At 38.7% G+C, this 63,064-nt stretch overlaps 2 protein-coding genes across 4 annotated transcripts; both read right to left on the bottom strand.

Moving 5' to 3' along the window:
• Window positions 1-6,009: 6,009 nt before the first annotated feature.
• dnajb6b (DnaJ heat shock protein family (Hsp40) member B6b) lies at window positions 6,010-43,793 on the bottom strand. Of its 3 annotated transcripts, none has more exons than XM_053501308.1 (10): window positions 43,542-43,793; window positions 39,127-39,230; window positions 37,079-37,188; window positions 31,407-31,469; window positions 31,187-31,291; window positions 28,782-28,931; window positions 28,489-28,654; window positions 28,319-28,389; window positions 8,005-8,103; window positions 6,010-7,884 (listed from the first exon to the last, which is right to left on the bottom strand). In XM_053501308.1, exons 2-10 carry the CDS (start codon window positions 39,186-39,188, stop codon window positions 7,784-7,786), a joined length of 927 nt encoding a protein of 308 aa, XP_053357283.1. In that variant the 5' UTR covers window positions 39,189-39,230; window positions 43,542-43,793; the 3' UTR covers window positions 6,010-7,783. The 3 variants fall into 3 exon arrangements, with proteins under 3 accessions (XP_053357283.1, XP_053357290.1, XP_053357298.1); XM_053501315.1 differs by lacking the exon at window positions 43,542-43,793 and adding an exon at window positions 39,435-39,613; XM_053501323.1 differs by lacking the exons at window positions 6,010-7,884; window positions 8,005-8,103 and having other exon boundaries at window positions 27,677-28,389.
• Window positions 43,794-47,194: 3,401 nt separating this feature from the next.
• Window positions 47,195-56,232, bottom strand: LOC128510118 (E3 ubiquitin-protein ligase TRIM39-like). The gene is made up of 6 exons (XM_053482182.1): window positions 56,109-56,232; window positions 49,640-50,082; window positions 48,656-48,745; window positions 48,316-48,549; window positions 48,069-48,216; window positions 47,195-47,771 (listed from the first exon to the last, which is right to left on the bottom strand). The coding sequence occupies exons 1-6, from the start codon at window positions 56,230-56,232 to the stop codon at window positions 47,221-47,223; spliced, it is 1,590 nt and encodes a 529-aa protein (XP_053338157.1). The 3' UTR covers window positions 47,195-47,220.
• Window positions 56,233-63,064: the final 6,832 nt, after the last annotated feature.

Genomic DNA, 63,064 nt, shown 5'->3' with positions numbered 1-63,064 from the left:
TTTTCTCAATCTGGATCAATTTCAGGTGTGGTTTTATAATAAAGTTAAATTCCAATTCTATTCTTCTTTTTATGTTTTTTTTTCTGTTTTTTTTTTTTGTTTGTTTTTGTTTTTAAATCTTGAAACTTGAAATTTATTAGTCAGGGAATCAGCACTGGCTATAAGCCTAAGACGGTTCAATGTTCTGTTGATTTTTTCCTATAATACCCTCATCAGATTGACGATCTACAGACATGATATGAATCTATGAATCTGCTGGATTTCTATACAGCATTATTAACTCTGAGATTTGAGACATAGATGACAGTTTTTATTCTTTACTTCACGGGAGCTGTAATCACTCTTAAAGTGAAACCTTCCTCCCTGCACATCAGTGACTTTCAATCATCCTCAGTGTACCCACTCACCGACCTGATCAACAGCGCCTCCTAGTGTCCACACTACACGACCACGGCACAACAAAAAAAAAGCAGAGAACGCCTCATCAAACCTGTCATTAGTCTAATTATACTCAATTTATTTATATATTTATAGCAGCCATTAACCCGAATGACCTCAAATACGAAAAACATCAGGAATACAAAACACAGAGATGGGAACTTTGTCCAGAGCTTCATCAACGACTACAAAAATCATAAGTCCTGATGTTATTTCCTGTCTTCTGAACAATAAAGATACCATTTAAAATCTGTTAATCTATTTGTTGATGGATGAAAAGGGGGCAGTGTTATGGCTGACCCTGCTTTCTGCGGAGCTCCTCAGGGGGCAAATCACTCGTCCATCACCATCCACGATAGAGAGCTAAACAAAAACCTGCAAGGCAGAAATGATGCTTTGACATCTTTTGACATCATGTTGGGTTTCTGATCTGTTTTGAAGTTGCAATGATCGAGTAACTTTGAAGAACAAAGATATTGCAGCTCATGAGTGGAAAAGAAGAGTAATCACATGACAAGAAGTTCTCCAATATACTTTAAATGTCCCCCGCCATCTCATCATATTTTGCTTCCAAAGCTCCAGACGTTTTTGTATTTTTAATGTCATCTTGAGGAATTATTATCCAGGCTTCCTGAAAGACTTTTGTCTATCATGTTTCAGTCTAGTCCCAGTTCCTGAGCACTTTCAGAGGAATGATTTTTGTGTTTGGTTGTTAAAGCCACACAGTGACCCATGGATCATTCAAGCATAAAAAAGCATCCAACTTAAATCATGATCCAGTGAGAAACAGGTGATTAGGCCAGTGATTAGTGTTCTGCTGATGCTGAATGTGGAGTGGTTGAAACAGACGAGAGGGGAAATGAGGTCGCTGCTGAAGTTGTTCCATAAATTAGTTTTAAATTGTATCTTTAGGCACTTTGCAGCCTGTCACTGTGGAGCATTTGTTTTCATTTATTTGTTAGTTAGTTAGTTAGTTAGTTAGTTAGTTAGTTGGTTGTTTACTTTTTTCTGGTCATTTTTTGATGGGTTTGTTTGTCCTATTTAATTATTTGTTCTGTTCATTTTTATATATTTTATGTATTTATTATAGTGCTTGATACCTTTAAATTTCTCTGTGTAGATTTTGTTGTTGTTTTAGTAAAAAATGGATCTAAAGCTCTAACACTAAACTTATGAAAAACATATACTAGTTTAATAAATACATAGATGGATTAAAAATAAAAATCAACTTAAAAACCAACATCAAAAGAAATAGTTTTTTTTTTTGGTTAAATGTGTTTTTTGTTAGAATGTTTTTAGAAAAACTTTTAGACAAAACCAGAAAATAAAAACTGTACAATGCTGCATATACAGTATTAATAGAGTTTCAGTAATATCAGTTGTTCAAATCAAAAGCAGCTTTTAGATCAGTTTATCTGGCATGTAATACCAGGTCTTGTTTTAACTCAGGAAATATTTAATCTCAAATACAGTATGTGTTTAATTTCAGTTTTGTCTTTATCTCATCTTAAATTTGTGTTTAATCTCAGTTTTGTCTTTACTTTTTCTGTCTCATGTCAGGTTTCTGTTTAAACTCAGATTTGTGTTTATTTTCGTGTTATTTTTTTATTTTAGGTTGATGTTCAAATTCAGGTCAGTATTTAATCTCAGGTGTGTCTATAATTTCAGGCATATGTTTAATTAGAGGAACATGTTTAATCGCTTGACTGTGTTTAATCACAGGATTTTGTTTAATTTTAGGTTGGTGTTTAATCTCAGATCAGCATCTAATCTCAGGTTGGTATTTAATCTCAGGTTCTGTTTAATTTCAGTTCAGCATTTAATCTCAGGTCTGTATTTATTCTCAGGTTTTGTTTAATTTCAGGCTCGTCTTTAATCTCAGGAAAATATTTAATCTCAAAATTCGATTAATTTTGTTCAATTGAGATCAATTTTGTTAAATCTCAAATATATGATTACTCTCAGGTTTGTAAACTAAGCAGTTTATAAAGCACATCCTCACGTGTCAGTGGATAAATAATGCAGGACTTTCTCTCAGTTTATCTTTTAGCCATCGTTTCACTTTAGCGCTTGGGCACTTTAACCACTGTCCTCGATACAGTTGCATTATGTGATACCTTTGTATATGAGTGCATGTTCAGTTGTCCATTTCGGCAATAAAACACTTAAGGGGATTCTCTTATAGACAGAACAGTGACAGTAACTCAGCTTTATTGCAGCGCCACTAGAGCAGCAAAGCACAGTGGCTTATTCTTTATTTCATCCTGTCTGAATAAAGGTTCTGATTTATCGCCTCGTACATCATCCCTGATTATAGGGATTACACATTTCATGAAGAAGAATGCTTAATCACACTCGTATTGCTCTCATAAGGCTTTCTCTGAACATCCATCGTGGTTGAGAAGACACTTAAAGACTTCATTAAATGTCTTTGAACAGTGGCGGCAATACAGAGGCGCCAATAATGGACCTCATCAATCATTCTTTTAGTGAAGTGATGTGTCAGTGTTTGTGTAACCCAAACCAAACTGAAATATTCTGCTGAAAGAAAAAGTTCAGGAAAGGCTGATTTTTTTATTTGTGCTTGTGCGCATACAGTATGTTGATCACCTGACGCAGCTCATTTGCATTTAATGAACTCTAGTGGGCGGTTTCCGGGACAGGCATTAAATCTAATCCTAACTAAACTGATTTCCTGAAGATCCAGGGCTAAATTAGGGGCTTAAATTTAACCTCCCAGGAGACAGGTTTAACTCCAGATCAATGTTGTTTGTCAAAGAAAGTGCGTGGATTATCTGGACTATGTTAATGAACATCGACGAGTATCACCAGCTAAGCACAAGTTCGTGCTGACAGAAGTGACCTATTGATGAAATTTTTGATGAAATTGGTTTTAGAGATCATTTTTGAATGCTGTGGCAATCATTTCCTTTTTTGTAACTCAAAGAAGATGAGCCGTAACAGTTTGTCTCCAGGTTCTCCTAAGTTAACAGGTTTTGGCATGTGGCACCTTTTACACAGCAACTGGGGAAAACCATTTACACATCTGTAAATTAAGAGAAAATTCCATAATGCTACAGTAGATCCCAGGCTGACTACAGCAAACTATTCTATCAAGATGGGAACTTCCTAGGAGTCATTTTCTGCATAGATGGAACCCATAATCCCATAAAATGTTCCTCTCACTCCAGATGCTGAAAAATAGAGGAAGCTCAAAAACTGATTTTCCATAAACGTCTAACACTCTTGTTCCAGTTTTCAAGCACTGTTGCACATCTGAAAGGTGCATGTCATGATTCCTGGATTATCCTGAACTCATCTCTGTTTGTTTACGGTGATGCTCAGAAAAAAAATTATATTTTGCTTACTTCATACTTGCACCTAAGAGCAGCTGAGCAACGGCACTACAACCAGGTGCACAAGGAGTCTAGTAGGTGTTTGAAAGAGTTATTTTCAGAAAACACGTCTGTTCAAACCAAGAAGATGCTGCATTGTCATCATTGCAGCAGCTGTTCTTTTTACAACTACCTGAAACAGCAGGGATCCATTAGAAGTGGATGACAATCCAGATGTGCCACCATTTAAAACAAACCAGATACAGAGAAAGAATAACATACAGAGATGCGTTTAGATACTTTGACATCATTTACTTTTTCATCGTGATGATCTGATCGGATATATTTCCACATATAATGTTCACATAGAATTTACAGTATTTTACAAGGAATAGTTTAGATGTTGTGTACAGAAACACAAATAACATCCAACATGATTTAAGATACATTTGTGTACATTTTAGATACATGCTTATAAAATTCCACGGCCAGCCATTGTGATTCGTTGTTTCTGATGCCGAGGGATGAGGACCTTGCAACTTCTCAGTTCTGTCCACTTTCTCCTTCAAAACAAGAACATTTCAAATGTATGTTGAGATAAATGTAGATAAAATGAGACAATGTTTCATATCAGATAAGAAATGGAAATTTAAATTGAGTGAAAGAAATAGTGTGTGTGTGTGTGTGTGTGTGTGTGTGTGTGTGTGTGTGTGTGTGTTTGAGATCCATCATCTGAAATGACTAGATGGTCATTATCTGGTACTGTATGTCCTCCAAAGCTTGCTAGCTTTCTGTAAGTACCTCATCCAGCTGTTCTTGCAATTTATTTGCCAGTCTTCAGCTTTTTTTTAATGTTAATTTTAATATTTTTCCACAACACCTGCATTGGAAAACCTTTTTTTTTTGTCAACACAGTGATAAAAAAAAAAAAAAAAAAAAAACGGTAAGATAATAAAGCTGACGATTCCTACCTGAAGTTGCTGAATTGTTCCTGCGGCTGTGTGTCAGTTTGCATTCAGTCCATTACACATAGACTTCCAGACTCCTTCCTCCTGTCTGATTCTACAGCTGGTGTGTGTTGTTTATGTTTAAAGGAGTGTTTAACTTTTTTTTATCACCTTTTTTTTTTTGTACAACTGCCGTTGTTTTCCTTGCATTTGCAGCTCCAATTCCATACAATTTAAGGTTTTTCTGGGTCTGTTCTCTGTTTTTTTAAGGCAATCTCAGTCTTTCTAATTTCTCATAGCACAGGTTGTTTTCACTCTTTACTCTTGTTTACTTTAGTTCAGATTTTAGTAATCAGAAACTCATCTGTCTTTCAGAAAGACAATTTTTAGGCCAGAGGTAACCATTTATATATTAGGGCCTACTGCTGGTTTGATTTAAGTCCTATCTGGGAAACCATCTACTAAAATGCGAATTTGCATTCACAGATTTAGCTGGAAAAAGGAGAAAAACGCAGCAATAAGCAATCAAAACAAGGGTTTTGTTTTTGTATGGTATATTATTTAAAACTAAAAATTAAAAATGTGTTTTAACAGTGAGTAAAATGACTATCTACTGTTAAATCATGTGAAAAAAAGAGAAAGAGGGAAGAAGAAGAATGTGTCCTGTTTGCTGCTTTTGTGATTTTTAACTACTTTTGAAATTGTGAGCAGTTTATCAAGTTGTTTATAGTTTTATTTTTCCATTTCAATTCAGATTATTTACAATTCTACACTTTTAGGTTCAAACACAACAAATACTAATATAATAAATCAGATTCTATGTTTATATATGGTTGCATATTAGAATGATTTGTGTTTGTATTGTGTAGCAACTTTATCTGAAGCAGCTGATTTAGTATAAAATTTTAGTTCAAACATTGAAAAAATGTTACAATTTTTCCAATTTAAGATCTTAAAAATTTATTGATTTAATTGTTCGTTTTTTTTCTTTTTCTCACTGTTTAACATAAACATCCATTGTATAACTGAATTGTATAGAAATGCCTTGATATTTTCTTTCAGATGAAAAATGTCCAACGTTTTTTTATGTAACTAAATATTAAGATTTTAAAGATCCATTATATAAAAAGAAAAGAAATAAAAATAATTGAAAATATATAAATAACTCTCGCTCTTCTAGACTAAACACATTTATATATTACTTTATTAATTAATTAATTTATTTATTTATTTTCATATTTTAAAATTATTTAAAAATAAAATAATAAAATAGTTCTGAAGCAAATTAGTCATTGAGCAAACCATGATTTAATGTACAGGGTTTTTAATGTAAAATTCAAAAATCATTGTTATTGCTCCAAATCTATTTAACATATTATCTCTATAGGAAGCTTAAATATGAAGCTGAACATATTCACAAAAGTCTCTATGGTAAAATAGAAACATCACTAGTCTTAGACAAAATGTCTTATCTTTTCTTATTGAAAAAAAAAGGAGTTGAGACAGTATACAGAGCAGCGTACAGAGACATACAGGAATCAGATTATAATCTAAATATTTATATTAAAAACACTAAAAAGGTCTGGGTTCTTTAGAAAGTTCCACATGAGTTGCACCTTTAGTGTTCATACAGCCTTATAATAAGATTTCTCTATGATGTAAAACAAGACATTTATTACAGACAGGAACCGTGTGTTAAATGGTGTCTGTGCCCCAGTACACAAAGCAAGCACTTGCCAAAAGACATGGTTTGATGAGTTCGGTGTGGAAGAACTCGACTGGCCCGAACACGGAGCCCTGACCCCAACCTCATCCAGCAGCTTTGGGATAAACTGGAACAGAGATTGAGAGCCAGGCCTTCTCGTCCAACATCAGTGTCTGACCTCATAAATGCTCTACAGAATGAATGGGCACTGATTCCCACAAAAACACTGCAAAATCTTGTGAACAGCCTCCCAAAAAGAGTGTTCTTGGAAGGCTATAGCAGCAAAAGGGGGGCCAACTCCATATTAAAGTATATGTATATGGATACAATGTCATCGCAGGTTTCGGCAAATTCTTTTGTGAGTATAGTATACTGTACATTAGGAAGTCTGACGGTTAAGAAATATTGTTTTTTTGTCTATTTAAATGACAGCAACAAACATCTGCAAAGGTATTACCTGCAATTACAGTATAAGCAATTATATTCTCAGATTACTCTGTTGTTTCTGAAGCTATTTTTCAGGCAGTGGACAATCACAATAAAGCTGACTAATTAAATGATTTGTAATAACCCCAACCACTATTTTACACAGCAAATAAAAATTCATTAAGGTAATAAAAACTGTATATGGTTGTATATTAGACTTGTTTGTGTTTAAAAATATGTGATGCATTTTGTGACTATATTTTTGTTTTATAACATAGATTTTATCACATTATTTGATAAGTATTTAAATGAAGTAGCAGTTTTAATATGAAAATTTTGTTTAAAATATTAAAATATGTAACATTGTTCAAATTTAGGAGGTGAAATAGAAATTTAATTTTACATTTCATAACGTAAGATGACATTGATTTTTACAATGTACAACAAGGATTTTTACAATGTAAAAGGTTCACACTTTTTCTAAGTGTAATATGATTAAACAATTTATTTTTCAATTTAACATTACTTGACTGCAGGTTTTGGAAATGTCTTGGCGAAATGTGATTAAAATATAGAATTAGACTTGCCCATATCTAAAAACAAAAAATATAACAAATATGCTTTCAGTTTAATGGCGATAATTTTTTTCTTTTTTTTTTTTTGAGAACAATTGGACAAATTAGCTAGTTTTCAGATTTTCACTTCACTTAAAAAAAAATTAAAATCAATAAAAATATCACAAAGACAAAAACTCTTATACATGAACTCAGAAAGTCCCCAGTAGCAACGCTAACCAGAACCAAGAATGAAACATTAAAATTTTTAAAGCAGAACTATAATATAAAAAAAATACACACTGTACTACCCTTCCCTCGGTGTACTTTATCAATCTTTAAAAGAATCCACAAAGTGCCTTCAGTGAGTTTAGAAGTTTAGAACCAAGAGCCGATCCTCGGTGCCAGACGTGGATTTGGCTTCTTTTTAGTCTCTGTGTCGGTTCGCCAATGTTTCTTTCTTCTGTTTTCATAAAATCCTGAAAAAAAATTATTTAATACTTTTATTTATTGTATTAATGTATTATTCAATAAGAAATATAAGAATATTGTTAAATGTATACTTCTAATTGGTTAATATTTTGACATTATAATCAGACCTCTGGTGCCTCCTCTTTCCCCATCAGCCTCGTCTGTGGCGTTTCTAAGGTAACGTGAATGAGAGACAGGGCCAGGAAGGGCATTCGGAGTGCTCATATCTGTGTGGGAAATGAACAGAAGCAGATCTGTCATAAATAATGTAACATGTAATATATATGTAAATATACACCAGCGCAAATACACTGTATAGAAACACTAGGAAAGGAAAAATGTCAAATTCTTTACATTCAGAACACAGAATTAAAAATGAAACGGTCAAGATGTAAGCAAAGTCAGGACCTAATTCAGGATTTAATTCAAAAGCTTTTACAAAAGAGTGTCCTTAAACATTTAGGAATTTTAGGGGTTCATAAATAATGGAACAAGTATCTGACAAGCAGTTGCATGGCCAGTTGTGGTGTGTTAACTCATTAATCCATGACTAATCAAGAAGATAAAAGGCGTGGAGGTGGTTTTGCGTGTTACATGTGCATTTGGTAAAAGGGGATGGATATGCAAGTAAAGCAGCCCATCATTAGTCCAAAAAAAACTAAAGAAAACAGAGAGAGTGGATTTGGATAACCCTGTTTATGGTGAAGAGGAATCTTTTCACAACATCTAGCCAAGTCATGAACACTCTTGAGGAGGTGGGCGTGTCATTGTCATAGTCTGCACTCAGGAGACGGCTTTATGAAGTCACTTCAAGCAAGGTGCAAACCCACGCTTAAGCACAGAAAGACCACATTAGACTTTAACAAAAAAGATGTGCCAGGTTCTTTGGACTGATGAAACCAAAATTCAAAGAAGAAAAAAATGAAGAAAGAAAAGAACAACTCATTATCCAAATCATTACATCATCTGTCAATCATGGTGCAGGCAGCATTATGGCATAAGCATGCATGGCTGCCAATGGAAGCGGGTCACTAGTTTTTATTGATGATGTCACTGCTGATAAAAGCAGCAGGATGAATTCTGAAGTATACAGAGCGATACTCTCTCTGCTCTGCTTCAAGAATAAGTTCATCAGAGGGACAACCCACGTTAGATGTTTTGGAGATAAAGTCAGAGAGGCCAGATTGAGGTGGTTTGGACATGTTCAGAGGAGAGATGGTGAATATATCGGTAGAAGGATGCTGAGGTTGGAACTGCCAGGCAGGAGGTCTAGAGGAAGACCAAAGAGGAGATTTATGGATGCAGTGAGAGAGGACATGAAGTTAGTTGGTGTGAGAGAAAAGGATGCAGAGGAGAGGGTTAGATGGAGGCAAATGATTCGCTGTGGCAACCCCTGAAAGGGAACAGCCCAAAGATAAAGAAGAAGACTCTCTGCTCAGATTAAGCCAAATGCTACAAAAACCACTTCATACTGAAAATGGGTAACAACCCAAAACATAAAGCAGAAGCTACCCAAGTGTTTCTCAAGAAAAAGAAATGAGATGTTCTTCACTGGCCGAGTCAGTTAACCCAAAAGACCATGCTTTTTACTTATTGAAACCAGACTGACGACAGAAAGACCCACAAACAGGCAGAGGCTGAAGGCAGCTGCAGTAAAGACCTGGCAAAGCATCTGGAGGGAGGGACCTTAGCATCTGGTCATGTCCATGAGGTCCAGACTTCAGGCAGTCACTGACTGCAAAGGATTATCATCCAAGTATAAATGACAATCTTTATGTTTTAATTCTTTTGGTTTGTTCCATTATTTATGAGACCCCAAAATGTGTGTGTGTGTGTGTGTGTGTGTGTGTGTGTGTGTGTGTAAAAATGGCTGTAATATTCAGTGTGGTGGTGTACTAATAACAAAACAAAACAAAAAATATATATATATATATATGAAACTGACTAACTTTTTTTTAATTTACATATTTGTCACATGATTTAAATAATCAAACAAATTTTAATATTTCACAAGGATAACCTGAGTAAATATAAAATGCAGTTCTTAAATAATGATTTCATTTATTCAGGGAAAAATAGCCGTCCAAATCTGGCAAAAAGTAATTTCCCCCTGAACATAATAACTCCTTTTTTGCAGCACTGTACAGTATATACAGTGACAGTGATAGTATGAGCATCAGTAAAAGAAAGAGTACAAGGAAGTGAGTGGTGTGTCTATCTAACATGATATAGATTTTAAATAAAAAATGAAATATAAAAATATTTATCTCTAAAGAAGTTTTGAGACAGGGTTAATTGTTAAAAGTGTTATACAAATAAAATTGAATTAAAGCAACAATAAAAGTAAGCGTAAAAGTAAAAGTGAGAGTAAGAGTAAAAGTAAAAGTACTGAGAAGTTTTGAGACAGCGTTAATTGTTAAAACTGTTATAAAAAAAATTGAATTAAAGCAACAATAATAGTAAGAGTAAAAGTAAAAGTGAGAGTAAGAGTAAAAGTAAGAGTAAGAGTAAAAGTACTGAGATTTAAGATGAACACACACATATGGTTTAAACACAGCACTTCTCTCCTCTTCCATCTCTGTTATCACATAATCGTGATGTGTATCACATTTATATTTCACTCACCAAATGTTTATTGAGATTAGATGTGTAAACAGATCACAGTTTTTTTTTTGTTTTTTTTTACTCTCAGCACGGTCATTTACATTTATATTGAATTAGCTTGACTGAGTGAAGGGGCTCGTCTCCTCCGCTATTGTGCTGCTTAATTACACGGGGGAGAAGAAAGAAGGCAGATACTGCTTCAACCGTTCCTCTTTTATCTGTCAGACTCTCTCTCTCTCTCTCTCTCGCTCTCTCACACACACACAAACACACACACACACACACACACACACACACACACACACACATTTTCACAGAATCAAGAAAAAGAAAATAAGGATGATGTTTAATAGATGAATGTTTAACAAATCCCCCGTTAAGCTCCGTGCTCAGGCATGAAACAGCGCCGCGCCGGGAAATGAACCACAGCACGCTCAGAGACGACCTTTGACCCCTGCACCTGTGCATCGGACCGGGCGTAGCCTGACGGTTATGATCAGAGTGTTACCTGTTACAAAAGTTGTTTCCCAGTCTGGAAAGGTTAATGAAATAAATAAACCCCGGTCACGTCGCTTATCTTTTAGCACCGCTGCTTCGTTAATTTCATTAATCAGGGAGATAAACACGGGCCTCGCACGCAGCACAGCAGGCTTTACTCAGAATAAATGAGAAATCCGTAGAAACCTGTTTCCCTATCGTTATTGGAGAAATAATCAAATTAATCATCATAAATGAATAAAACACATTTAGAACAAAATGCTGTCTTCACGACTTAATAAAATGAATAAATCAATCAAATTCTAACCGACTAAGTGTTGCACCGCGCCATTTCACCGAGTATTATAGACTTAACTTGATTATGGAACAATATATTATATATTTTTATTAATTAATAGTAACAATTGATGCTCAAAAAAACAAGAATTACATTATAGTGGCTAAAACACTCGCTCTCTCACCGGTGTCTCAACACTGAGAAAAAACACTGAAGAAAGTGTCAATTACCCTGAAATGTCAGAAAAGTTAATGGAACAGAGAGAGAGAAAGAAAGAAAGACAGAGAGAGAGAGAGAAAGAAAGAAAGACAGAGAGAGAGAGAGAGAAAGAAAGAGAGACAGAGAGAGACAAAGAGAGAGAGAGAAAGAAAGAGACAGTGAGAGAGAGTGAGAGAGAGAGAGAGAGAGAGAGAGAGCGAGAGAGAGACAGAGAGAGAGAGAAAGAGAGAGAGAGAGAGCGAGAGAGAGAGAACAAATATTATTGTTGGTAATATTGATGTAATATATAATTTTTTTCTTTTTTTTTGGGGGGGGGGTGTTTTGTTTGTGTCTTCCTAATATAATATTCCTTCATATCTAATATATTTATAATGTTTATATAGCTTTATAAATTCTGATTGATGTTATTTATAATGTAGTTAATATTTTATAATTGCTTTGGCAACAGTGTAATATTTTCATCAACATTGCTGCCAATAAAGCTCTTCTGAACTAAACTGAACTGAGGAGGAGAGAGAGACAGATGGACAGAGAGAGTTAAAGAGACAAAGTGAGAGGCAGACAGATAGAAAGTCAAAGAGAGTGAGACAGAGAGAGAAACAGAGAAAAAGTCAGAGAGACAGAGAGAGACAAAGAGACAGACAGAGAGAGAGAAGGACAAAGCAAGAGAGAGAGAGAGAGAGAGAGAGAGAGAGAGGGGGGGGACAGAGCGAGAGAGAGAGAGATAGAGAGAGAGAGGGAGAGATAGAGAGAGAGAGAGAGAGAGAGAGAGAGAGGGACAGAGCAAGAGAGAGAGAGATAGAGAGAGAGGGAGAGAGAGAGAGAGAGAGAGATAGAGAGAGAGAGAGAGAGAGAGAGAGAGGGAGACAGAGGGAGAAAGAGAGGGACAGAGCAAGAGAGAAAGAGAGAAAGGGAGACAGACTGGGAGAAGCAAATGGAGTCAGACAGACAGACATACAGACAGAGAGACAGAAGGACAGAGAGCCAAATGGAGAGAGAGACAGAGAGACTGAGAGAAACAGTCAGAGAGAGACTGGGCAAGAAAGAAAGAGACACTCAAACAGATAAGTAGGCAAAGATGAGAAGTGAGACAAAAACAATAAACTGACTAAGAGAGAGAAAGACAGAAAGAGATCAAGTAAGAACATACAGAGAGAGACATAGTGAGACAGAGTAGGGGAGAGACAAAGAGAGACAAAGTGATAAAGAAAAGAGAAGACACAGAAAGAGACGAACAGCATGCCAAAAATGTGTGTGTGTGTGAGAGAAAGAGAGAGAGAGAGACTAAAAAAGGAGAGAGACAGAGAATGGGACAAAGGATGGAGAGAGACAGAAAGGAAGACACTGAAAAGTGAACGAGAGGAAAGAATAATAAAGGAATGGAATGAGAGAGATAGAGAGGGCTGGATTGTGTGTGTTTCTTTTCGTCTGGGAAACACAGACAGATCGTATCACTACTTCAATTTGAAGGAAAACAGATAAAAAAGAAAAGGACGAAAAATAGTGGGAAAAAAAACCTCAAGGTTGAAGCACATCACGTTTCCCTCATATTAATACCTGCTTTATTTCACCTGCGCGATAAGAGAAACAAACACTGCAAGAGCTCTCTGTGTGTGTGTGTGTGTGTGTGTGTGTGTGTGTGAGAGAGAGAGAGAGAGAGAGAGAGACACCACACATAATCCATTTTCATCTAATTACGTTTAGAGGAGAAATAAATAATGAAAAACGCTAATGTAATAAAATGTAATCCTTTAATACTAATAAGGCTTTTCTTCTCCTGCTGCTTTCTTCCCTCTGTGTGTGTGTGTGTGTGTGTGTGTGTGTGTGTGTGTGTGTGTGTGTGTAATTAGCAATGCTAATATTTTATATTTAAAGCTGTGATTATTTCTGAAGCCATCGTACGTTTCAGTAAATGTAGGGTTTTAGCCTTTTGGAAGAGATTTCTCTCGTTGTTTTTTTCTTCGTCAGTGTGTGTGTGTGTGTGTGTGTGTGTGTGTGTGTGTGTGTGTGTGTGTGTTTGGTCTCACACAGCCATCTGTTTGAGTTTAAGATTAGCTTTTAAAGTTTTATATTTTTCCCTCTTACAGACCACCATGCACCCCGACCGCCGACTCCACATGATTTTCACACGTTACTCACGTTACATCACACGTGAGATGTCTGTGACTGGTTCCTTCAAATGCAGACTAATCCTAGTTATTCCATAAGAACAGAGTCAACACTGGACATACAGCAGAATATATGTATGATCAGCGTTTTCTTATTGTTTAACCATTTTTATTTTTTGGAGTAATAGAGTAGTAAAGGAGTGAGTTTACATAGTAATGATGATAATAATAATAAGAAGAAGAAGAAGAAGAAGAAGAAGAAGACGACGACGACGAAGAGTTGCAAGCAACATTGAGCGGGCCAAACACCTTGCGGCGTCACTTTGGCATGCAGATTCCAACCTGTCTACCAACTTTCATTAGTTTTTGAAGAACACGAAGCCTCACACACATTATGACGAGATTGGGCTGATGTTATAGTGCTTGGGCCCGCTCATCACTGCTTGCAACTGTAGTACGTATTATTATTATTATTATTATTATTATTATTATTATTATGAAACATGAGCCATCAACTGTAAAAGAAAAATGATGAAGCTGCTACACCAAAACATCAAAACCGAGCAATAAAACATATAGAATTAGACTATCGTTCAAAAGTTTGTACACCCCTTTTAACTCCATGGTTGTTCCTGATGTTTATTTCTTTCTACACTTTTTAGGCGTTTATCCACAATAATACACAATAATCTCCTTTGAACAGTTGATATTGAGAAGTTTCATAACGGCTCTAATCTGAGGTGCTGGTTATTAATTGGTGATTTCTGAGGCTGGTGACTCTAATACCTCATTTCCAGTACACTGGTGCTGGTGCCAGGTGCACTGGGAACCACCGAGAACCGGCCCGCATTTACACTAGACAGGAGCTCAGAGGGAGCTGCATGATAATACGTCACAGGCCACGCCCACTAAATAGAAACGAACATAGCCGAAGTCAGTTTACTGGTTATTCTCCAAACTATGAAAATGTATTTCAGTATCCAAAGGCAGCTTATTCGACGTGTTATAACCGCTGAAAGAGATCGATATAGACAACTAGCTCATTCACTATTTGGTCGGTTGTTCGTGTGAAGCCTGCGACTATTAGTTCTTCTCTTATTTCCTCATACACTTTTTTTTTCTTAAAGCACTTTCCAATTTCTACTGAATCTCGGCGGATGTCCAAATTGCTAAAAGCGCTTTTGTTTCGTCCGCGCTACACATTAACGACCATTTTTCGCTCCCTATAACTCCGCCCAACGCTTGTGACGTCACGGGTTCTCGCGACTAGACCAGCAGAGTTTAGGGGCCGCTTATTTTAGGGCACCGGCACTAATTTTTTTCTGTGAAAAAGCACAGCACTGGTTCCAAAATTGGGAACCGGCACGGGAACCAGAGCACTACGAACTTCTCCTCTGCAGCAGAGGTCAGTTTTGGTCTTGCTTTCCTGGGAAGGTCTTCACGCTTGATGGTGTTGAAAATCTCGCTTAAGGGGCCAACAATGGCAACCTAATGGAGCTGGAGTTTAAACTGCCGACCTTCTGATCAGTAACTCAGTGCCATAGCCCTCTGAGCCACCACTGCCCCTAACGCACTTGACAATACTGTTCTTGCAAGAATTATTGCAGAAGAGCCGACCTTCATGTCTTAAAATAGCAACTGACAGTCGTTGTTGTTACATAATTACTTAATCCTTTATGTTTTATTTCCTAATTTTAAAAAATGTTACAGTACGGTTCTAGAATATATTAAACATTTGCCTGCTACTCTATATTTGCTCCCGAGTCCTCATCCTTATGAAAGTGCACTACTTAGATGATGAAACAGTGACTTCCACACTTCAGCGCAGAGCCGGTGTAGTTCCAGACGCATGAATCTGTCAGTATAACTGCATTAAGTGTAATAAAGAGCTACATGCGATAGTAGATAGTCTCATGGCCTTGGTCACTGAGTCCTTCACACCACCATCAACAGAGTCTGGTTTTAATATCTGAGATTAGAGCTCAGGTCAGGAGTTTTGGCTCAGGTTACCGGATATTTTTTCCCTCCGCCACCTTTATCGCTTCGATCTTTCATTAAAACGAAGATGACAAAACACCTGCAGCTTTCTTAAAAAACAAAACAAACAAAAAAAAAAAACAGCAGCGATGACAACAGTGTTCTAGAGAGCGGTGGACTCGGTGTATCTTATCACACAAAAACCGAAAAAAAATAATAAAACACGCAAGTATTAGTAGCACCTACTCAAAGCAAGCGAGCGCAATCAGCGTCATCAAATTTAAAACCAAATCGCCTATAAATTGTTGTTCTGTGTGTGTGTGTATGTATGAGTCAGTTTCGTAATAACGGGTATATATTAACGTGCTGATTTCAATCCCTTATCATTTTCACTGATACGATCATTTACACACTCTAAAAAACGCTGGGTTGTTTTTTCTACCCAAGCGCTGGGTTGCCTCTGTTGGGTCATTTTTCTGGGTTATTTACAGAGAGTTGGGTAGTTTTTGTGTAACCCAGCTGCTGGGTTGAAGTTTGCTTGGCCCCTCCCCCAAAGTTCACCGGTGGATTCAGCGGCTGTCAGTCAGAGCTTCGTGTCTCTCTTGAGCTCCCACACCGCTGATGACGGTTCATTTAAGGGAAAATGACGTTAAATACAAGGTCTGTATACACATGTTCACTCACCTAAGTCACATATGACTAAAATATTATTACTATATGTGAGATTTATTACTGTTACCGTGTTAAGGTTACACTTAAACTTTCAGGCTGGTCTGAGGTAAGATAATTTAGCTGACAATAGCTGCTATAGTTAGCCACAGAACCCCACCTGTGTGTGAAGGAAACGGATAAGATGTCTGAGCTTTTTATCTTTCTCTGTAGAATGTTTGCAGGGTGACGAAACTGTAACTGTAGTATTAGCATGACGCTAGCATTTAGTTAACATTAGAACTTTATTAATCTCACTGTTTGAGACAATAAAATGCTGGTGTGTTACAAAACACTGACCCTCTCACAAATATACACACCTGCTAACCCTCCCGTTTTTCACTAGCTAGTAATTTACTTCACGGTCAAAAGTCGCCCGCGTTTCTCCCGAGTTATAACAATATTTTACACCTTTTCCCCTTTGGCAAGTAGTATGCAAATATGACTGCTGCATGTAAGATAACCAGGTAGCCCTCTTTAACCAAAGTTGCTTGTGACTCAGACTAAATTAACTATCAGTCAGCTGTACAGATAACTACTAGATGGAAGGATTAATATTTGGGTGATTGTAATGTGCCAGTATGACCCCAGCTATGACAATGCATCCCCTCGGTAATTAGCTTAAAATCAACACAGACCACAAGATCAACTAGTCTGACCAATATATATATATATATATATATATATATATATGAGCTTTATCCCAAAAGCCATGCTTATTTTGCTTATTTTATTTTTGGTAGTAGCTGTCTCCATGTTTTTGTTTCATGTTACCTATACCCTAGCTTTGTCATTTTTTTATTTAGTATAATTTACACATTAAATTGATAGTCTTATTTAGTTTAATCTTTGTTATTTAACCAATTTTTAACTTTTTTTCATTTATTTCTAAGGTTGGCATCAACATGGTGGAATACCTCCAGCAGGCTGAAGTGTCAAGGCCGTACCCCTACATCCTGATGTTGGGAGAGTCAGGCATTCGTCATTCTGGTGGGACAGGCTCTGGAGCAATGCACACTACTTGGGGCGGTTGATGTGTGCTTCAAGGCATTTTATATTTTTGACATTAACTATTTAAAGTAGTGTGCACCTGTATAGGACTTTTTGTAATGTTGCTATGGAATAGCGAGGCCTACTTGAAAAGTCATAGACAGTGTTTGTATGTTAAAACAGAACCAGGGCTGGATAGTTTTGTTCTGCAGAAAAGATATCTAATGTCACAGAGAGATCCTGCTCTGTAGAAGCTGTTGTGCCTATTTGTGTTATTACTCCATTCTGCCCTTGTGAGTAATAGTATAGTAATGATGTCGCTGTTGATTATCTGTTCTTGTGCTTTTGAAAAATAAACGTTTTTTCTATGAACATTTAATAGGATGTTGTTTATTGCATATATGTATGGTTTGCAAAACTTTTAAGTTTTTTTTTTTGTAATAAACCAGTATATAAAAGTAATTTAACTGTTTAATAGACGTGGATAGTTTTTTTTTTTTTTTTTACAGATTCACTGTAAAACACGAAAATAATAATAACCTATTTGTGAGATAGAATTAACTCAACATTCCAGTTAAAATGAACCAACATCTGGGTAGAACATTTAACCAATTTATGTGGTAGAATTAACCCAGCATTATAGTTAAATATAACCCAGCATGTAATTAGTCCAATAGTTACCCAGCAGCTGGGTTAAAAACAACCCAGATTGAGTTGTTTTTAACCCAGCATTTTTTAGGGTGCATGAATGGAAGTTGTATGGAAGGAGTCTCCAGCGTCAGTACTTTGTAGCAACCAGAGGTAAAGCCGAAACCTTTTCTATCTTTAATAAATACAGTAATGTAATCACTGGTAGGTTGCGGTGGTGTAACAGGAATAAAGTGCTTTACTAATGAAACAGCAGAGTGTTTTTAATTTTGGCCACTGTGTTTTGTTTTGTTTAACAGTGCATGTTCACCTCGAGTTTCTTGAACTTTAACTGTTAGCAGATTAAAACTTAACATGAAGATTGTTTTTGTTTTTCAAATACCATTTTATTTAAGTTACATCATATTCGATCTTACTTATAACTTCTATTATTTAAGATATGCCCTATTTTCTCATTTTTCTTTCATATTGACATCCATCTAAACACATCTGTCAATATAAGCAATTCCCAGGTGCGTTCAAGTCAAACCAGGAGCAGATGAAGAGATCCCAGGGTCCTGCTAGTCGTGCTTTTAAATGGCACACGTCTCTTTGGTGCATCCTAACACATTGATGAGACCCTTAGACACAAGAACACATTCGAACAGTGCAAGTGTTTTAAAGAGGGGTGTACGTCTGAGAATGACGAGGTGGCTCGGAGCCCACTGCAGTCGTTGAGCGAGTGGAACGTCTGATTCTTGAAAGTTAAAGGATAACTTGTAACTAAACACACATTTTCATCAATAGCACTCACACGTTACAGGAACTCGCCTGGAAGTTATTGCCACATCCCATGTACAGTCCTGACCTCGTTGCGAGGCATTCCCACATGTTTGGGTCATTAGAGGAGTTCCTGGAAGGCCAGCGTTTCAGACAGACACGTCTGATCATGGCTCTGGCGTACTGAGAAAACTTTCTAGCTTGATGGTGTCTAAGCACTAGTGAAACACTGGGATGAGTGCATTAGTGTATCAGGGGATTATATAGAGACATAAAGAGAGTTTTTATTCTCAGGACTGTGTTCTGTTATGCTGCAAAAGTCCCAGTTTGACTTGAATGCCCCTTTGTACATTGTTCTAGAAAAAAAAAAAAAAAATTTAAAGAAAAAAAAATTTAATTAAGTTTTCAAAATTTTACTTAATCTCAACATAAAAAAAAATATCATATTTTGTACATACATGAATAAAGAATTACATGTGATCATATTTTCTTCAGCATTTCCAATTTTACAATAAAAAAAATGATTAAAATTATTTTTAGACATTTCTTAAGACATGGAAGAAAATATTTTTATTATCTATATTTTCATATAAATTTCAAGAAAAGGTTTCAAAAGATTTTCATGTGCCGTCATTTTTCTTCAGTGTTTATCTAGATTTCATATATTTTCTCAATTAAACTGATAAATTTAAAATAATACATTTGTACATCTATTGATCTGTAAGGTGCCGTACAGATGGAAACGTACTGGGCGGTGAAGCTTTAACAGCTCTAATAATAAACAGCAGACAGATCACTGCCCTAACTGCTTGATTATTTCTCACAGGAAGAAGGAGAGAATAAATTGGTCACCTGTGCGCACACAGGGGGAAGGAGGGAGCGGGCGAGCGAGCTGAAACCCTGTATTTAAGCTAAATAAAGGTTTGGAGATCGCACGGCGGGAAGCCTGACCTTTTCCCAGCGAGCTGAGGCTCAGGAGAAAGTGGGTGAAGGAGCGTGCGCTTTAGACGACCGGGAATTCATCAATAATGCACAGAGCTCGGCTTTTAATTAGACACGAGCGAGCGTTTAGACTCAGGATGTGAACTTTAACAGCCGCTCTGTGTGAGAATGAGTCTATAAGCAGCACTGCTATTTCAACACCAGGGAAGTGTGTGTGTGTGTGTGTGTGTGTGTGTGTGTGTGTGTGTGTGTGTGTGAGAGAGAATGGATTGGGGGTGTTTATAATGACATTATAACACTGTGTATGTTTTATCAAAGAACTGCGCTGAAGATATGCAGTTAGGAACAAATAACTACAGGTGTAAACATGTAATAAAAAGCGTTAAAACGTACCGTCACAGAGGAGTGCGTCAGCGGAAAAAGAGCAAAAGGTTTCCTCGAGGCTTCTCTGTTCCCAAAGAAGGTCTATCTCTGACTAGAAAACATTGTGGCGTAAGGATTTAACCAGGGACACAAACCCAGAACCTTGTACAGTGCTACAGCACCAGGAGTATACATTAGTACTCAGATCTAGAATAAATAAAAATAACATACATGATGAAAAAAAATCACCAAATAAAGAGATCAATTTTAGGTAAACTTATGAGCACAACTGTAAATAAATAATAAACCAAATTCAAGACTAAAATATAGTCACACAGGAGCAATGTTTGGGCCCAAGCACCTGCACTATCACCACCCGAGAGCACCAGAAAGATGCATTTAAAGGGGAAAACTGTCAAAAGTGCCAGTTTGTGTCTAGTAAAGCAGTTCACAGCGATGTACAGGACATCAAAACACATTATACGGGATATGAAGGCTATAATATAAGTTACATTAGTGTTTTATATAGAAGCACAATCAGGTGAAACTAAGGGACAAAGTGTTAGGGATTTCTAAAAGTGACACACTTCTTGTTGCCAGTTGGTGGCGCCGTGACTGAGACTCACATCAGTCATGTGATCAGCTTTCTTCTTTTAACGTAAAGCTGAGGTTTGATGTAAATCACTCAATGTACACAGAAGATATAAGCCACTTCCCGTTCCCTTTTATTTACCATAAGTTGTATCATAAGATATCAAAAATCCCTTCTGCATTTTCACAATTTTGCATCCTCAAAGCCTTGAGATCATATCTTTGGTGGAGATGGTATAGGACCCAAAATAACTGACTTCCTGTTGAGCAAAGGCCATGACACACAGCGCTAAGGTTGTTCAGCTCAAGGAGATCTAAACGTGTACCGGGTTTTTCCATGTATACATGCGAGTGTGTATGAGCCATGCAGGGAGATTTTCCAGGGGGTGCTGTGGAGGGGCGTGTGCTGCTCCCTGGGCCAAGCCGTGTTGGTGACTTTCATGAGGTTTTTAGCCAGACCATCAAAAAGTCCCGGTTAGTCCAGAAAAAAAATAATAATAATGAAATAAAAAAATATTTAGAAAAACCCGGTACACTTGAGCTGAACAACCTTAGCGCTGTGTGTCATGGCCTCTGCTCAAGAGGAAGTCAGTTATTTTGGGTTCTAGGGGATTTATACGATCGCCAACAAACTGATATGATCTCAAGGCTTTGAGGGTGCAGAATTACGAAAAACGCAGAAGGGATTTTCGATATCTTACACAATTTATGGTAAAAAAAATAATAACAAAATAATATACGGTCCTTTTCACTATTAGTTCTTGTGCCCTAAATATGAGAGATATCAGGTTATGTAAGACATATTTATATAAATGATAATAGGTCAATGTTATTTAATAATATAGCGATGCATTGAACTTGATTTGAACTTCACTTGATTTTATTATTTTAAAATTTAAAACTGAATATGCGTTAATGCATTTTTTTATGAATATTAATACATTCCATAATGATAATATGAATTGCATAATATTGTACATTATTAATCTGTAGTCTTACTCATAGAGAGAGAGGGTGGGGGGGATCAAATAAGTTTTAGCACAATTATTTAAAAAATTATATAGGTATGGCCAAACTGCACCACTTATTATGAAAAAAACGATGAAAATGACTTACTCTGCTCTGAATTACTAGCTTCACCAACTTGAACAAGATAATAGCTGTTATATCGATTATATACAGTACTACTAGTACTACAGTATACTACAGTATACCCTAAATATTATGTGTGTGGACTCAAATTTCTGTTCCTCATATAAAAACAGCTTCTACACCCGGTGTACAGGAGCACAGGGACAGTCATGACGCTAAAGTGAGGAACTACGTTGCTGTAAAATGATGGTTGTTTTATTTCCCCTGAATCTGTAAAGAGAATAGATCAGTCTGGAATTTCAACCAGAGCTGGAAAGCTGCTGTAGAGGAAACAGAAGGATTGTTGTCTGTGTGTGAGATGCCTCTGACCAGCAGGTGGCGCCAAACCACAAGCAATATTAAATTTTTAAACCCACCAAGCGCGGGGAGAACATGCAAACTCCATGAACACAGAGGTGGGAATCGAACCCAGACCCTGGAGGTGCAAGAGGACAGTGCTTGTGTATGTTTATACACATTTCCATATGCTGGGTTTCCTCCTCATGCAGCTCTACGAGTTCTTTAATGCAGCTGTCTTCACTTCTTGAATGTTCTAGTTAAACTTGCGAGGTGCAGCTCAGAGGGAGTCAGGTCAGGTGATCGACTTGGCCCTTACTAAACATTCCACATCTTTTTCTTAATAAGTCTTAGGTTGTTTTCAAACTATGCCGCAGGTCACATCTCTCAATGGCATGCTCGATGTTTCTGAAACGCTCTACTATGGCCTTCAGGGTTACATTGTGTAATAAACCATCTGTCTTTACTCTGGTGAGGTTTCCTTTTGAGTGTTGCCTTTGACACAGATACGCCTCGTACCTGCAGCTCCAGCTCCTCTTTAGCAGAGAAAGAAACCTGGTCATTTATACCAAATGTCTCGAGTGATATTCTGGGTCTTTTGGTGTTTCCAACCTCAGCAGAGCCAAAGATACCAAAGATTTGATTTGACTAGAACTAATGTTCTTTGCTATCTCGCTGATGACAGCTCGTTGTACTTCGTATTGAGAGTTAGCAACTACCAATCTGAATTACAATTCAACTTCAATATATTAATAGTGTGGAGTGATTCAAAAATTATCCGCACTCTGGATGTAGTATTTCAATTCCATTTAAAAAAAAACAAAAACATATTTTTTTTGCTTTTCAATACACTTTGTCCTTCTGTTCATAGGTTTTCGTATTGCCTCAATAAAATAAAATTCCCTCACTTTAGACTGAGCTGCAAGCCACGAATGCAGCGCTGTCCTTACTTTTCATAAGAATTCCATGTGATTCCTTGTCCTCGTTTTCAGGGGACCAAACAGGTGAAAGTCAGGTGACGTTAAGATCAGGACTACAGGGAGTATGAAAACCAAGTTTTTGCAGAGAGACGGCGGTGTGGACATGCGAGATCATGACGCCCTCAGAAGTCAGACCTCTGTGTTTAATCTGAAGTTTAGTCTTCAGCTCTTCACTGTAGTACTCAACTACACTGTAGTGAGCACTGTTAAGTGTTGAACCTTTTTTCAATACTTCTGGCCCTGTTAGCGTTGATGAATTTTCCAGTTGATGGTCGACTTTTCAACTTTTTCTCAGTCAGTGATTGAGGATTTTCCGTTCCACACTCTGCCGTTTACTCTTATCCGTGTCTTGTCACCGGTAATGATTCTCTTTAAGAAACTTTCACCTTCCTTAGAGTATTGCTCCAGATATTATTTTCAGATATCCTACTGTTTATGCTCTTCCCTGAGTTGTTTTTGCACCAGGTCATCCTCAGACCTTTAGATCTTTCGTGTAAACCCCAAGCATGGCGTCTGTTTTTGCTTACATGGGGACGGGGGAGACAGGAGCCATGAACGGGAAGCACTGATCAGACAGTGAGGCCAATAGAAGCTTTCATTTTAATATAACCGAAGTGCGGATCATTTTTGACTCAGCCTTGTGTATGCATATATAAACCCAAAATATTACCAAAACACTTGGTAATAGGCTGAAATAAGAATAACTTTAAGAGTGTCGAAACATTTTTGGACCTGACTGGGGGTAGATAGATAAATGGAATTCCACACGAACAACATCAGCTCTCACACACACAGCAGAAATGTGCCAGAACTTGAATAGATAAACAGAGTGATATTTGCTGCATTCCTCAGAGCAGCTGTGTGAGTTAGTCAGAGTTCAGTGTAAATTTCACTCGAGACTTCATCTGCAGGATGCTGGGACCTGAACAGACACGTCTAACGTCAGTGAGGTGTCTCCAGTATCTCGCGTTATAATCCATGGTGGTGTGGTGGTGATGTCCTACTTCAGAACAGGTCCATCACACTGCGCTAAAACATAAGCATTTGTCTTTTCACTAAAGATTTCTGCTAGCCTAATACACTCCCACAACTAATGCTAGCTTAAAAGCTTGTCAGTCACTCAGTTAGCTTTCAACATCTAGGCTAACTTTCGCCTGCTAGTTCAGCTTTTGCTTGTTTTGATATCCTAAAAAAATCTTTAAATGTCTAGATTTCAATTGCTAGCTTATCTTTAAAACACCACCCTAAGATGTTACCAGTCAGGTTCGTTCAGGACATTGTTTCTCATTATAGATCTGAGTGTGTGAGGGTTAAGGACGTTAATGAGGGGCTCAAAAGAAGAGCATTTGTGGTGCTAACCTTTGTGGGGTTTGAACCTGGGACCTTCTGATCAGTAGTCCAGTGTCTACCAATGTTTAACAATGTTACAATGTTAACCATCAAAAAAAAAAACAATTTGGCCATACATCTATCGCCAGACAAAATAATTGCGTTTTTTTTCCAATTTCATCCTATTTACTTCTACTAAATTTGTTTTTACCTCAAACTCAAATCCTATTTGTTACGTACACAACCTCACTGTATGATACGCAGTGAAATGCTTATACCTTAAATAGAAAGATAGGATAGAATAGAGGTATAGAAAGATAGGAAGATTTTACTGCAATATAAAAAAAAATTGCATCAAGAGAAAATGCATAAAATTTAAAAGCATCTCAGATCTTGGCATGTTGTAACGTCAGCTTTGAGCGCCAATGATGTCATTGTCTCCTTGATTGGATGTCAGCTTTGTTTATACACACATTACGTTGACGAGCAGAGGTGCTGCTACATACAAAACTCCAAAGACACAGACCCCACAGACAGCGACGGCGGTTTTGGATGAGACCTGGTTGGACTTCTACAAAGCGTCACAGGTAATGACGTTTTGTCCAGGTTTCTGATTGGCCCCCTATTGATTGGGCGTGGTTATTAACAGGGTGTTTTGTGTTTTTAAGTGGTTAAAGATATTTTTAGCACATACTGTATATCGTGTGGACAGAATTATATATTTTAAAAAGTAGAAAAATCTGTTTTTAAAAAAAAAACGGCTACGTGTGGACACGGCCTCAGTCGCCCTTGTTACGTTAGCTTTGCTTCCTGCTGTCATACCCACACAACATATTTTTACACTACTACTGTATATTCTTAGACTTTTTATACTAAATAATATATAAGCTATAGTTTTTTTAGAGTAATCAGTCTGTAAATCCTGCATAATTCATACTATTCTATATTAATTTTTTTGTATTTTGATAGTTATTGTACATTTTTCAGCCTATTCAGTTGTTCTTATATTACTTTTATTGGAAAATTTTACATTTTAAATTTATTTGTACCAGCTAGTGCTTTATAATGAAAAAGGTGTGGATTGTGGTGCGTTTTATGTAGAAGTTATTTTAAAAAGTTACTTTGACATTGTTTTGGAGATCGTAGTTTTGCGATAATCAACTTAATTCAGCAGAAATCACTGAGCTACATTTAATATACAACTATAACTGTGATGTCACGATTCCTGAGGACACCACGTTACCAACATGCGCAGACACACACACACACACACACCATGATGGATTTATGAATTGATGTTTTCCTGCTAGGTCCAGGACACTGCTCTAGTATTCTGCTCTGAAGTGAATTTTGAGCTTTAAAGAGCGGAGTGTGATTCCCGCTTGGCCCGAACGTCTCATCCAAGAACACACGGTGTGTCGTAACACACCACATACCAAAGCACAAACGCACACACACTCACTCACTCAAAGTGTGAACATTCAGATATAACATTTAAAAATAAATATATATATACAGACTGTGCTTGTCTCCATAGTACCAACCGTCAGAGCTGCTGTTATGGAAAGTTACGCAACACCTCCTGACCAATCAGAACCCAGAACTGGTGTAATTTATAAAGTTGAGGAACGTATGAAGGACATTAGTCACTGGTTGCGTACTAACTTCCTTCCACGTATTTCTGACAAGACAGAACGTCATGTTACTGCGTGATCAGTGACTCTGGACGGCCTCTCCGTTCCATCATAGATTCCAGTCTTTCATTTGAAGCTCATGTAGATAATATTACCAGGATAGCATTCTTTCACCTCAGAAATACTGCAGAAAAACTAGTTCATGCTTTTATCATCTCTAGGTTGGACTATTGTAACGCCTTACTTGTTTAGCAGCGAGAGTCCTCACTAGAACCAGAAGATACGAGCACATCACCCCTATCTTATCGTCACTGCATTGGCTCCCTGTGAAATTCTGCATCAATTTTAAAATACTACTTTTGACATATGAAGCATTAAATGGTCTTGTGCTGCAGTATCTGAGTGAACTGCTAGTGTCTTACGATCCGTGTATTACACGCCTACTTCGATCAAAGGATGCAGGCTGCTTTTAAGTACCACGTATTATTAAAACTACAGCTGGGGGCAGAGCTTTTTCTTACAAAGCCCCGGAATTATGGAATAGTGTTCGGGACTCAGACACAGTCTCAGTGTTTAAGTCCAGGCTAAAAACCTATTTATTTAATTAAGCATTTTTATAAATAGATTTGCCATAAGGAGCAGATCTGGAGATTAGAGCTTGCACTCTGCACTAAATATACATTATACATTATGTGACTGTGACCAGACCTAACTGTTATCTCTAGGGTGTGACTGCCGTCACTCGATGGTTCAGGACTGGAGTTTCCTACAGTTTACCTTACCCTCCAATAACAAACTGGACTCCATATGAACTTCTCCACATCGCCTGTTATACCGAACCCCCAGCCCCCTACCACACAGTATGACTGCAGATCAATCCCTGCTATCCGTTATCACCCAGATGAGGATGGATTCCCTGTCGAGTCTGGTTCCTCTCAAGGTTTCTTCCTATCATCATCTCAGATCTCAAATTTATTTGAGTTTTCGTGTTCTCCTCAGACATCTTGAAACATTTGGTGAAGTTGGGCTTGATGATCTGAAGTGTAAATTCACATGTCAGTTACTTATGAGAGTCTCTGCCTCTCTAAGACGGCCTCTTATAGCTAATTATGTTACAGACCTGATGTCAATCAACTTGGCTGAATCTTTTCAGAATCTTGCTTGATTTCATCAAACTTGAAATGAACAAGTGTAAAATTTCTCCTTTTAAACATTGATGTTTTCTTTGTTCTATTGTGAATAAAATATTAAGTCATTTAGTTTCCATTTTATTTAAAAAACAACAACAACCCTATTCTAGAATTCAGATTGTAAGGGAAACAGAATTTACCTAATTTGGTACAATCCATCACATCATATTTAAATAATTTTATAAGCTATTTATTCTGCCTTCAACTTTTCTGCCTTGTTTAAATTTATTGGATCATTCGTGTTTTCCTCGGACGTCTTAAATCGTTCGGTGAAGTTGGGTTTTGATGATCCGGAGTGTAAATTCACATGTCAGTGTGATTAGTCAGTGTGTTAAAGATGTGCAGGAAAAAATAAAATAATAAACAATGAGTGAGTAATTATTGCAGTGTGGTTAAATCTTTTGTGGGCATTCGTGAAAAACACACGTGAGGCAGAAAACAGCCAAAAGTCAAAAAAGAAATAAAAACACACTTTTCATTAGGATTAAATTATTGGTGAAATCAAAACACACACACACACACACAAAGCGTAAGTGCAACATTCCCAAAGCGAGGCTGAAAATACATTTTATTGAACCAGAAACTTTTATTATTATTATTATAATTATTATTTACACAAAAAAAAAAAAATCTTATGCACATAAATATTTCTATTAACGATGTACTGATATTAATAATTAGTAACAGTGTGAGAGGTGGAGGCTGCGTAACAATCACATGGACGGCTACGTGAGAAGCCGCATCGCATCGCTGGAGACCCGTGCAGGAGAGAGTGACCGCAGAGTGAGAGCTGATAATAATAATAATAATAATAATAATAATAATAATGCACATTAGTCTCTAAAGGAATAAAGGAATGCACATGGTGGACTGGTGAAAGCGTTCAGTGATGGGTGGGAATCCGTTCAAGGTGGGAATTAAATGTTTAGGGGAAAAAAGCGTGACAAGTTTGGTCTTATTTATAAAGGGAAACAAATAAATAAATAAAACAAACACTTTCTGGATGAAGGTTGTGTGGAATGTTTAACAGAGAGAGAGAAAATAAAATAAAATAAAAAAACAGCTGCCCTCCTGAACACTGTACACGAGTTGTTTAGATGTTGTTTTTGTTGTTGTTTGGTCTAATTTAGTTATTTATTTATTTATAATCATCCTGGACTGGTCACATGTTGTTGATTCGCAGGAGCTGCTCCCTACCGTTGACCGTGAGAGACTTGAGCTGGCCGTCTTCCTCGACCTCCACTCGTTCTTGACCGTTCTCTACGATTCTACACACACACACACACACACACACACACACACTCTGTTAATAAATATAAAGACGTATATTACACACATCAGGCCCGTTTGGACCAGGCGTTCGGTACCGTTTAGTGGTGATCCTTCTGCCGTTGATGAATTTGGTGGAGGTGGAGACCGAGCGGAAGTTACCCATCCCCCCTCCTCCTCCTCCTCCACCGCCGCTCCCTCCGAACGACGACGAGGTGAAGGAGGTGAAGTTTCCTCCACCCATCGGGCCGATAGAAGCGAAACCTGGACGGCGACAACAAACATCAACTGATCCAAAAGTGCAGACAAACGTATCGTATTACAGCATTTCCAAATGTTCTGTGTCTCGATGTCCAGTACGGACGTCTGAAAACAACAACATAAACAAAACCTGAGTCAAAGCCGGAGAAGCCGCCGCCGAAAGGAGGGAATCCGCCGAACCCGGGGAAGAAGGAGCCACCGGTTCGAGGCCTCACGCCCCTCTGTCTCCGGCCTCCGCCAAACCCGAAGAAATCCTCGAACGGGTCGAAGGGGTCGTCTCCTGAAACGCCGCAGAGGAACGTGGAGAACACGATTAAATAAAAATCATGTGAAAGTTTCACAAACGATTTTATCTCTCACACACTTCAAGTCCACGACTACGGACTTGTGCAGGTTTACATCAATAAACTGGTCCTCGTGTGCTGCGGTTTCTATAGCAACAGCTCATTCACAGGAAGAGGGGGCGTGTCCTGAGGTGGACACCCAGGAATATGGTCAAGTGTTCTGTGGAAATGTGTTTCATTTAACATTTTAGTGAAGTGTCTCTCCAGTGTCCCCCTGAGGTAAAGACAAAGAACTCAGAGTTTAAATGTTTTCTTTTCCTTAGGAAACTGTTTATGTTTTTTAACACTAAAAAGGACAGAGGACACTGTGGTCGGGCTTTAAGTTGGACTCGCTGGAGCTGGTGTGGAGGAGACCTTAAACGCAGCGCCGTCCGTCCCTCAGGAGCATGTTCAGTGGCAGACGTCTAACCACGGGGCGTCCCTCGGACACGACTCGCTCTTAATTAAATAATACTGCGTATCACAATTGTTTATAAATATCCTATCCTATTCTGTGGTTTTGTAACATTTAAAAAAACATTTAGAAAAAACTTTACTGAGTACCTAAATGCAGCCTGTTAGTTTTCTCGCTTAAATACCCAAGTGCAGTGTTTAAACAATACAAAATAACTTAAGTTTGTAAATAAATACAAACGTTTAACGTTTTAACTTGGAGTTAAATTAAACACAAAGCTACATCGTTACAGAGCAGCGCGTGTCTCTATTACATCACCCGCTATTATCATTAGTATTATTTCTGATCAAACTCTAAGCGGATGATTCACTCGGACCACACCGGATGAAAATGTGTAAACAGTTCAGAGAGCGCCACCTGTAGGAATATGAGTGGCTACATGCACGTGCGTCTTCTAACGTACGTGATTTTCTAACTAATTTTTCGACTAATTAGCGCTGGCGGTGTTGTAAGACGTGTGTGTGTGTAAAATGAGCAGCTCTGAGACTAATTCACTCACAGAGTTTGGAGAAAAAAAAAGCAGATGAGAAGAGGGAGGAACATGTGCGACTTTTGATGATGTAAATGTGTTTGTGTTTTTGCTGAGTCACTCGGAAGCTTCTGGAACAGAATGATTTATACATCTAAAGTCAAGTCTCATCACTGGACCATCGACTGGTTTATCTTCATTATAAATGTAAAAACTGTTTATTTTTTAAATATATTTTGCAGTCAGTGTGGCGATACGCGCAACAGCACAAACAACAACAATGAACCGCCAATCATAACAAAAAATCAATGTATTCCCCACCTCTATTTATTTATCTATTAGAATAAACACAGATTAATTAAACCGATTAACCAATTAAACAGACAAATTTTAAGCAACTCTCTTTAAGCCACTGAATTTGTTGCTCACTGCGTCACGTCGTTCTTCAGTTATTCACGTGATATTAACACTGAGAGTGATTATGATTAAAGCAGAGCCTCTCAGACGCACGTGAAACTTTTGAAATCTGCTTTCGTCTAGACCGTTAGAGAAGGCGGTCCCTGCTCTTGGTCGTTCTGCCGAGCAGTTGATCTCAGGGCGGTGTGCGTGTGTGTGTGTGCGTGTGTGTGTGTGTGGTGTGTGTTTAACACGCTCAGACGCTCTAAATATGGCAAGGGCACTTCCACACGGCCCGAGGAGAGACTCTGCATCAGACGACAGGAATGCTCTCTCTCTCAAATAGCTCCTGTATAAAACACCAGCAAGAAGGAGTGTGTGTGTGTGTGTGTGTGTGTGTGTGTGAATCCTGAAAGTAGGTGTGTTCAGGCCCTGCGGAGCGAGGAGGGCGCGTTTACTTCTGTGTGCTGTGAGAGTTCGACAGAATGAACTGAGAATTGTTCACACACACACAAGTTGTTGTTTATTGGAATGAACTGAATTTGAAAACTTTTGTTCACACACACACTTTGTACGAGAGCGCTGCCCCCCCCTCCTCCTCCTCCTCTGACCTTTACTGCCTGAAGTTTTACCCAAAAATGGTCAGATCTTCAGGATCCAGATTTTTGGTAAAACATTAAAAGGGTGTAAATCACTAACAGCTCATTCACGCAGCACTTTCTCACCAAAACCAGATAAATCCACTTTTCTCTCGCTCTCTCACACACACACACTCGCCTCACCGGTGACCTTTAAGCCTTTAAGTTATTGAAGTAATCTTTAAGTTATTACGGGGTTCAAAACTGCCTTAATGGTCATTTTAAAACTCTTACCGAAGAGGTCTGCGAACGGGTCTCTGCCTCCGAAGAATTCCCTGAACACATCTTCAGGATTACGGAATGTGAACACGCCGCCGAAATGGTCGTCGTAACGTCCTCCTGATGGAAAGAAAAAAAAAAAAAAAAAAAATTTAAGTTAACAGAATATGGAAAAAAAAAAACACTAAAAAAGGTAATAAATTCTTTGCGCTGGTCTGGTGAAGCGTGACATTACCTCGTCCTCCACCGCCGGACAGCGCGTCCTTGCCGTATCTGTCGTATAAACTACGCTTGTCCTCTGAAAACAGAAAGAGACGACGACTTTAAATAAGAGATTGAGGGGGGATTCATCCCTTACAGTGGACTCACAGATACTGGTGTTTAAGTACTGAAAGAAAGAAAGAAGAGACACGTCCAGGACCACAGACTATTACTCTTCCCACTTCAAAAATTTTGCTCGTCCTGCAAAGCGCTCGCAGGCAGAGTTACTCGTGATGCCCTTTTCCACTACGGTAGTTCCAGAGTGAGTTTGTAGCCGGTGCAGAATCTCAAACCAGTTCTACAGACAGAAAAACATGATTCCATGGTGGAATTTATTATGCAATGGACAGTTTGCTTTCTAGGAATGATTGTCTGATCCCAAAGTCGACTCACAAAATGGTTGGTCATGGTTCCTCATCAGAGGGTAAATATCTCGACCCTCAGCTCCTGGTGATGAACCGCTCTGTACGACTCTATGAACTCTGACAAACCACTACAGCTGTTAAAAAATGTGACTCATGGCCTGAAGAAACTCTGAGTCTGGACCACAAAGAAGCCTCGATCTCTAAACCGATCTGAAAACTTTACTAAACTTTACCTAAACTCTGAGACGCGACACTTTATTTGAGTAGATATCGTCATAAATTTACTTGGTCTCCAAGGCAGAGACAAAGACATCGGTATGTGACACATACACTGTAGAGATCCTTCTGCTTAATTAACATCATTTCCAAGTCGAAACGAACCGAGTCTTTATGGTGCATTCCAGGCGCTAATCTCTCTTTAATTAATAACTAGCACACATCCAGTCTTTATTTTTATAGTCCAAATCTCAAGAACACATCTCTGCAGAGCTACAGCTCCATCCTTTGGCTCCGATTAGCAGCTCGCGACGAAGCCGCCAAGCAAAACAAAATCACAAAACACGCAGGACTGTCTAATGCGCTTCCTGTTCACCGGCTGATTCAGAGAGAGATATTAAATCACTCTCTCGTTACAATAACACCGCTCTAGAGCTGCAGCTCAGAGTTTACTACAGCACCATTCCTCGAGTCATGTCCTTAACATCACGCCAACGAGTACGAGCTCCATCCATTACTGATATTACTTTATTATTATTATTATTATTACTAGGCCCATAGGGTCAGTGGTGGCTCAGAGAGCATAAGGCTCTTAGTTACTGAACGGAAGGTTGGCGGTTAAAGTCCCAGCTCCACCAGGTTGTCACTGTTGGGCTCTTGAGCGAGGCCCTTAACCCTATCTACTCCAGGGTTGCTGTATCATGGCTGACCAGGCACTCTGACCCCAGTTACACTATGATATGTGAAGAAAGAATTTCACCGTGTAGTAATGTATATGTGACAAACAAACGCTTAACTTAACTTTGATTACTGATATTGAGTACTTGTGAGGGCTTTCACTATTATCTGGCAACCAAATCTCCCACCCAGTACTGATATTACATAAGTTATTTTTATCAGAATGTAAGGGCTTTCATTACCTGGCAACCAATTTCAAACCAGTACTGATATGAGATATTATTTATCAGCTTGTGAAGGGTTTTTACCATTAACTGGCAACCAATGCCCATCCAGTGCTAATATTACACAATTTGATTTTAATGCCCATCCAGTAGGGGTGGAAAAAATTACCACACCAAAAACAACGGGTATTGGTTGCCAGGTAACGATGAAACTCCTTATGAGCTGATAAAATCTAATTATGTAATATTAGTACTGCACGGGCATTGGTTGCTAGTTAGTGGTAAACTCTTTCACATTCAGAAAATAAAAAATATATATGAATGTGTAGGATTTTACCATTACCTGGCTGGCAACCAATGCCCGTGCAGTACTGATTACATTAATTGTTTTTATCAGCTCATAAGGGGTTTCATCGTTACCTGGTAACCAATGCCCATCCAGGAGCGACATAAATTTTTTTATTTGATTGTGAATTGTTTTACCATTATCTGGCAACCTTCCAGTACTGCTATTACATGACCTTTTATTAATCAGAGAGTGTTAAAGGTACAGAGCAAAATTTTGAGATGATGCAGCTCACTGAATAACAACAGCCTTATAAGAAGTAGAAGAAGAGGATTGTGAGAGGTTCATTGTTATTTGGCAACCGAGGCCAATCCAGTGTCCTCTACCCCAGTGAGCACAGCCCCAGTGAGCCCCAGTGAGCACAGAGCAATGCAGAAAACAGAAGTTGTGCACATGTGACAAAGTGCTATAGAGTCTGGACCTGGGACAGAATCAGTAATGGACAGTCTAGACATCTATTTTGCCCTTTAATGGATAAAATATAAATAGATTTGCAGTTCACACGCATGCCGACCGTAGGGCGAGCTCTGTACCCATCACAGATCAACTACAGTTCGTCAGAAGTAGCTTTTATTAAGAGACAAAACGTGCAAGATTTATAACACACACAACAAGACCTTTTTTATAAAACAGTCAGAGGAACACAATAAGAACTGAATGTGGATTCACTCATCGTTTCTTAAAATGATTTCTCAGGAACTGAAACACAAAATCTCGCTCCCGGGTGAATAAAGGGCATATGATCATCTGCTTTTCTTCTAACCGACACTGAAACCTGCTCTAGAGAGGGCTTAGACCTAAAGCGGAGTATAAATGAAGACTCCCTGCCCTCCAGGGTTTACCTACAAACCAGGAACTGTTAATAAACCAGAGGACCAAACACACACAATGTTACACAAGCAGGAAAGAGAAAGCACTGTGAGTGAACAGAATGTACCGTGTCCCACAGAGTCTCAAAAGAAAACCTGATCCAACAGGAGACCGGACCAGATCAGACCAGACCAACAGGGAGCGAGAGGAAGCGAGGGAGAGCGAGGCTATTTCTGTTGAAGGTCTTGGGGTGAACGTGTTGGCACTAGAGTGACTCACGGACGAGTGTTTAAAAGCTTCACGGGAAACTAAAAGCAAATACAAAATCGCTGAGTATTTATTAGTACCATATACGCCACTGAGGATGAGCAGTTACTATGGAAACGCATCCAATCAAGATGTGTCTAGTTTACCTTTATCACCAAAGTAAACCTGGTGTCTCTAGTGGTGTTTTAACAGCGAACACCAAGAGAACTGGCTTTCGTTGTTTGTTTTAGTTTTTTTCCATGGGCTAGACAGCCACGTCATTACGTCACTGTATCCGTCTTAACTTTCCCAGCATTGCTAGCAGTGATGTTAGCGCTAGCCGTAATGTTAGCGCTAGTGGTAACGCAAGGGCTGAGCAGTTCTCCTGGATTGAAAAAAATTTACTTAATATGCAACAGGCTGTTTAATACATTATATATGCTGCATTTCCAAAAGTATTCGCTTCCCTGCCTTCACAGTAACATGTTTCTTTTCGTTCCTAGAAAGCGTTCAAGCTGCCCAACGCATGTCGAGTCACACACACACTTTTAGCTGTCCGTGATAATCCCGCCCCATCCATCTCAGCCCTCCTGATGTAAGCAGCTCTTTGTTTTAGCTTTAGAAGAGTGTCAGTGGCACCATGGAACCATTTTTTTTCCCTTTTGAGGGCCGGTGATCAGCTTTAACTCCCAGTAATAAAACCCTGCACTAACGGCATTAATAAAAACTAATCAACACCTTCTGACTAACTTGAAAAACGAACAAAAAACAAACAAAAAATCAACCTAAAACCTAAAAGTAAGCAGACCTTATTGTTGTTATTCAAATTCTATTTAAATTCTATCCAAATTCTGATGCCCTTGAATGATTTACACTGCAGGTGCGGCTCTTCAATCGCTCACGATGATCTCCTGAGAAACCTGGGAGAGAGACGCAGCACTACACCTGTTTTTATCAGAAGCTACACTTCAACACTGAGATACAAATATCTTGAGTTATACTAATAACCTGTGTGAACATGTGGACTCTTTTGTTCAGCCTTTACCCCATCTCTCCAGGAGAAAGTGATTCTGAAGAAACGACAACCAGCCGAAATCCACAAAGAGCGGAACACACACACACACTCGTCCACATGCTTCGGTTTAATTTTAATTTCCTGATGTGAGTCAGAGAGACGGGGGCGGAGCCGAGTGACTCAGTATGATGTGGTTCAATATCTGAGAGGAAGCACATGCTCACACACTGTGGTTAGGTGATAAGGGGATGGACCGGCTGAGGGACGGGGAACCAGTGGACTTCAGATTCTTAATCCATGTGGTTTACCATGATGTTGGCCCCGCCCCCTCTGCAGCTATAACCGATTCGACTCTTCTGTGAAGGCTTTCCTCAAGGTTTATCCAGAAGTGCATGCATGAGGTCAGACACTGATGTTGGACGAGAAGTCCTGGCTCACAGTCTCCGCCCCCTAATTCATCCAAAAGGTGTTGAGGTCAGGACTCCTGTCAAGTTCTTCCACACCAGTGTCTTTATGGACCTTGATTTGTGTTTGCCGTCACTTTACACGATCTCTTGAAATCTCATCTTTTTACATTCCAGTTTTAAACAACACGTGTCATCTGGTCCTTAATCAGACCAAAGAGGCAAAATATACAAGTACAAATAAATACTCTCCACATCCGCTCTGAGCTCATCTCAGTAGTCCTGCAGCCAGTCTCATGTTTCAGGAGCTGCTCCACGATAAATAATTCACATAACGTTGCACTCTGTAATTGGATAATGCCTCATTAAAAATGTTCTGCCATGTAACGCGCAAACTGTGCTTGAGACGAGCAGAACTCAACAGCAGTCGTCTACTCCTTTAGAGAGTTCACTTTAAACATGTATCTAGTGAAGAAGACGTGTTTCAGACTTCACTGTGACATTTCGCTCGCATTTAGATCCAATGATGATTTTATATAAATACTGCAAACATACGACTGCTGACTCTGGAGATGGTGTACCAGGATAAAGAGCTGACAGGGGTGTAAAAACTATAATAATAATAATAATATTAATAATAATTAAAAAAAAGTCCTGCAGGAAAGTCTGGAGCTTTTGGAAACAAAATATAACAAATATACACAAGATTTTATATTCAAACGATTCACGATACAGGTTTAACAACTACGGTAAAAATAACAAATCAGTGACAGAAGGGGCAAAGAAAACCAGAAATAAGAAGAAAAACCCATGAGTTTTTAGAATGACTCGCACCAAATCATTACTGCTGCTGCGATCCATCTATCCAACCTAATGAATAAATTAATTAATAAGGGACATAATAATTGGTGCCTATAGGGAAGCTGCATCGTTACATCAGCTAACAAAAATGACCCAAAATGTGATGAATGAAAGAATGTATTTAGTAACTAACACTAATCGTACAGGAAGAGGGAGGAGTGTTTGAGGAATGTTTGGACTGTACACTCGTCTAATCTCAAGTTAAAATCAGGAACGAATGTTTGATTAAGCTGACATTTAACAAACACAGGACATTAAGTTTTGGGCAATAATAAAACTCCAGCCAGACCCGAGTTCACTAAAAATGTGAGAGGAGGGGCTTCCAAGGAGACGGAAAAAGTTTAAAACAACAAACCGGCGATAAGTTCAGACGGAGTTTTAGAAGTAAACATTCTGAAGTGATCAATCATCATAGCAACACGCATCAATTATTATTATGGAGCAGATCATTAATCAGATTAAATCACGAGCTGGTGTTTACCGTCTGACAGGACTTCATACGCTTCAGAGATCTCCTTAAATCTCCTCTCGGCCTCCTCTTTGTTGTCTGGGTTTTTGTCTGGATGCCACTTTAAGGCCAATTTTCTGTACCTGTAAAAAGAGAGAGAGAGAGAGAGACGCACAATATTAGCTATTAAAATACTTGTACACGCTCGTAAGTCGGATGTGTTCGTAACTCTGACAAACTGAGTCTTGTACGCCTTTAACACAAATCTACCATGTAAAGCATGCTGTACCAATCCACTTGACTAAATCTGTCCTCTTTTTCAGGACAGACATTTGATATCATTGTGCTTCCGGACTGATTCACTGAAATTGATGAGGCCGACTCCTTTCTCCCCCAAACAAACACACACAAACACACACACACACACTATACTAGACTTTAGACATTTTATACATGTAGATGCATCAGATTCGCTCTGCGTGTGTGTGTGTGTGTGTGCACAGAAACAGCCATGTCAGCAACGTGAATCCAACACCACAGCAAAGCGTACACACATCCCATAATAGCGGAGGGATTTGCTTATACACACACGTCATAAAGAAAAGACAACAAAAGAAGCGAGCTGACCTCTCTGTGCTGAGTTTCAACTCTACGAACCCTCTCGAACAACACAGCACAAAAAAAAAAACAAAAAAAAAACAAGACTGCGGCAAAGTGAAGCGCCGTTTCAGTCACACGTGGTCTCGGTCCTCTGCTAATAGAAAGCTGTTACAGCGGATAGAATCACAGTGTAAAGATAAAACCACATTATGAGACCATCAGGAACATCAACATTTACCTCAGACGTGAGGTGAAACGTTTAATAAAACACTCTTGAGGCACTAGAACTAAACATAAAAAAAACACTTACCGTCCAGATTAACACTGAAAACACACATGCCCAAGAGTGAAAGAGAAAAAAAACAAAAAAAAAAAACTTCCACCTACACAAGTTAAGGGTCGTCGATGTTACTGTGACAATAAAAAATTACACAAGTTGACGGCAACATCAACGCCAGTCATGGAATTTTACCAAGTCTCGTCAAAATCTCTTTAAAAGTCGCCGCATTTACAATATGCTAAAGTTTTTTGTTATTATTTTTTAAAACTAAATCAAAACCACATGAGGGAAACGTCTGCCCAAAAGCTTTAACGCTACAAATGTACTTTATTCACCAGTTAAAAACAACACAGTGTGAAAAACCAGAGTACGAAAAGTGATTTGAAACTAAAGACAGCAGCGAACTTCTGTAAGTCGACATTTTTATTAAATTTTATTAAAACTGGAGCATCTCGATTTTATAAAAATCCTGACTCAATAGTACGTAATACTACTCGATAATACAAATTATTGGTTTAACTTTACCAACTTTAACAATTTAAAACCATTCATGAGTGATTAAACGTACCTTGTTCCTTATAATATTAGTTTCCCATTTTTTAAAAAAAGGCAAAGCATTTAAACACTACAATCCAACTTCAAATACAAGAATTAAGCATTTAAACTGAGCAGCGTGTAGTTCAGAGTGCGACACCTGTAGGATCATAAAGAAACGGTGATGTTTTAACCTCAACAAATGCCTCTAAAGTTTGAAAACGCGACTATGAGTGTTTGGGTGGCGAGGTGGCGGGCCTGCGGGGCAACACGATTTTTGACTAATTGTGCTTTGAAACTTTGTGTCATTGTGTAATGAGTGAGTTTGAGACGAAGTCGCTCACAGAGCTTGGATAAAAAAAGCAGATCGGAGGATCTTAATGTGCACGATTCAAGATTAAACCAAATTCCATAATAAAATCCTGCTCTAAGTTTCCCTCGTCCTGATTTAGGAATCTGACAGTTAATCCCCCCCCCCCCGTCCCTTAGCGTGTTAGAACGGAAAAACGGTCTGTAGCGGACGTGCGATGTCCCATGGTCGAGTGGAAATTTTGCTGTCGGAGTTATAATTAGTCCAGGGGAGCCGTTACAACAAGCACGGTGTGTAGAAATGTGGCATTGGCCGTGTGTGTGAGGAGAAAAGAAGTAATAACAGTAAAGTACTCACGCTTTCTTTATGTCGTCCTGAGAGGCGTCCTTGCGTACGCCTAGGGTATGGTAGTACTCCATCACGGAGCGTCTGCTCGAGGTCTACACTCTAACACAGTACGTCTGGATAAGAAAGGCAGGAAGAGAGAGAGAGAGAGAGAGAGAGAGAGAGGACATGAGGAGGAGGAGGAGGAGGAGGGAGAGAGAGAAAGAGGTGTAAATCATTTCTCTAACAGTTAAAACACGTATAAACTGGTCTGACCTGTCAGTGTTTCATTCCTGTTTGTAAATTACGTGAAATGATGTTGTTAAACAGTAAATAATTACCTTCCAGAGTAACTTATATTTCACACAGTCTAAACAAACTTGTCAGTCTGCAATTTAAATAATCAACTACACATCACTGTTTTATCCTCCCATCACGGCCAGTGTTGTAGTAGACGTTTGCCGACACTTTCCCTGTCCTAGTTAGTTAAGAGTCCGTAATGTTTTTAGTCTAAAATTAGCCAGTTCTCTCTCTCTCTCCCCCTGAGGCAGTTCCTCTCGTCCTATTTTAAACACCGACTGTATTCTCGTCCTCCCCTGACTAACTCCATTGATCGACTTACAAAGTTCAGGGTCGTTCAAGGTTGGATTATTCCAATCTGCCCCTCCTGCAGTTTAAAACAATAATAAAAGACCTCTCTGTATCTGGGTTTGTGGGTTAGACCCGATCAGAGGCTCATAAAAACCTCGAAAGCATCACGGATATTTAAAGGATTCGTCAGAGCGATGCTGGAGAAAGAAAAGATCATCACTGAAATCAAAAGTCAAATAAATACACTCTGTCCTTACAGTGCTCTTTCACAAGCCCCGCCCCTTAATATTAATGAGCGTGCACTGCCAAGGCGGCTCGATTTCATTAAGCATGAACACGACCCCCTGGGGCTGGAACAATGTCACGTGGCATGGTCGACCTTTTTTATTATTATTATTATTTTCTTTTACAAAAGGATTTTTATTATTATTATTTATTTATTTCCCCCCTTTAAGGAGCCAGGGTGTGTATAAGAAAGGTTTTTTATTAAAAAATTTTTTTTTCCTTTACAAAGCCGGGGTGTGTACAATCACTGAAGTTTTATTTATATTGTTATTTTATTATTATAATTTTTTTAAATTAATTTTTATTTATTTTATTTTTTCTTTCCTTTTTTACCCCCTTTATGAAGCGGGGTGTGTACGAACACTAAAGTTTTTTTAATGTTATTTATTTATTATTATTATTAGTAGTAGTAGTAGTAGTAGTAGTATTTATTTTTTTATTTACTTTTTATTTTGTTTTTTACTTATGTTTTTATTTCCCTTTAAGGAGCCAAGGTGTTTACGAACACAATATTTTTTTATTGTTATTTAAAAAAAAATTTTGTATTATTATTAGTGAAAGTATAACATTTAATTTTAATTTTGTAACTTATTTTTTTTATTTCCCTTTACTTAGCTGGGGTTTTAAACCATTTTTTAAAAACATTTTTATGAATATTTTTATAATATATTTGTATTATAATATATCAATAACTAATGTATTAATAATATAATTTTCTTTTCTTTTCTTTTCTTTACCTTCACAGAACCGTGGTGTGTACAAAACACTAAAGCCGACAGACAGAACAGACGGGTAACGCACCATGAGGAGATATTCACTGATTTTTACAAAACAAGAGAAATAAAAACAAGACCCAGGGAAAAAAAGAAGACAAAACTGTATCTTAAAAACTGTAACGTACGACTTCAGCTGCGTTTCAGTTGCAGAGGTGATCGAGACACTGAAACACCGAAAAATGCCGCTAAGCTCGGATATCGAGATAGAACAAGAGGGAGGCGCTGTAGTGCTAGTTTGTTTCCTTTTGTATTTACTATTTTAATTCAGTATATTCCTTCTTTAGCTTTTAAGTAAAAAAAAAAAAAAAAAACACAAAAAAGGCTCTGTTTGTTCACATGACCTCCCACAATCTCCTGAGTAACACAATGTACACAGAGTCATTAAGGTGCCGAGTTACAGAGTGAAGAGTGTCTTGTCCTCTGGCTCTATATACACTGTATATATTTATCCCGTGCCCTTTGGAGCGATATGTTTAGCCCACACTTTTGGCAACACTGGGGTTTCCCTTCAAAAACACACACTGTGTTGTGTGAACTGTGAATAAAATGAAAGGAGTAGAACTGGAACTGCAGTGAGAGAGTGTAGAAAAGTAAAGCCAGTTTCAGTGGGAGCTGAAGACGGCCTGGGGCGCCGGGTGTCGGGTGGAACGTTTATAATAATAATAATAATAATGATAACGGTGAAATACACGGGGCTGGGTTGAACTATCGGATGCACGGAGGAGAGAAGGAAGTGAAACCAGGTAACCCATATCAAGCCTCTGGAGACAGTGTTATGATCTGGGTTATAATCTTCCGTCGCTCAGGTCTAAACCTCAGGAATGTTATGTGGCTATAAAATGAAGTCAGCTGACCACCTGACAGTACTGAATCACCAGGTTATCACATCTACGGAGGGTTTTTTTCCCCTTAACGTAGACAAACTTCGGTGACCCGAAGGTGCCGAGTTAGAAACTAAAGGATCCTGTTCTGCTGCTATTCATATCCCACTTGTGCCCTTTACAGCTGGGATACACAGAGTTACAAGAGAACCGCAACCTCCATTATCACCAGCTTATACACACACCCACACACACTCTCTCTTTCTCCAGTTATCAACGTAAATACTGTCTACAACTCTCATCAGTGACATGAGGGCAGGGTTTCAGTCTCTGAGTTCACGTCACAGGGACTCACTGGGTTCTCCTACGATACACCTGGACCAGGTTATCAGATAACACTCAGAGCCAACATCAGGTGTGTGTGTGTGTGTGTGTGTGTGTGTGTGTGTGTGTTAGGGGCGTTTTCAAGTTGGGATCACATGGGGACTGTTTCTGAGAACACGTGACCTAAAAGTCTGGTTGATTTCGATCAGTGTAAACCACAATCGTTCTGTGTGTCTTCACGTCACATCCACGCCTTTTCTCATCACACTTTAATCTAGATGCTAAAGTTTCTGTGGGTTATTTTAGGCCTAAGAAGATGATAATGATGGATACAGCATTCAGAGAACTGACATTTTATGGCTAAGTCGCGCATACTGTATACCCGTTCAAAACTAGTAAATTACATTAATTTCCCTCGGCCAAATCATGGTGTCAAAGCTAAAAAGTGTCTCACCTACGGGTAAAAAAGTGAATTTTCAGATAGGATCATAAACACCATTTTTCATAACACTTGACGCTTCTTATCTCCCGATCCATGTTTGTTTGTAACGCTACACGCTACACATTTATATTTCTGTCAGATAAAAAGAAACACATTTGCTTAATACAGTCTCATGCCCTTTTATGTCCGTAATGTCGGTTACTTTTTTGAATTCAAATCTTTCAACAGTCTTAACTGTCATTTAGATAAAACTTGGCCAGTTTAGATTTCACATGAAAACACATCAACCTGAAAAAGTGTTTTATTATAAAATGCAAAACTGAATTTGACATGGTTACAGATTTTTTTTTTTTTTTTGTATGAATTGCTTTAATTTAGGCCAGAATTTTTACAGGTCATATGCTTCTAGCAGCTTACACCAATTTTAGTCTTAATACTCAAAGAAATATGACTAATTCGCGTTTTAAATGATTATTGCTTGAAGTCGGACAGTATAACACTGAAAAATGGCCATGTTGGGTCTCATATAAAATCATGTCTTCAAAAGTTATAAACTTGACATTTTTAGGGAAGCGAGATTGGCCACTTCCATGTTACATAAACTTTAGAAGTCGTATAAGCATTTGAAATTTGAGCTTCTTTGGTCTCACACATTTTCCGTATTATATGTATAACATGAAAAAATGAAATAATAAAATCAGCACCGAAACCATGTTTTGGCCGTGTGGGGAAAATGTGTTTCGTAATATGAGATTTCGCCTTAAGTACTTGACATCCATTAATTATCAAACCGAGATGACTTGTGATGAAACTCATGTCCTCGCTCCAGAACATTTCCACATGGAGTTCCTGGGAGGCCGGCGTTTCAGACGCCAATCAGACTGGCGGTCTGATCACGACTTTCTACCTCGACGGTGTATCCAAGCACCAGCACGAGGGAGCTACACATACATTACATGTTAGATAGAACAGCTTCAGGAGCATTGCCGTTACCATGGCAACACTTCCGCCTTGACACAACGCCATGGTACTACGGTAAACCCTAAACATGGGGTCATGAGCACAAATGTAACAGGCTTGATTAAACACACGTGACTGCTACATTTACATAAATACAAACACTCACCTCCACGTCTAACTACTGACACTGTGAAGTATAAACGTTTGTAAATAATAAATGAATGAATGAATGAATACATGCATGTTTACCCTGCTCGTGCCGCTGTCTCTGACCTCTGTCCTGTAGCCTCCCTCAGTAATGATGATGAAGTCACCTCAGGTTTATTTTAATTTCTCAATTAAACCACACACACACACACACACACAGGACTTGTGCTTTTGCTCTTCGCGTCGCAGAGAGAAACAAACGGAGGAACACCTGAGGAGCGAATTTATAAACAGCACGAGCGACAGTTTATTCCAGAAACTTCGGCGCAGAGAAACAGCCGCCGCGCATGCGCCGTGAGGAAACATACGCGTCTTACACATCGCCCGCGCATGCGCGCTCATGTGCAAGGCTGTAGCCAGGGTTGCCATGTCTGAATTTTTCCCCCCACTCCTGGCTAGATTGTTTTCCTTTAAATTATTCTCCTTCATATATATTTTTTTTTCAATTCACATTCTCAAAACAAAAAACAGTAATCTTAAATAAAAAATGTATACGCTTTATCTGCTTTCTAACTGTTGAAAAGATGATGAAAAATTTTGCATTTTTTTGCATAAACTTCTAAATTTCTATATTTTACACTAAATTTCTATATTTTTCTATATTTTGCTATATTGCTATATTCTGTATTTTCATCCTTGTTAAATTTATTTTCTATTGTTTTTTTATTTATATTTATTTCTTATCTATAAGCTTTTATCTTTTAAGGTCACAGGCGGTCAGCATTTCACAGCATATCGTACTGTGTATGACTGTATATATTACAAATAAGATTTGAATTTGACATAATTTAATTAAAAAGTATAATATATTAAGTTTATTTTTTTCATTAATTTATTTATTCATCATTTAGACTGCCTTATCCTGCATACAGGGTCATGGGGGGCTTGGAGCCTATACCAGAAGTGTTAGGGCAGAGGGCGGTGTACACCCTAAACGGTGTCCCAATCCATCTCACACACCAACTTTGGGCAATTTCGGAATGCAATTAATTTAATCTGCATGTCTTTGGGGCGGCATGATGGCTTAGTTAGAACTGGGAACTCACACCTCCAGGGTCTGGGTTTGCTTCCCGCCTCGGGTGTGTGTGCATGTTCTCCCTGTGCTTGGTGGTTTCCTCTCACAATCCAAAGACATGCAGAAAAAATAGGAGTAAAATGGGGGTAAATACAATTCTCACCACTGGCCTCCACCGTCCCTAGTTGGACTACACAGGTTTCTTGATGGATGGCTTGTCTTTGGACTTAAAAAGGAAGCCTGAGTACCCAGGGAAATCCCAACAAGCATGGGAAAAACATGCAAACTTTACGGACACAGAGTTTTGCATGTTCTCCTGACGCTTGGAAGGTTACCTTTCACAGGACCGAAGACATGTCCAAAAGGTTGACTGGTGTTTCCAATTTCCCTACTGTATGTGACTGAGCGTCGGAGATTGTGAGAGCTTGTAAAAGTGCAAAAATCTCACCTCGTGTTTTCAGGTATAGAGGATGAATGGATTTCTTTAACTTTTACGGCACTTGGAAGGCACCTTTATCCAGAGCAACTTACAATTCTCTAATTATACTTCTAAGCAGTTGAGAGTTAATGGCCTTGCTCAAGGTTTCGATAGCTTAGTGGTGTTGTGATTTGAACCTGTGACCTTCTAATACATAGTCCAACATCTTAACCACTAAGTTTCTCTTCCCGATTCTTGGGAACCTTCATTGTCACCATTAGGTAATTAGATAAATAAGGCATTAGCTAATTAAGTAACAACAACAACAGCAACAACAGTCAGTTGTTATTTAGACACAAAGGTCAGCTGGTCTGGAGTTTTTACCGTCAAGTTCATTTGCGAAACCCATCAAGCACCATGATGAACCTGGCTCTCCAATTAACAGCACCTCAGATTAGCGCAGAAATGATCTTAATCGTAATATCAACTGTTTAAAGAAGATTATTGCATATTTTGAACACCTTCAGCATTGTTTTATAATGTATAAAGAAATAAATGCCATAGAAGGAAAGAATGTGTGTCCAATCTAAAAAAATGAAATCTCCTTCCCAACTGTTTGACTGCTGGCACTTAGGAGGATCTGCCAAATGCCTAAATCTAAATTAATAAGATTTCTCTTTGATGTTCAATGAGTTATGATGTTTTATTTATAGTTAGTATGCCCCTTTTAAAACACTTTCTAAATTTCTGTAAATGCAGTAGGATCCCCAAATTCCTTTATATATAAATCAGGTAGTCTCTTACAGTAAATGAAATAAGAAAGACCTCTGGTGGTCAGTAAGGGCAATGCGACAATCGGAAGCACCAGAAAATCATGCTCGACAGGCCCTTGTTCACATACATCTAAGTTGTACATCTACCCATGTCTCTCGTAGCTGTGTGCTGTCCATCATTTCAGTTGCAATTAAAAACTATAAAAGCTCAACTGGATTTGTAGGGCATGTTAAGTGCAAGGCTCTGTACCAAGTTTTTGCAGACTGGCAAAACAAGATTACTGTACTGCCTATGTGAATTCACTGATGTTTGTAATTTACTTTTCTTTTTTTACATACAAAACACTGAAGTTTTATCTTCTTTATTATCTTTGTCTGTAAACAAAATTTAATGGGAGAATGTATATGACATGATGAGATAAAAGCATAGTTGCCAGCTCCCTACACACCTACATAGAAAATTAATGATGCCCTGTTGCTTTTACTTCCCTAGTTTAAACATAGACAAAGGCATCGATGGATGGGATTATAGGTAAACAAAGTTGGTTAAAAAATAAATAAATAAATAAAAAACGAGACAGTGTTGCTAAAGTATCTAGAGCCCATGGTGGTCAGACAGACAGGGGGTCTAAGGATGAGCATTGATGAGTAAGAGCAGAGTGCAAGAGAGGGTATAAAACTATACAAGCTCTGATAGATATGGAGTAGGCGAGATTATGGAATAATTCAAAGGTGAGGAAGAAAATTTTAAACTATGCAGAATTTGATGAGGAGCCAGTGGAGCTGTTAAAAGGTGGTGGTGATGTGATGCATTATAGGTATATGGGATGCGGAGTTCTGGGTAAGTTTAAATTTATAATGGAGTTTGTACTAGACCAGTTAATTGAGTAATCAATGTTGGAAGTGACCACTAACTGTACGAAAGTAGCAGCGTTGTGTGGGGTGAGGAATCGGCCAAGACAAGAAATGTTTCAGAGCTGAAGGTAACATGATCTGCGAGTATTCTTAATATGGGACTCAAAGGAAATGATGTTATTAAAGATGACACCCAGGTTTTTTACCTGAGGAGAGGAAAAAACTGAGGAACCACTGATGCAGAATTGGAATAGTTGGTGAGATAGGAGGGTGGAAGAGCTTTGAAGTTTTGTATCAGCTGCATAACAATGAAAATGTATATTGAAATTTCTAAGGATGTGACTAAGAGAGAGAGAAGATAGATGAAAAACATAAGGGGGCCAAAAATAGAGCCTTGGGGAACATCACTGTCTGGGAAAGGCTGAAAAAAAAAATGTGTGTGTATATATATATATATATATATATATATATATATATATATATATATATAAAGTTGAACAAAACTAGGAATAAAAATGCCATGGCATCTATGGTAGAACCATTTTGAATTTTAACATGAAACAGTATTTAAATTGAAATTTAATCAAAATTATTGCCAGAGAAAACAATGGAAAACTTGTAGATATTTAGACAGTATAGGTTTATTTTTATGATAGTAAATTAGGATGACATATGAGTGACAGGACAAATGATTAGCGGAAATTCATCTTCATCGTCCTCTACAGTGCCAAGATCAGGGCAGAATAATGGATAAAGTTTCTCAGTAAAAGTTTGACCAGTGAAAGAGTAGATATGAAACTTTGCATCAACATCATAGAAAGAGATCAGACCCTCGTCATAATCAACAAACACCCCGACCTTGTCAGGAGAATCTTTGAAGGTGAGGCAGACAGAGTCCACAACCTCACACCAAATCCCATTTAACAAAGAAATACACCAGCATCCTTTTTCTGGACGGAATTTGATGGTGCCTTTCCTCTTAATGGATTCTTTGGCCATTCCTAACAACCACTCAGACTTCCCTCTGACCTGCACCTCATAGTAAAGTCTCCCTGAGGAGAATCCCTCCTTTCCCAGTACAAAGGCATACTCTTCAAACCTCTCTGGGTTATCAGGGAGATTCTGTTGTTTGTCTCCATTTCTAATTTGTTTTCCATCATTAGACAGGATAAGAGTAGGGTGAGCTGTATGAGGATCCACCATCACATCCACTAGAAGACAAACACAGAGTACAACAGTTGAACAGTGTGTAAGAATGATAACATTATATATTCATGTGATCAATAGGAGATCACAAACCTGCATATTTTCGAATTCTCTTCAGTTCTGTTTGGAAAATAAATTAGGACAACATTATTCCTGTTTTAATTTTATTCGGTAAAATTAAATGTTTGATTATTAAAACATGATGTAATAATAAAGCCCAAAGACAAAAAAGTAGAAATTAAATTGTGTATTTCTGTTATTAAAATGTTTACAAATCTCAGTCTAAGAGATTAAATAATGACCAGCCATATTGAGCTTCTCCATTTCCTCACTGAGTGTCTCCTGAATCTGAGACAGAGCTCTCCTCACAGTCTCCACACTCAGACGAGAGATAATAGTGACATCAGTCCAGTCCTGCGTGTGTGGAGGGCTGCACAGTGACGGGTAAATCTACAGTACAGCAGGAGAGAGGAGAAATCCCTCAGCATGGGGGACAGCTGCTGTCCTGTCATGTGCTGCACTGCTATTGAGAAACAGAGGGACTCTGACCTGTAGGAGGTGGAGGTGATCCTCAGTGTGTGAGAGCTGCTCCAGCTCAGTGTTTCTCCTCTTTAGCTCAGTGATTTCCTGCTCCAGATCTTTAATGAACTCTTCAGCCTGCCTCTCTGCTGCTTTCTGCTTCTCCTCCATCACCTTAAGCAGTTCAGCCTGGCTTCTCTCAATGCTGCGCATTAGAGCACTGAAGATCTCCACAACATCTGCTTTCTCCTTCTCTGTGTTTCTCTAACAGGAGACAAATCAACCTAAATTATTTTATTTCATATGAGGATATGATTCTCCTCATGGGTTTTATAAAGGAGCTATTTTGTAGGTTAGTAAAGAGACTTACGTTATTGAGTACTACAGAGTGCTTTCTAATCTTATTCAGTCGCTCCTGGATCATCTGATGAACTTCTACTAAAGTCTTCTTTATGTCAGTCTGAGGAATGTTAACACAACAGATAACTTCCCTATAAAAACAACAGATATCTTATATGTTCTATATATACACTATACATTAATGTTAAGTATACATACACGTCCAGTCTCTCACCTTCTTCTCTGCACTCGCCTCTGTTACGATATTGGATTTATTTTTGTGTGTCTGGTGATGCTTGCTTTATCTCTGCCATGTCTCTGCTGGTGGGGAGGGATTGGGCTTGTGTCTTCCTTGTTTTTGCAGATGCCGCCCACTTCTGCCATTTCCAGGAATCTATTGGCCTGTCCTTTGTTGGTCCCGCCTCCTCCCAGATGATTGGTCCTCCAGGCAACCCAGAGGCCTACTTAAGGCCTTCAGACCACCAGGCTTCAGACCTTGTTATCCAATACTTTATTCTGAATGTTATTCTGTGTATGACCCCTTTGCTACGTTTTGACTACTCTTAGACTTTCCCCTTTTGACTGTTGCTTGGTTTTAGTTCGCCTATTCCGTGTATGACCCTTTTGCTTGTTTTTGACTACGCTTTTGTGTTTGCCCTCTTTGTTTTGTTTGTTTAGTTTGTAAATACTTTTGTATATATTTGTACTTAATTCTTTATTGGGTGGCTTAGTAAGAAGTCGATGCCATTTTGTTTGCCCCTTGTTTTTCCTTGGTTTGTGGTTAGTTAGGGAGTAAGGGAAGAACTTTGTATTTCCGTTTCTTTGTTTTTGGTGAAGGTTAGTTGTTTCACTTTGGTACTAGGTAGAGGGAATTTTGTTTATTGTTTTGGCCTTGTCGGCTTCTGAAGCTTACAGCCACTTTTTGGGAATTTGCTTACTTCACCTTGTTGTAAAATAAACACTAAGCAAACGCACTTTTGGTCTCACCCCCTTTTTTTCTTTTCACTCCTGTTACGGCCCGACCTAGACCGGGACGTAACACCTCCTCTATAGGAACAGTGTCGTGAGTTCTGTGGTCTCCTTCAGTACAGAACTGACACACACACGTCTGGTCATCTTTACAGAACAGCTCCAGGGGTCTCTCATGTTTCTGGCAAATGTAGTCCACCAGGTTCTCCACAGGTTCAATCAGTTTGTGCTTTTTAAATGATAAAACCCTCTTGTGAGGTTCCAGGTGAGTCTCGCAGTAAGAGGTCATACAGATAAGGCAGGACTTCACAGCTGCACATTTCTTTTCACAGCAGATCTCACAGAGCGCCAGAGATTGGGTGGGTTTCGAAGCGCTGCTGGATTTCACCTGAACTGACTTATTAAATAGAACAACCAGTCCAGAGATTAACGTATTCACACGTAGTTCAGGACGTTGAGGGAATTCCTCCTTACACTGCTGTCCCAGAACTTTTTGAGACAGATCATACAGAAGTTGTGTCCACATGGAGTAGAGACTGGATCGGTGAACACATCCAGACAGATGGAGCACTGGAACTCATCACAGGACATTACTGGAGAAAGCCATGCCTGATACAGGAGAGTCAACGTGTATGGATTTAAAGCACAGAAAACATTATGTACCTTGATACTGAATAACAGTACAGTTCGTCAACAACTATGCAGCCAATCGCGAGATTTTGAGCTACAGGAAGCCAATGGAGAGAGCAAAGTAATAGGGTGAGAAAACACTTAAAAGCAGCATTTTTACTTGAATAACATAAAAGCAGAACTGAAACAACAGTGAGATTTGATATACAAAGTAGAGCGAGTTGCTTTCCAAGCTAAAGATTACCTAAAGCACATGCAGGTGTTTGGCTTTGTAACTAAGGGCCTGTCCACACGAAGCCGGTGCGTTCCCTATCCGATCATTTTTTCCCCTCGTTCTAAAAAAAAATTGCGTACACACGAAACCACTGAAAACGGTGTAGTATATATGCCAGACCAATATAGGGCGCTGTAATTCTGCCATAGAGATACACTATACATGGAGAAGAAGACTTTGAGCATGCGCATAACCTTGGTTTGTATACGAACCAAGATGGTGTTGTCCATTATCGCTTGTTGCTCATAACAGTTGCATAGAACCATAAAATTTGGCTGTAATAAAGCTAGTAGGCTTTGTTGCAACACGAACACAATCATGTTGTCCGCCATTATTGTTGTTGCTGTTACGTGTGACGCAGCCGACACGTGATGTGATGACATCATCGTTTCACAAAATATACAGATTGGCCGTACACACGAAGACGCAAGGGTGTCGTTTTCAGATTTATCCACTTTGGGACCCGGTTTTAAAAAATAGCGGTTTCAATCTCCTAAAACGCCGGATCCGTGTGGACGAAACGCCAATACGATAAAAAATTTATACATGTACAGCGAAACACGTCTCCGTGTGGACAGGCCCTAAGATACACAGGGTTGAGTTGAGACCTTTAATACAGGAAGCCGAAAAACAAACAAAGGTCACAAAAGATGTGAGGGATGCAGTGGAAGCGAATATGTTTACATATTCATAAACATATCTGTGCTACTTTTGCCAAAAACTCAGTAGTTTGTTTCCCAATTCCATGAGTAGAACATAACCAAGCATGGATTTTTTGGGGTTGGCCATGGGCTCAACCCACCCAGTGCCCTTAAAGAAGCCCTGCTACTGCCAATCATCACTGTAAACAATGATATTGTCTAGACAGGGTTTGGTATATGCAGCGTGCATGGGAGGACCTGTCCTGCAAAACCTGAATGAAAGAGTCACAAATTAGAGTAAATCAAACTGGGTGGAAAGGGCTATTTTCCCCAGTTCAAGGGAGTCAAGGGTACCAGCCAATATCCCTTGGTCAAGTACAGTGTTGAATAAAAGTGAGCCACCCCTAACCAATCAAGCAATTCATTAATTTAGGGGGCACTGAGAATTTGTCAAATTTAAATACTGCACTTACTTTTCCACAAAAGATCACACAGATCTGGACCAACTGACCAATCTTATACCCATACAGTAGTTCACACAGGGAGAATTGGGAATTGCTGTTATATGTACCCCAAGAAAAATTACCAATGCAATACGTCCCTGCTTAATCAGGGTCGGACTGTCGCATGTCACGGATCTGGACCGTTACCCCCACCTCTATTGCTACACAGTCATCCTGGAAAAGTCCAGGTTCGCCACAAGGCTTGTCAGTTCTGTGCTTTAGTAGCATACTACAACAGCTTCAGAAAAATCTCCAGCCCATCATATAGACCTAAACAAACAATCTGGGGTAACTTTCATTTTAACATTTTTCTCTTGTACTACTTTGATTGATACCTTGAATAGTGTGGCATCTAGTATCTGCACAAAACTGGTATAAATCCTTAAGACCTTTTTCTATCAACTTTGGTAGATTACTTGTGCAGTTCCACAGGAGTCCATATTCTTAGTCCCATCCTTTTTTTCTCTTTATATGCACTCTCTATGATCAATCATTTAAAGATATGGTTTTGATCTTAATTAATCATATTGTTGCTGACACACAGATTTACTTGTCTCTAAAGCAAGACTGGAGGACATGAATGCATCAATGTCTTTGAATTTTATTAATTTAAATGCAAAAGTCTTAAATCTCTCTACTGACTTCCTGTTCCTTGCTAGATTGACTTTAAAGTCACTTAATTGTCTTACCCCTCTTTTAAATTTTCACATATCCTCAATGACATTTAGGACCTCTGACCAGATCAGATGTTTGCGAATTAACATTTAAAGTAGCTTAAATCTGAATTTTGTAAACATGTCCTATGGACTAAAAGTTCAAAGAGAACTTTCTGATGATACAAATCAAAGGGAAAAAAGGGTGCAGAATTTTGTGAAAGAAGAACCTCACCAATAGTTAACGACATGAATCTTACAGATCTCGAAGCTTTTAGCAAGGAAAATATACAATAACCTTTTTTGAACAGTTGATACTGAAATGCATCAGAACCTTGGAGGCCAATGGTGATTTCCATTTAATCTATTTAATCCCATTTTTACAACACGTGTTGGAACCTCAAATCAACATTCACTTGTTCATTCACACACTACATTCAATTTGGAAACGCCAGTTAGCCTAATCTGCATGTCTTTGGACTGTAGGAGGAAACCCACCAACCATGGGGAGAACATACCCAACTGCCATCTCTCCTTCTCTTCTGCTCTCTCTTCTCCTCTCTCTCTCTGTCGAGCTATACTGAGCTACCAGTGATCCAGACACCCTCTGCCCTCTGGAGATGTCTGACTCATCCTGGTGTCCTGCTTTTCCACAAAGACAGTACTGTCCTCAGCTGATGCAGACAGCTGTTCTCTGATGACTTGTGACTTCAGTCGCTCGATAGTTCAGGACTGGAGTTTCCTACAGTCTAAACCTTAATTTAGACTGTAGCCTCCAATAACGAACTGGACTCTTTAACTTAAACACATCTCCAGTCTGAACTTCCAGTCTCACACAGTATGACTGCAGATCAGTCCCTGCTATCCGTTATCCGCTAAGGTTCCCTGTTGAGTCTGGTTCCACTCAAGGTTTCTTCCTATTACCATCTCAGACTTTTTCCTTGACATCATCCTTGGCTTGCTCATCAGGGACAATCTTATCATTTTGATTCAAATACATTCACATTTCATACAAACCTAAATAATTATTTTGATTGTGTAAAGCTGCTTTGCGACAATGTCAATTGGTAAAAGCGCTATACAAATAAAATTGAATTGAATATGCAAACTCCATGCACACAGATCCTGAGGAATCGAACCATCCACCCTGGAGGTTCAAGGTAACAGTACTTAATACTATAAGTCACTGTGCCTACAGGAGAAGAATACTACAGTTGTATGTCACGCGTGACGTGACGCATTTTCGGCATACAAGCCACCAAGCCAAAGCTTACCCCGGCTAAGTTGCGCGTACGTCCAGGACCCATTCAGAACATGTTTGCATCAGTGGAAAGCCAAGCCAAGCATTTTTTTTTTTTTTTGCTAAGTTTTTATTTTTTCCTTTTGTTCAAGCATTTATTAAAGACATAGCACCATGGGGTCACAAGAATGTTATCAAGGATGATAGCAAGAAGAAAAGGGAGTCGCTTTCAGTTCGTTTTTTAAAGCCAAGAGGAATCATAAATTAAGGTTAAGTGTGACGTTTAATGACTATTCATTTCATATTTTTACTTCGTTTACATATCTTCTCTTAAATAACTTAATTCGTATGCTAAGGTACGGCTGTAGATAATCATTTATACATAATTTCCCAGTAGTGATGTTACCATGTACAGTATGGACTAATCCTTAACATGAGACAAAGTGTTTCATTTAAACATGAATAAATATAAGGCAGCTAATTGTTATTATTACAGATTGCTTACATTGAAATTTTACAGCATATTTAAACATCTGTGACTGCAATTACCTCCCTACATATGGGGTAAAATTAATTCCCACAAGCTAGGGTTAGGGTTACTGAACCACGTGGAGATCCAGAGTCAAAAACATTCACTTGATAAACATGCAGGTGTCGTTTAAATACAAACCTGCTCACTGTAGCCTGACCGTGTCGTGTGCACTAATTTCTGCTCTAATTATGATCAACTAATTTTATTTTCATTTTAAATCTCCCTGGAAACCTTTCGCATCAGAGTAAAAAAAAAAAAAAAAAACGCTTATAACAGTCTCTGCGCATGCGCCAAGAGAAAAACCGCGCGCCCACATCGAGCGCGCGCGTCTGTAATCAGGGTTGCCATGTCCGAGTTTTTTTTACCCTAACTTGTAATACAGTATTTCTGAATTGCTAAAACACTAAAATCCATTTGCAAAACCAAAGTTGCAAGTGTACAAACCACTTTATTGATTGAATCACACAGTTTGCAGAACTTTAAACACTTCTCATGTGGTTAGACACAACTAGCCAATCGGAATCAGTCTTTGTGCAAAACTGTAAACACATTGTCATTGACACGGCACATGTAGCATTGTGGTGCACTTCAACTCAGAATGGCACAACACAGCCCCAAAAGTGAAACACAAGCAACCCACTGTTGTCATCGGTAACACACAAGCACTCAAAATTTAACACACCTGTTTCAGCATATAAAGCCATGTCAAATCCAAATGGCATGTGTGATTTTCACAATGGAGGGCAGGAGAGAAGGAGGAAGGGGACAAGGACAAGGAGGAGGAGGAGGAGACAGAGGAGGAAACAGTGCAGGAAGAGACAGAGGAGGAGGAAGAAGAAGAAAAGCCATCATTTCCAATGAAATTAGAGCAACAATCATACACCATGTTCTGGTTCATGGAATGAGTATGAGGGATGCAGGACTACGTGTTCAACCAAATATAAGCAGGTTCTCTGTGGCCTCCATTGTCAGGACATTCAGAGAAGAGAACAGGTAAGTGTACTATCATTTGTGGTCCCTCAAACTTACAGTACAGTATGTACAGTTGTGGAACGTCTCAGTAAATTACTGTAACATATCTCTAAAAATTAGCCCTTTTCTAGCAGTATTACAGTAAAACTAATAGTAGTACTAAAAATAATAGTATTGTGGCGTGGGCGGGGCGGCAGCTGACGACCAGCATGCCTTGCGGGGATGTCGGTGTGTTCACCATGTTGGGGAAAGGTGTTTGGGTTAAGCGGCCCTGTTTGTGTGCGTGGGGAAGTGTGACGTGTGAAATGTGCTCTGGTTCATGCTGAGGCTGAATTGGATGTGGGTTCCTGTGTGAATGTGCTGCTCATGCTATACATGCTGTGTGCCTAATAAAGTACTTCCAGCCATTGCATTGGGCAGCAAATAAGCTCACTAGTCTCTCCAGCATTCTTTCCGGCGGAAGAACGCTACAGTATTGTAGGTATTGTACATATTTGATGACATTTCAATGCATTAGGCCTGTCTGTACAATTCTAACAAGAGGTTTTATTTGCTAGAATTGAAAGACTGCCACATGCCGGTGGAAGGAGGGGTATGTTCTCACAACAGCAGGAGACCATTATTTTCAATATGGTCCTTCAAAATAATCTCATTCGTCTGCGTGAAATACAACAGCGAGCTGAGGAAGACAACGTGAACTTTGAAGGAATCAACAGTGTGAGTCTCTCCACAATTGACAGTGTCCTGAAACGCAACCTGATAAGTCTCAACCAAGCTTACAGAGTAGCATTTGAGAGAAATTCTGAAAGGGTAAAAGAGCTACGATATCAACATGTACAAGTAAGTAATCATGTCCAGAGATTACATAGCACTATTGAGTTACCCTACATCTTTACTGTGTTGAATGTAATGCAGCACATGTATATAGAGGCATGAAGCCTGGAATGCTATCTAATTTACGCTACTTCAAAAATAAATTTTTGTTCTTTTCTATAGAGAATGTTTCAACTGGATTCCATGGAGAGGCCTCATGAGTGCATCTTCTTGGATGAAGCTGGCTTCAATCTCACCAAGAGGAGAAGGAGAGGCCGCAACATTATTGGTCAACGTGCCATTGTGGAGTTGCCAGGGCAGCGTGGTGGCAACATGACCATCTGTGCTGCCATCAGCAGCTACGGGGTTATTCACCGCCATGTGTCTTTAGAGCCTTACAACACTGCCCAGCTTATAACGTTTCTGTATGCTCTACAGGAAGCATTACTGAGACGTGAAGAGAGAGGTGATGAGCAGGCAGAGCATCTCATGTATGGGGTAATCTGGGACAATGTGAACTTTCACCGTGGTCCTAGAATCCGTGAGTGGTTTGAAAATAACCCACGTTTTATAAATGTGTGCCTCCCACCATACTCGCCCTTCCTTAATCCCATTGAAGAATTTTTTTCTGCATGGAGGTGGAAGGTCTATGACAGAAATCCTTATGCACAGGAAAATCTCATTCAGTCAATGGATGCAGCATGTGACGACATTGGAGTGGAAGCGATTCAAGGTTGGATTCGGCATGCTAAAGGATTCTTTCCCCGTTGTTTAGCAAGGGACAGGATTGCCTGTGACGTTGAGATCCTGTGGCCTGACCATGCCCAGAGGCATGATGCTGAGGCAGAATGATTCCAAGACATTGCTTGCTATCGATCTGCTGCATTTTTTGTTTGTGACTACATTTATATGTGTGCAGGATTGTGCAAATACTTTATAATAAATAATTTTTTTCCCCTGCTCTGCCCTAAATGCAGTGTTTTGCATTTATCTCCGTAGTGTGTAATGACTGCTGTGTAGTGTTTATGCATTAGCTGGATGTGTGTGTTATCTGAAAACAGTGTTTGGTTTTGGGTAAAGATAACATGGTTCTGAATCAATTGTTTGATATAGCAAGCCAAGTCAAAGGTTTTGACAGTGTAGCTTAAGTTTGGTGATTTAATGCAACCACGGGGGGGCGCAATCCAGTGCCTTCTTGTGCCAGTCCCAAGTCTGGATAAATGCAGAGGGTTGTGTCAGGAAGGGCATCCGACGTAAAACATTTGCCAAATCAATGATGCGAATCACGAATATAAATCCCATACCGGATCGGTCGTGGCCCGGGTTAACAACGACCGCCACTGGTGCTGTTGACCTACAGGGTGCTGGTGGAAATTGGGCTACTGTTGGTCGAAGAAGGAGAGGAGGAAGGCGTGTTCAAGAGAGAAGAGGAAAGGCAAGAGTTTAGGAGTGATAGTAGGGACTTTGAATGTTGGGACCATGACAGGGAAGGGAAGAGAGTTAGTTGATATGATGCAGAGAAGGAAGGTGGATATACTGTGTGTCCAGGAGACCAGGTGGAAAGGTAGCAAGGCCAGAAGCTTAGGATCAGGGTTCAAATTGTTTTACCATGGTGTGGATAGGAAAAGAAATGGAGTAGGAGTTATTCTGAAAGAGGAGTTTGTAAGGAATGTTCTAGAGGTGAAGAGAGTATCAGATAGGGTGATGAGTCTGAAGCTGGAAATTGAAGGGATAATGTTCAATGTCGTTAGTGGTTATGCCCCACAGGTAGGATGTGAGTTAAAAGAGAAGGAGAAATTCTGGAGTGAGTTAGATGACGTGATGCAGAGCATCCCCAGAGGTGAAAGAGTGGTGATTGGTGCAGACTTCAATGGACATGTTGGGGAAGGGAACAGAGGTGATGAAAATGTGACGGGCAGGTTTGGTCTTCAGGACAGGAATGTAGAAGGACAGATGGTGGTGGACTTTGCAAAGAGGATGGAAATGGAAATAGTAAATACTTTCTTCCAGAAGAGGCAGGAACATAGGGTGACATATAAGAGTGGAGGCAGATGCACTCAGGTCGACTACATCTTGTGTCGACGTTGTAACCTGAAAGAGATCAGTGACTGCAAAGTGTTGGTAGGGGAGAGTGTAGCCAGACAACACAGAATGGTGGTGTGTAGAATAACCCTGGTGGTGAGGAAGGCGAAGAGGACAAAGGCAGAGCAGAGGACAAAGTGGTGGAAGCTGAGAAAGGAAGAATGTTGTGAAGTCTTTAGGGAGGAGTTGAGACAGGCTATGGGTGGTCAGGAGGGGCTTTCAGTTGACTGGACAACTACAGCCAATGTGATCAGGGAGACAGGTAGGAGGGTACTTGGTGTATCATCAGGTATGGGGAAAGTGGACAAGGAGACTTGGTGGTGGAATGAGGAAGTCCAGGAGTGTATACAGGGAAAGAGGCTAGCTAAGAAGAAGTGGGACACTGAGAGGACTGAAGAGAGTAGACAGAAGTACAGGGAGATGCAGAGTAAGGTGAAGGTAGAGGTGGCAAAGGCCAAACAAAGAGCATATGAGGACTTGTATGCTAGGCTAGACAGTAAGGAGGGAGAGGTGGATCTGTACAGGTTGGCAAGGCAGAGAGATAGAGATGGGAAGGATGTGCAGCAGGTTAGAGTGATTAAAGATAGAGATGGAAATGTACTGACAGATGCCAGGAGGGTGATGGGAAGATGGAAGGAGTACTTTAAGGAGTTGATGAATGAGGAAAACGAAAGAGAACAAAGAGTAGAAGAGGTGACTGTTGTGGAACAGGAAGTAGCAAATATTAGTAGAAGTGAGGTGAGAAGGGCGTTGAAGAGGATGAAGAGTGGAAAGGCTGTTGGTCCTGATGACATACCTGTGGAGGTATGGAAGTGCTTAGGAGAGGTGGCAGTAGAGTTTCCGACAAGTTTGTTTAACAAGATCTTGGAGAGTGAGAGGATTCCAGAGGAATGGAGGAGAAGTGTATTGGTGCCAATTTTTAAGAACAAGGGAGATGTGCAAAGCTGTGGCAATTATAGAGGTATAAAGCTAATGAGCCAGACAATGAAGCTGTGGGAAAGAGTAGTGGAAGCTAGGTTAAGGGCAGAGGTGAGCATTTGTGAGCAGCAATATGGTTTTATGCCTAGAAAGAGTACATCAGATGCAGTATTTGCTTTGAGGATGATGGCGGAGAAGTACAGAGAAGGTAACAGGGAGTTGCATTGTGTCTTTTTAGATTTAGAGAAAGCGTATGACAGGGTGCCAAGAGAGGAGCTGTGGTATTGTATGAGGAAGGCTGGAGTGGCAGAGAAGTATGTTAGAGTGGTGCAGGACATGTATGAGAGCTGTAAGACAGTGGTAAGATGTGCTGTAGGTGTGACAGAAGAGTTCAAGGTGGAGGTGGGTCTGCATCAAGGATCGGCTCTAAGCCCCTTTTTGTTTGCTCTGGTGATGGACAGGATGACAGATGAGGTAAGACAGAAGTCCCCATGGACTATGATGTTTGCAGATGACATTGTACTCTGTAGCGAGAGCAGGGAACAGGTGGAGGAAAATTTGGAGAGGTGGAGGTATGCTCTGGAAATCAGAGGAATGAAGGTTAGCCGCAGCAAGACGGAATACATGTGTGTAAATGAGAGGGACCCAGGAGGATCGGTGAGGCTACAGGGAGCAGAGGTAAAGAAGGTGCAGGATTTTAAGTACTTAGGGTCAACGGTCCAGAGCAATGGAGAGTGTGGAAAGGAGGTGAAGAGGCGGGTACAGGCAGGTTGGAATGGGTGGAGAAAAGTGTCAGGTGTGTTGTGCGATAAAAGAGTATCAGCGAGAATGAAAGGAAAGGTGTACAGGACAGTGGTGAGACCTACAATGCTTTACGGCTTAGAGACAGTGGCGCTGAAGAAAAGACAGGAGGCAGAGTTGGAGGTAGCAGAGCTGAAGATGTTGAGGTTCTCTTTGGGAGTGACAAGGATGGATAGGATCAAGAATGAGTTTATCAGAGGGACAACCCACGTTAGATGTTTTGGAGATAAAGTCAGAGAGGCCAGATTGAGGTGGTTTGGACATGTTTAGAGGAGAGATTGTGAATATATCGGTAGAAGGATGCTGAGGTTGGAACTGCCAGGCAGGAGGTCTAGAGGAAGACCAAAGAGGAGATTTATTGATGCAGTGAGAGAGGACATGAAGTTAGTTGGTGTGCGAGAAGAGGATGCAGAGGATAGGGTTAGATGGAGGCAAATGATTCGCTGTGGCGACCCCTGAAAGGGAACAGCCGAAAGACAAAGAAGAAGAAGAAGCTTAAGTTTGGTGATTTGTGTTTGAAGTTTTGAGAAAGTGAGAGAAACATTTAAAGAATGTGTTTTAGCAATTCAGAAATACTGTAATATAATTTACACGTACAGTAGGCTATATTTTGTGTTATTGCCTCAGCAAATGTTAAATTCTGTTAATGGCTGAATGTTTTCATCCTGCGAGACTGCGAGCCACGCCATTGGATTGTGACAGTTACAGTATATTATTGGGTCAGATCAACTCCAAAACTGCGTGTCTGGTCCTTTCCTGGACTGCAGTTGTCAGGACCTACCATATATATAAATGTCACTAAAAGAGCCATTTTTAGGACATTTTTAATTTTAGATCTAATGGAACCCATGTGCACAAATACTATGGTCATTACGGCACTCTAATTCTCCCATATTACAGGAAGTGTTATGCAAATTAGTATGTGGTGCTTCTGTGTATGTTCCAAATCTTTTGTGCTTTTATGTATACTGTTGTTTTGTAACTTATTATTTTTTTCAGTAATTTGCCATGTTTTAATTATAAAGAGTTATTATTTTTATTTAATATGGTAAGTGTTTTTTTTTTTTTTTTTTTACTCCCTGTTATGGTGAATTGTATCATGTTTAATGGAAATTGTAAATTGTCACTACTTCTATATAATTATTTTATATATCTTGCATATATATATATATATATATATATATATATATATATATATATATATATATTGTTTACATATTGGACAGTGCCAGTGTGAACTGCTGTCCCAGAACTCTTTGAGACAGATCATACAGTAGTTGTGTCCACATGGAGTAGAGACCGGATCAGTGAACACATCCAGACAGATGGAGCACTGGAGCTGATCTTCACATAAGACACTGCTGGAGGAAGCCATGACTGACACAAGAGACATCAAAACACCATGTTCCACCATTCTTGCCCTCCTAATTTTAATGTATTGTCACTTTTGTCTCCTGCCAGGCAGTGCAGGTGGTAGTCCAGGACCAGGGTTAGGAACAGTGTATATATATATATATATATATACAGTGTATGTATATATATATATATATATATATATATATATATATATATATATATATATATATATGTGTATATATATATATATATGTGTATATATATATATATATATATATATATATATATACAACAGTGTATATATATGTATATATACATATATATATATATATATATATATATATATATATATATGTATGTATATATATATATATATATATATATATATATATATATGTATATATATATATATATATATATATATACACTGTATATAACAATAAAGTTTAAAGAATTAAACAATTAAAACTTTAAGAAAAGATAATTGAAAAGCATCTTTTCTTTTAAAAGACCTGATTGGAATTGCACTGCATAAGGTTAATAAACTCTATCCTTAAATAAAGTGTGTTTATGGCAAATGTAAAAAAAAAAAATGAACAGTGAACTGATACGAACACTGATTCACAATGGATGAGCATGAAAAATGTGTAATAAAGTATTTATTTATCTGAAATGAGGTTAGTGTATTTGCCCACTGACTGATTTTACGGCCTGTAAAGAGAAGCCTATGCCAAAATTCACACATTTACATTAGAGGATGACAATAAGTAGATGTGGTGCTACTGCTCTAGAAAGGGATGATATTTATGGCCAACTGAAATTAAGAAAAGCTAATTCTCTTATCAAAACTCACTTGTGATTTAAGAAAGACTTGCCTACGTAATAATAATAATAATAATAATAACAGATAAGTGGTGTTGCTAAAATGTTAATGTTAGCACTACACTGTGATAAAAAATAGTGTCTTTTTACATATTTAGAGCATATTTGACTCCCCCCATTTCCATTATTTTCCCTCTTATTCCTGTCATCTAAGTGTTTACCTGCAGTAGTTTCAATCACTTGAAGACAGAGAGAGGAGCATTAATTTGGAGATTGTGTCTTGCTAAAAGAATCTGCTTTTATGTATAAAATTACTTTTACGCTTGAGCTTTATATTATCTGAAGCGGGTCATGTGAGCCACACCCACTACTGCCTTATTATTTTAAGGTCTGGCCACTAGATGGTGAAATCTACCAGTTAAATATAGTACCCATATAATGTATGTTTTATACTCTTTCAGTCTCTGTATGTAAAAAATGTTCACACAGCATTAAATAGATCATATTAAGTATTCTGATTATACTATTTTTCTTATGTGGGAGATGTGGTGTAAAGCATTTAACAGGGCAGGCCAGAATACAGACACAGGGAACAGTAGGTTAGGGACATAAGTGATTGTTTATTCACAAGATGCACAGGAAAATTTGCAATGGTTAGGGGAAATTTCTCATTGAGGAACAGTTGAGAATGTCCAGGAATAGCAGCAGCTGGTCTTGGGCAGTCGACAGGCTGGGGAAGAGATGCAGGCTGAGACACAGTCACCTTCTCAGCAAGTTGTACCAGGATGTGTGTACACTGTACACTGTAAAAAAAATCTGACCTAGGGTTTACATAAAAAAAATTATGACAACAAAGTAACTCCTAACATATTTAAGTAAATTTTACTACTATAATAATGAGTAAGAAACATAGGATAAATTATTTAATTCAATTTAATTTAATTTTATTTATATAGCGCTTTTTTAACAATGGTCATTGTCTCAAAGCAGCTTCACTTAATTTAAATGTAAGACAAAATATATATATATATATATATATATATATATATATATATTTAATTGTAAATAAAATCAAGTCTTTTATTGTGTTGGATTTAATAATAACTGTTGAAAATATAATGTATTCAGCATAAATATTTTAAGCTAAATTAAATCATTTTAAGGAAAACAGTTTTACATTTACTAGAAAAAAAAACGTGTTACATTTAATAAATATCTGAGAGAAATCTGGAAG

Source organism: Clarias gariepinus, chromosome 1 (assembly GCF_024256425.1).
Source record: "Clarias gariepinus isolate MV-2021 ecotype Netherlands chromosome 1, CGAR_prim_01v2, whole genome shotgun sequence".
Taxonomy (NCBI): domain Eukaryota; kingdom Metazoa; phylum Chordata; class Actinopteri; order Siluriformes; family Clariidae; genus Clarias; species Clarias gariepinus.
This window is presented reverse-complemented; position numbering and strand designations above follow the sequence as displayed.

Bases quoted from the DNA above. Each gene is read 5' to 3' on its own strand.
- dnajb6b (XM_053501308.1), bottom strand. From the start codon at position 39,188: ATGGAGTACTACCATACCCTAGGCGTACGCAAGGACGCCTCTCAGGAC. The intron at 37,189-39,126 runs GTGAGTACTTTA...CTCTTTTTACAG, and splicing joins CAGGACGACATAAAGAAAGC to GTACAGAAAATTGGCCTTAA. The intron at 31,470-37,078 runs GTAAACACCAGC...TTCTGTTTTCAG, and splicing joins GTATGAAGTCCTGTCAGACG to AGGACAAGCGTAGTTTATAC.
- LOC128510118 (XM_053482182.1), bottom strand. From the start codon at position 56,232: ATGGCGGTGAATAACCCCGTAGCTGCTGATGGCAGCACAGATGGTCAT. The intron at 48,746-49,639 runs GTAACAGGAGTG...AACATTCCTCAG, and splicing joins GTCCCGGTCTAGGTCGGGCC to ACTGACATAAAGAAGACTTT. The intron at 47,772-48,068 runs GTCATTATTTAA...TTTGTCTTCTAG, and splicing joins GGAGAAGCTCAATATGGCTG to TGGATGTGATGGTGGATCCT.